The 72,089-nt window shown below is 43.1% G+C and overlaps 2 protein-coding genes and 1 pseudogene across 3 annotated transcripts; all 3 read left to right on the top strand.

Moving 5' to 3' along the window:
• Nucleotides 1-5,567: 5,567 nt before the first annotated feature.
• LOC311133413 (odorant receptor 131-2-like) lies at nt 5,568-13,104 on the top strand (the record flags this gene model as incomplete). The annotated part of the gene is made up of 3 exons (XM_084166907.1): nt 5,568-5,666; nt 9,982-9,986; nt 12,048-13,104. The coding sequence occupies 3 exons, from the start codon at nt 5,568-5,570 to the stop codon at nt 13,102-13,104; spliced, it is 1,161 nt and encodes a 386-aa protein (XP_084023033.1).
• Nucleotides 13,105-16,060: 2,956 nt separating this feature from the next.
• On the top strand, nt 16,061-16,771 carry LOC311133414 (odorant receptor 131-2-like; annotated as a pseudogene). Its single transcript has one exon. The product of its transcript is annotated as an odorant receptor 131-2-like (transcript).
• Nucleotides 16,772-39,748: 22,977 nt separating this feature from the next.
• LOC311133415 (delayed-rectifier potassium channel regulatory subunit KCNS2) lies at nt 39,749-41,745 on the top strand (the record flags this gene model as incomplete). The annotated part of the gene is made up of 2 exons (XM_084166908.1): nt 39,749-40,714; nt 41,221-41,745. 2 exons carry the CDS (start codon nt 39,749-39,751, stop codon nt 41,743-41,745), a joined length of 1,491 nt encoding a protein of 496 aa, XP_084023034.1.
• Nucleotides 41,746-72,089: the final 30,344 nt, after the last annotated feature.

A 72,089-nucleotide genomic window follows, 5' to 3' on the forward strand; every position in this document is an offset into this window, starting at 1 on the left:
TCTTGGGGTTGTACTCATCCTTCTTCTTCCACCAAACACAGCGAGTTTAGACCAAAAAGCTCTATTTTTGTCTCATCAGACCACATGACCTTCTCCCATTCCTCTTCTGGATCATCCAGATGGTCATTGGCAAACTTCAGATGGGCCTGGATATGCGCTGGCTTGAGCAGGGGGACCTTGCGTGCACTGCAGGATTTTAATCCATGACGGCGTAGTGTGTTACTAATGGTTTTCTTTGAGACTGTGGTCCCAGCTCTCTTCAGGTCATTGACCAGGTCCTGCCGTGTAGTTCTGGGCTGATCCCTCACCTTCCTCATGATCATTGATGCCCCACGAGGTGAGATCTTGCATGGAGCCCCAGACCGAGGGTGATTGACCGTCATCTTGAACTTCTTCCATTTTCTAATAATTGCGCCAACAGTTGTTGCCTTCTCACCAAGCTGCTTGCCTATTGTCCTGTAGCCCATGCCAGCCTTGTGCAGGTCTACAATTTTATCCCTGATGTCCTTACACAGCTCTCTGGTCTTGGCCATTGTGGAGAGGTTGGAGTCTGTTTGATTGAGTGTGTGAACAGGTGTTTTTTATACAGGTAACGAGTTCAAACAGGTGCAGTTAATACAGGTAATGAGTGGAGAACAGGAGGGCTTCTTAAAGAAAAACTAACAGGTCTGTGAGAGCCGGAATTCTTACTGGTTGGTAGGTGATCAAATACTTATGTCATGCAATAAAATGCAAATTAATTACTTAAAAATCATACAATGTGATTTTCTACATGCTTTGTAAGTAGGAAAACCTGCAAAATCGGCAGTGTATCAAATACTTGTTCTCCCCACTGTACATATCCCAACCAGAAGCCATGGATTACAGGAAACATCCGCACTAAGCTAAAGGCTAGAGCTGCCGCTTTCAAGGAGCGGGACACTAATCCGGACACTTATAAGAAATCCCACTAAGCCCTCCGATGAACTGTCAAAAGGCAAAGTGTAAATACAGGACTAAGATCGAATCCTACTACACCGGATCTGACGCTCGTCGGATGTGGCAGCGCTTGCAAACTACAATATCACAGATTACAAAGAGAAACCCAGCTACGAGTTGCCCAGTTACATGAGCCTACCAGACGAGTTAAATGCCTTCTATGCTCACTTTGAGGCAAGCAACACTGAAACATGCATGAGAGCACCAGCTGTTCTGAACGATTGTGAAATCACTGTCTTCGTAGCCGATGTGAGTAAGACCTTTACCCCCCCCCCCCCCATAGCACTCACATCTGTAGCTATGAAATGCTTTGAAAGACTGGTCATGTCTCACATCAACCTCATCATCCCAGAAACCCTGGACATTTACATTTTAGTCATTTAGCAGACGCTCTTATTCAGAGCGACTTACAGTTAGTGAGTGCATACATATTTTTTTCATACTGGACCAACTCCAATTCGCATACCACCCCAACAGATCCACAGATGAAGCAATCTCTATTGCACTCCACACTGCCCTTTCCCACTTGGGTGAAAGGAACACATATGTGAGAATGCTGTTCATTGACTACAGCTCATCGTTCAACACCATAGTGCCCTCCAAGCTTATCACTAAGCTAAGGACCCTGGGACTGAACACCTCCCTCTGCAACTGGATCCTGGACTTCCTGACGGGCCGCCCCCAGGTGGTGAGGGTAGACAACAACACATCTGCCACGCTGACCCTCAACATGGGGGGCCCTCAGGAGTGTGTGCTTAGTACCCTCCTGTACTCCCTGTTCACCCACAACTGCATGGCCACACATGACTCCAACACCATCATTAAGTTTGCTGACGACACGACGGTGGTAGGCCTGATCACCGATGACGATGAGACAGCCTTTAGGGAGGAGGTCAGAGACCTGGCAGTGTGGTGTCAGGACAACAACCGCTCCCTCAACATGAGCAAGACAAAGGAAACTACAGGAAAAGGAGGGCCGAGAACGTCCCCATTCACATCGGCGTGGCTGTAGTGGAGCGGGTCGAGAGCTTCAAGTTCCTTGGTGTCCACATCACTAAGGACATATCATGGTCCAAACACACCAACACAGTCGTGAGGAGGGCACAAAAATGCCTATTTCCCCTCAGGAGGCTGAAAATATTTGGCATGGGACCTCAGATCCTCAAAAAGTTATACAGCTGCACCATCGAGAGCCTCCTGACTGGTTGCATCACCGCTTGGTATGGCAACTGCTCGGCATCCGACCGCAAGACGCTGCAAAGGGTAGTACATACGGCCCAGTACATCACTGGGGTCAAGCTCCCTGCCATCCAGGACCTCTATACCAGGCGGTGTCAGAGGAAAGCCCTAAAAATGTTCAAAGACTGAAGCCACCCAAGTCATGGACTGTTCTCTCTGCTACCGCATGGCAAGCGGTACCAGAGCGTCAAGTGGGAGACCAAAAGGTTCCTCAACAGCTTCTACTCCCAAGCCATAAGACTGCTGAACAGTTAATTAAATGGCTACCCGGACTATTTGCATTGATCCCCTTATTTTTTTGTTATTTATTGCACTGGCTCTCTTGCACATACTATACTGACACTCCAACACACACACACATATTGACGCCACACACACATTTACATTCCTTCACAGACACTGCTGCTACTCTCTGTTTATTATTACATTTACATTTTAGATTTTTTGTCATTTAGCAGACACTCTTATCCAGAGCAACTTACAGTTAGTGAGTGCATACATTTTCATAGTGGCCCCCCGTGGGAATCGAACCCACAACCCTGGCGTTGCAAACACCATGCTCTACCAACTGAGCTACAGAGGGCCTATTATCTGTGCATAGTCACTTTTCCCCTACCTACATGTACAGTATATATTACCTAAATTACCCTGTACCCCTGCACATTGACTCAGTCCCTGTACCCCTTGTATACACACTGGTTAATTATATTTTATTGTGTTACTATTTTTTATTTAGCACATTCTTCTTACTTACTTTTTAAAAACTCTGCATTGTTGGTTAAGGGCTCGTAAGTACGCATTTCATGGTAAGGTCTACTGTAACGTAGACGCTGGGAGTCATGAAGCAGGTGCAGTTGGATAGTTTAATAGAACTTGAACAATAATCAATACAAAACGAGGCGTAGCGTAGGGACATGGAAACAGAGTCAATAACACCTGACGGAAAATAACAACAGAGCGCTATATATATGGGGAGTAATCAGGAAGGTGAGTCCAGGTGTGCCTGATGATGAGGTGCAGGTGTGCGTAATGATGGGTAGCCAAGGCCGGTGGTTAGTAAACCGGCGACATCGAACGCCGGAGGTGAGGAGCAGGAATAGACGTGACACTACACCTGTTGTATTCAGCGCACGTGAAAAATAAAACATTTGATTTGACACACAATCCATGTCTCAATTGTCTCAAGGCTTATTAAACATTCTTTAACCTGTCTCCTCCCCTTCATCTACACTGATTGAAGTGGATTTAACAAGTGACATCAATAAGGGATCATAGCTTTCACCTGGATTCACCTGGTCAATCTATGTCATGGAAAGAGCAGGTGTTCTTAATTTTTTGTGCACTCAGTGTATAGCTCAATATGTAAACAATGTATGAGTTTAGCTATTCTCTCCTTCAGATGACAGATGCCCATAAAGCCAGAAATACCATCATACTGTAGGCCTATGGCTGCATTGGCAATGCATGCCATACGATAAGCCACAAAATGGATTCACATACACTATATATACAAAAGTATGGTGACACCCCTTCAAATGAGTGGATTCGGCTATTTCAGCCACACCCGTTGCTGACAGGTGTATAAAATCGAGCACACAGCCATACAATCTCCATAGACAAACATTGGCAGTAGAATGGCCTTACTGAAGAGCTCAGTGGCTCAGTGTCAAATTTCTAACCTGCTAGAGTTGCCCCAGTCAATTGTAAGTGCTGTTATGGTGAAGTGGAAACGTCTAGGAGCAACAATGGCTCAGCTGCGAAGTGGTAGGCCACACAAGCTTACAGAACGGAACCGCCGTGTGCTGAAGCGTGTAGCACGTAAAAATTGTCTGTCCTCAGTTGCAACACTCACTGCCGAGTTCCAAACTACCTCTGGAAGCAACGTCAGCACAATAACTATTCTTCTGGAGCTTCATGAAATGGGTTTCCATGGCCGAGCAGCCGCACACAAGCCTAAGATCACCATACGCTATGCTAAGCGTCGGCTGGAGTGGTGTTGAGCTCGCAGCCATTGGACTCTGGAGCAGTGGAAACACGTTCTCTGGAGTGATGAATCACTGCCAAAAACAAAATAATGGGCAATCTTCACTATTTTCGGTGGTAGCAAAGTGCAGCCAGCAACCATGTAGATGACTGGAGAAAAGGAAAAAAGTATGTTTGTCACCAAAGCAGTGTAGAACGTGTTGTGATGTTTGATTTACCAGCGTAATCCACTTTCAATTTCAGTAAATATAAATTGCAGACTCTCGGCCACACTTGATAACTTGAAAACTAGCACTTGAAACTAGCGTAGGCAACAACTACCCGGACGCAAAAAAGTGATGCACATAACACACAGCACCCCTTCTACGGGTTTGTGGGGGAGGGTTCTTGAAATGTAACATCCAATCAAAATCAGCTGACAATTTAAACCGACAATACAAAATTCTCCAGACCTCCAAGGGAGGTGTGACAACGACGTGATTTTGGAGGTATGGCAACGCGAGACTAGTGATACTGCCATATCCGTTTGCGATATTACAACAACAAAGAAGTTACTTCAAACAAAAAACACTGTTTTTTTCCCTCAGACATCATTGCACGCTCGATAGAACAGCAATAACAAAGGCGCTGGGGCAAACAGTGGCGCTGTTCCCCCCTTTACGGATTTCAGCTTTAAGACCTGGGTGATATAACACCAAATATGAATTGATATACTGTACATTGTATTGTGAACATGATGTGTAAACATATTACATAGCAGCCAACCTGCTTGCACCAATCCCATGTAAGTTACAGAAACATTCTGGGCAATCCCTTTACATTGTATGATCTATATATACAGTACTTTCATTACAAAAGTCAGGTTGAACTATATATTTGCTAGCCTGGGTGCCAGTGTGTTTCTGTTCTCTTGCCAATTCCTTATAGATGTCACGGAATCTGCCGAGGCTGCTCCTCCTCCTTGCTCGGGCAGGTTTCGGCGGTCGTCGTCCCCGGAGTACTAGCTACCACCGTTGTATGTTTCTATGTTCGTTTGCTTTTGTCTGATTGTTGTACACCTGTGGTTAGTTAGCGTTGATTATGTGTCCTATAAGTTCTCGTTTTGTTAGTCATGTGTTGTGTGTTATTGAGCTTCCTGTCTTCGTGTCTGTTTTGGTTTTCCCTCCTTGTGTTTTAGGAGAGGTTTTCGCACTTGTTGTGCGCGTTTAGTATTTTTCCTGTTTGTTTACGCCTGTGTGCGTATCGCTCGTCTCCGGGCACTTTTGCTCGTATTGATCTACTAAAGACTGTTGAACGAAGCTTCAGTGTCCTGCGCCTGATTCCTGCACCTTCCACATACAGCACTCTTGACAGAATAACACACCAAGATGGAATCAGCAGGAGCAGCACTAGCATCCGAGTCCCTGGAGGAGCGCGTCCGCGAGCAGAACGACCAGATCAACCGCATCAGGACCGCCCTTCAGGACGTAATAAACACTCTGCACCGATGGGAGAACAGAGGGGCACCCACATCTCCCCCTACCTTGCCATCACCATCGGCCAGTCCGCCCATCCAAGCTCCGGAACCCAGTGGGATTCGACTCTCGCTCCCGAGGGCGTATGATGGTACCGCTGCCGGGTGTCAGGGGTTCCTCCTGCAGGTGGAACTATACCTGGCCACCGTACACCCGGCGCCCTCGGGACACGAGAGCGTTTCCGCCCTCATCTCCTGTCTCACCGGCAAGGCGTTGGAGTGGGCCAACGCCGAATGGAGGAGGATAGACGCCGCCACGATCACATACGCGGAGTTCTCCCGCCGCTTCAGGGCTGTGTTCGACCATCCACCTGAGGGGAAAGCAGCGGGGGAGCGTCTATTCTACCTCCGAAAGGGGAGGAGGAGCGCCCAGGAATTTGCACTGGAGTTCCGGACTCTAGCGGCTGACGCAGGGTGGAATGAGCGGGCCCTCATCGATCATTATCGTTGTAGTCTTCGGGAGGACGTCCGTCGAGAGCTGGCCTGCAGGGATACCAGTCTTACGTTCGACCAGTTGGTGGACATGTCCATCCGGCTGGACACCCTGCTGGCCACCCGCGGACGTTCCGAGTGGGGTTCGTCCATTCCACCCTCCAGCACCTCCGAGCAGAGCCCTATGGAGCTCGGGAGTGCTGGCGCTAGAGAGAAGAGGGGAAGGAGCACGAGGGGGGCCATCCCCTGCACCAACTGTGGCCGTGGAGGACACACCGCGGCCAGGTGTTGGGGAGGGTCTCCTAGGGGAGAGGACGGCAGGCCCTGCACTGGGGAGTCCTTCCAGGTGAGTAGGCGTCCCACTTACCCAGAGCTCTCTGTTGTGCACTTCTGTATACCTGTGCGATTTCCACAGGTTGCACCTCATTCCCAGCATAAGGCGCAAGTAGATTCAGGCGCAGCTGGGAATTTTGTTGATCGTAAATGTTGTTTAGAATTAGGGATTCCCCTACTTCCTGTTGACATCCCATTTCCTGTTCATGCCCTAGATAGCCGTCCGTTGGGATCGGGGTTGATCAGGGAAGTCACAGCGCCACTTAGGATGTGTACGCAGGGGGGTCATGAGGAGTCTATCCAGCTATATCTTATCGACTCTCCTGCGTATCCGGTGGTGCTGGGAATTCCCTGGTTGAGTACCCATGATCCTTCTATTTCGTGGCAAGAGAGGGCTCTTAAGGAGTGGTCTGCCCAGTGTGAGAGGATATGTTTGGGTGTTTCCGTGGGGGCGACCTCGGTGGAGAGTCCAAACCAGGTGTCCTCACTGCGCATTCCCACTGAGTATGAGGATTTGGCACTTGTGTTTAGTAAATCGAGGGCGACGCGTTTGCCTCCTCATAGACATGGGGATTGTGCGATAGACCTCCAGGCAGGAGCAGCGCTTCCGCGGAGCCATGTGTATCCTCTGTCCCAAGAGGAGAAGAGGGCTATGGAAACTTACATAGCCGAATCTCTAAGACAAGGATACATACGGCCCTCCACTTCTCCTGCGTCCTCGAGCTTCTTTTTTGTGAAGAAAAAGGATGGAGGGTTGCGCCCGTGCATAGATTACCGTAGTCTCAATCAGATCACTGTGAAGTACAGTTATCCACTCCCTCTGATTGCGACTATGACTGAGTCTTTGCACGGAGCCCGTTTCTTCACGAAACTGGATCTCAGGAGCGCATATAACTTGGTGCGCATTAGGGAGGGCGATGAATGGAAAACGGCATTTAGTACCACCTCGGGTCATTACGAGTATCTCGTCATGCCATACGGGTTGATGAATGCTCCTTCAGTCTTCCAATCCTTCGTGGATGAGATTTTCAGGGACATGCAGGGGCAGGGTGTGGTCGTGTACATAGATGACATCCTGGTTTACTCGCCTACCCGAGACGAGCATGTAGCCCTGGTGCGTCGTGTGTTGGGTAGGCTGTTGGAGCACGACCTGTATGTCAAGGCAGAGAAATGTCTGTTTTTCCAGGAGTCGGTCTCCTTTCTGGGTTATCAGTTTTCCGCGTCAGGGGTGAAGATGGAGGTTGTGTCAGCCGTGCGTAATTGGCAAACCCCAACCACCGTGAAAGAGGTGCAGCAGGTCTTGGGTTTTGCGAATTACTACCGGAGGTTTATCCGGGGTTTTGGACAGGTGGCAGCTCCCATAACATCTCTTCTGAAGGGGGGTCCGGTGCGATTGCAGTGGTCAGCGGAGGCGGACAGGGCATTTGGGAGACTGAAGGCCCTGTTTACCTCGGCTCCAGTGCTTGCGCATCCGGATCCCGCTTTACCATTTCAGGTAGAGGTGGACGCGTCTGAGGCCGGTATAGGGGCCGTGCTATCACAACGGTCCGGCACGCCACCTAAACTCCGCCCCTGTGCTTTCTACTCTAAAAAGCTTAGCCCGGCGTAGCGTAATTATGACATAGGAGACAGTGAGCTGTTAGCCGTGGTTCAAGCCCTAAAGGTGTGGAGACATTGGCTTGAGGGGGCTCAACACCCTTTTCTCATTTTGACTGACCACCGTAACCTGGAGTACATTCGGGCAGCTAGGAGACTGAACCCTCGCCAGGCTCGGTGGAACATGTTTCTAACCCGGTTTGTATTTAAAATCACGTACATCCCTGGGTCCCAGAACGGTAAGGCAGACGCCCTGTCCCGGCGGTATGACACAGAGGAGAGGTCCGTTGAGCCCACTTCCATACTGCCGGAGTCTTGTCTAGTGGCACCGGTAGTGTGGGAGGTCGATGCTGAAATCGAGCGGGCGTTGCGTACCGACCCTAGCCCTCCACAGTGTCCGGTGGGTCGGACATACGTTCCGCTCAAGGTTCGGGATCGACTTATTTATTGGGCTCACACGTCACCCTCCTCTGGACATCCAGGTATTGGCCGGACTGTGCACTGACTTAGCGCTATGTACTGGTGGCCAACGTTAGCCAGGGATGTGAGGGTTTATGTCTCCTCCTGTTCGGTGTGCGCCCAGTGTAAGGCGCCCAGACATCTGCCCAGGGGTAAGTTACAACCCCTGCCTGTTCCACAACGACCCTGGTCTCACCTCTCAGTGGACTTTGTTACAGACCTTCCCCCCTCTCAGGGGAATACCACCATACTGGTCGTTGTGGATCGGTTCTCTAAAGCCTGTCGTCTTCTCCCAATGCCAGGTCTTCCCACTGCCTTGCAGACCGCTGAGGCACTAATCACCCACGTCTTCCGGCATTACGGGGTACCCGAGGATATAGTGTCTGATCGAGGTCCCCAGTTCACCTCCCGAGTCTGGAGAGCGTTCATGGAGCGCCTGGGGGTCTCGGTGAGCCTTACCTCGGGGTACCACCCGGAGAGTAATGGGCAGGTAGAACGTGTGAACCAGGATGTGGGTAGGTTTCTGAGGTCGTATTGCCAGGGCCGGCCGGAGGAGTGGGCGAGGTATATTCCCTGGGCAGAGATGGCCCTGAATTCTCTTCGCCACTCCTCCACCAACCTAACCCCTTTCCAATGTGTGTTAGGTTACCAGCCGGTTCTGGCACCGTGGCATCAGAGCCAGATCGAGGCCCCTGCGGTGGATGAGTGGGTAGGGCGCTCGGAGGAGACGTGGAACGCTGCACACGTCCATCTGCAGCGGGCCATCCGTCGACAAAAAGCAAGCGCCGATCTCCACCGCAGTGAGGGGCCGGTGTACGCACCTGGAGATCGAGTCTGGCTCTCGACCAGAAACCTACCCCTCCGCCTGCCCTGCCGGAAGCTGGGTCGGCGGTTTGTAGGGCCCTTTAAAGTCCTGAGGAGATTGAACGAGGTGTGTTACAGGTTACTACTACCTATTGAGTATAAGAATATTAACCCCTCGTTCCATGTGTCTCTTCTCAGGCCGGTGGTAGCTGGTCCACTCCAGGAAGGTGAGATAGCAGAGACTCCTCCGCCCCCATTGGACATCGAGGGGGCTCCGGCATACACAGTTCGGTCCATCTTGGATTCGAGACGTCGGATGGGGGGTCTCCAATATTTTGTGGAGTGGGAGGGGTACGGCCCGGAGGAGCGGTGCTGGGTGCCGAGGAGGGACATCCTAGACCCGTCTCTCCTGACTGAGTTCCACCTCCTTGCTCGGGCAGGTTTCGGCGGTCGTCGTCCCCGGAGTACTAGCTACCACCGTTGTATGTTTCTATGTTCGTTTGATTTTGTCTGATTGTTGTACACCTGTGGTTAGTTAGCGTTGATTATGTGTCCTATAAGTTCTCGTTTTGTTAGTCATGTGTTGTGTGTTATTGAGCTTCCTGTCTTCGTGTCTGTTTTGGTTTTCCCTCCTTGTGTTTTAGGAGAGGTTTTCGCACTTGTTGTGCGCGTTTAGTATTTTTCCTGTTTGTTTACGCCTGTGTGCGTATCGCTCGTCTCCGGGCACTTTTGCTCGTATTGATCTACTAAAGACTGTTGAACGAAACGCCTGATTCCCGCACCTTCCACATACAGCACTCTTGACAATAGAATTGGCATGCCAAACGTTGTTTAGCTTGACAATGACAATGGAGTAGGCAAAAGCAAAAACAGATCTGGGACCAGGCTATGTATTTGCAGTTAAACTGACAAAACCTGTAGACAAAGCAGTAATGCTGTTGTTTAATTAATCAATCAATCCAATTTATTTATAAAGCCCTTTTTACATAATCAGATGTCACAAAGTGCTATACAGAAACCCATCCTAAAACCACAAACAGCAAGCAATGCAGATGTAGAAGCATGGTGGCTTACATTTTACATTTTACATTTTAGTTCACTAATCTATTAGTGAGGACTAAAGGAATAGCCCAAATTTTGTTATGACATTCCTGATCATTAGAGAGGATCAAATACATAGGGTGATATTTTGCATGAGCAAATGGCAGTGAGTAGTGTGCAAATTAACCATCATATTTCAAATAGATGGGATGGTGCATTATCCCATGTGAGTTCCAAATACTTCAACTCGGGACTGATCGTATGCATCACCTGCATCATGCATAATGCAGGCTGAAATAATAGTCCCCTTATAATGCACATCTTTGAAGAAAAGTTAAACATTTAATTGTGCTCCATATTGCAATGAGTTCTACGTAGTTTTTTTTTTTTTTTTTACAGAACTGTGCTCTTTCGTGCGACAAAAATTACGCTCATTATCTTCAACCTGACAATTGTCAACTGAATTGCATAACTTCATTTTTTATTTATTCTTGTGAATTAGCAGCACTATAAAGAGTTATACTTCATAATAACATAAACTATTTATAAATAGTGTCCATACTACTACACATTATTATTTCATTCTTTGTAAACATATATAAGCATTATAACATTACAATTCATAAACTTGTATAACACTTATAATATTTTATAATGCGTTCATAAGAATTTGTGAACATGATTTAGCATGTATAATAACTTCCCGGTATTCATCAATGTTATTATATATAGTTACCAATAATGTACTATTATTTAGGGATGTCTTGGATGGATGTAGTGCCTTTAGTTTTGATTCCTTAATGAACAACTTCACATCATAGCCTATCTTTAACATATACTTTCTGCTCTCTTCTCTGAAGGTCATTGAAAGTCCCTTGATCACCATGCTTTACCATATTGAACATTTTTGCAGCATGGGGTAAAAAATAATAAGCTTGATACACGGTGGATATCCATGGTCTCCTGACACTTATTAATGCATGACCTCTTACATCACAACATCCTTATCAAACCCCCACATACTTTATAAGGCAGACATGAACCTGGGATGTTTGGTCAAATGTAAGTTACACAGGAGGTAAGTGAACACATTATTTTACATGCTGATGCTTTGATGCTTAATTGCAATGCCAGTGAAAGTTTGTTTTAATAGAGCAATACGTTCTGAATAGTACTACTGTAGGGCAGTACTTTCTGACTATAATGATTTGTCAGTTCACTATCTTTTTTAATTATTATGATGTAGGAGTTGACACATTATTTACTATGTATTTGCTATATATCAGAGCTTTTACAAAATGAATGCAATTTCACAACATTAAAATGTGAGTATGTGGATTAGCATAACATTGTACGGATTTGTGTGTGTTGTTTCTTGTAGAAGAGTTACATTTACTTAACATGGCATAATTGGTGTGGCAATTATTTCCAGATCTGATGCTCATCTAACATTTTCAAGAATCAAGAAGACACTGAATCAAGAATCTTCCTAGTTTTATTGCTTTTTAGGCAAGTTGTGGCCTCACATTTAACAAAGGACTGCTAAAAACCAAGGCTTCTTCTTGTGTCATTTAAGGGAAAGGTACTATATTTATTTTCTCCATCTTTACTTTTACCAGATGAGAACAAGTTAACTTATTTACAATGACAACCAAACATGTTGACTTAGACAACAAAATGTTGACTGCAATTTGTTTGAAATGTGCTCCAATTTCTCCATTAAGGAAATGAACTCTTCAGCCAGCCTGTTGGACATGAACTTCACATCCCAGATGTCAGTTGGAGGAGGTGGCTATCCTAAAGACAGCTTTAGTGCCGCCTTGACCAAGAACATTGTGGCCGTGCTGGTGTGGATGGCCCTAAGCTTCATCAACGGAAGCATGGTGCACACCTTCCTCAAACATAACTTTTTCTATGAGGACCCGCGCTACATCATGTTCATCTACATGGTCATAAATGACGCCCTGCAGCTCACCCTGGTCACGGCACTGTACGTGGTCAGCTACATTTTCGTAAAGATCCATGCTTCCGTGTGCTGCCTGCTGGTGATGACTGCCGTGCTGACCACACGCTCCACCCCTCTCATATTAGCCGGTATGGCCGTGGAGCGCTACCTTTCCATCTGTTTCCCCTTATACTACGGGCACATGTGCACGGTGTCGCGCACCATTGTCCTCATCGTGTTCATCCTGTTCTTAACGGTGGCCGTGCCTCTCACTGACCTCCTGATCACACTCATCAAGGAGCCCCTGGATTTCTTCCGCACCTCCATCTTCTGCGATCAATCCCTGGTCTTCCGGGACCGCTCCATCTACTACAAGAACGCTGTGTTTGACAGCATCTATTTCTCCTTCGTGGCGCTCACGCTGCTCTACACATATTGTAAGATCATGCTAACAGCACGCGCTGCCTCCACAAACCTGGTGTCCATAAAGAGGGCAAGGAATACAGTGCTACTCCACGGGGTGCAGCTGCTGCTGTGCATGCTGGCCTTTGTAGTCCCCTCTCTGCAAGCAGCCCTCATCGCTCTCTTCCCCCAGTTTGTCCTGGAGATCCGTTACATATTTTTCCTGCTGGTCTACATAATCCCACGATTCCTCAGCCCCATGATCTACGGTTTCAGGGACAAGCAGTTCCGCAAATACTGGGCCAGGTACCTGATGTGTCACAGGAACAATAGATCTAGAGTGAGGCCGGCTATGAAAGTGAATCTCAAGTTCAGGTGATAGGAACATTTTGCTTGAATTCTGAGAGAATGGATAGAATATGAAGTATTGCATGTAGTGATGGATGAAAAAAATGCAATAAATGAACAAATGTGGGGGTCCTTGTCAGTGACATATATGCGCCACTTCACAATACTGTACATTATGTCATAAATTGTCATTATGTTTTTATACTGTAACATAATGCTGTTTGCTGGAAAAACACGTTCAATGACTCAATTACTCATTCCTACAGGGTGTAAATAAAATATGAACTGTGAGTGTGTGTGTGTGTGTGTGTGTGTGTGTGTGTGTGTGTGTGTGTGTGTGTGTGTGTGTGTGTGTGTGTGTGTGTGTGTGTGTGTTCGTGTGCATGTAACCACTCAAATTCATAGACGGACCTATAGATGCAAGGACTGACAGTCCACGAAATCAACATGATAATCGGAAGTATATTTTTAAAGGCATGTTAAGAGATATTTCCTGCAGTCCAATGGCCATATCAACTACCCCTTGATTCTTGAAAATGTTTACGTTCATCCCCTGTGAGTGTAATACAGGGCTGCCCAACCCGGTTCCTGGAAAGCTACCGTCCTGTAGGTTTTCTCTTCAACCCAAATCTAGCACACCTGATTCTAATCATTAGTTGGTTGATAAGCTGAATAGAACAGCTTTGGGCAGCCCTGGTGTAGTCCAACTGTATTACCCTACCATAACCTAAAATGTAAGTTTACTACAACATTCTTTACATTTCCATTGTCATTGGGTCTTTATTAACAAACAATGTAATGCTTCGAAATATAATGCTAATCGTTTACCATTGTTTGTACAAATACAATTAATCAAGTTTGGTTCAATACCATGGAACAATGTCATGAGATTCATCCATAAAGAAACAAGACCACTGTAATCCTTCCTAGTGACAACAAGCCACTATTAAAGGCAGCTTATTGTGTGCAGGTCTTTTTGTTTCTTTATGTACAGTTTACCAACAACCAGGACCTACTTGTGTATGTATGTGATGTCTGTATAACAAATCAGATTAAACCACACAAGCATCAACATTTTGTAAAATGTTTTAAAGGGTCAGATAATTATATCACTATTTTACTGCTGATTAATTAACATGTTTTTATCTTCCCCTTTCCTGTCTCTAGTGTTATATTGGAGTATAATATCATACATAAAGACAGTAACTCTTTATATAAAGTAGCACTCTCTGTCTCATCTGTGTTATTCCAGGACACTGAAAGATAAGAGTTCTCTGTTTCTCAAGAACAAAGAAAATGCCGTTCAGAACAGACTTTTCTGTGTTGTAGTAGCTACACTTTGTTCTTATCAATGCACAATGCTATGCAATATCACATAGTTCATGTGATTTGATGACAATGCTAAAAAAGTGTTAGGAAGATATATAAACGCTGCACTGATGCTTAATGCCAAATTATTGAGGATTAAAAGGAAAGTTAACTAAAATGTCAATTTGTATGACACTTTCCAGCCCTGAAATTAGACTATTGGAAATATGTAACAATTCTGTTTTGGTTTTCTTTTTCACCTAGTGGATCATATAACAACATCAAAAAGACAGTGAATGATGAACAACAGCCGAGTGGATCACTTAAATTAAGCCTTCATCAAACACTTCACAACATTTGACCTGTAGGCATAATCATCAACTACATTAATATAACTTTTGTGTATACTTTCTTCAAAAGTAATATCTTCTACAGGGTTCCTGGGGTATATTATATACATTCTCTGATTTGGGAGCCAAATGAACGAACAAGATGTTTCGATTCCCAACGTCCACCAAAAGGAGCCGTTCAAAAAGAGCTGTTTGTTCACATACGACCCATCACTACCCTACAGTATTAATCTTGTGTGAAATGTTCAGTAGGGAGATAGCAGGAGGATGAATTTCTTGTTCAGTGGGTGATCCTCAGGTATTGACATCGCCACTTCAATTATCCTTTCCTTGTATGGTTCCCCAACCCCATGGAAAGTTGGGGAACCAACAATTTCAACTACTTTGTACTGATGTGTGTCCCTAGTAATCAGTGATACCTCACTGCTCATTAGGAAATACAGCTTTATACTGTATGTGCTCATCAAGGGGTATATTTTAATTCCACTGCACAACCTCCCACGCACTTCAATCTGTCTTGTGCACCAAACATGATGGAAGATTACCCCTGGACACAATTTCTTAAAGAGCTATTCATATTTTATATTACACTTTATAACACATTTCATAAGGTATTCTAATGCCTGCTTTATGAGTGCAGTTAGATGCATTTTAGTGCATTATGCATAGCTCATAAGGCATTATACATGCAATTGTAATGCATTATGAAAAGGGGACTCAAAGGAAGTGTTACCAATATTTCAAATAGGTTTAATACTATCATGCCAAATCTTCTAAGCTGTCTATCCTCAGCCTATTCCCCCTGCCCTATCTCTCAGTTTACCAAACAAAGGGGCAGGGTTGGGCTGTTGAAAATACATATTTTGGACATAATGGTCATGCACCATCCCCTCCTGCTCTGCCGACTCATCATTCCCCAATGGATTACATAATCTCACTTAGATCTGTGAAAAGGTGTCTATATAAACCAGTAGCTTTGCCTCACAAACTTACTGGTTAGTCAGACAGGCAGGCATTGCGAGGTAAGTTTTACAGCCTTTCAAATAAAAATAAAAAAATATATATATAAAAATAGCCAGCTCAGTCCCAAGAAAAACAGTAAGGCGCTTCGTTACCTTTTTCATTGTACAGTATATCAAGTTGAAGCTATCCCTGTAATCATATCACTTCTTATGGGGATTGTCTGAAACTCTGAATAATATTTGTTTTTCTTTGTCAGGTACAGTCCAAATACTTCTTAATAGTGAACGATTAATGAATTTCACCAAAGGCCGGAATCAATTCAACAATGCTTTCATGAACAACTGAATAATGAACAACAGCAGAGCAATGGATAACTTCAATGACACTTTCATGAAAAAATTCACAACATTTGCCCTGGGTGTAATCATCAAATACATCAATGGAACCTTTGTGTATATTTTCTTCAAGAGTCATATCTTCTACAGTGACCCGAGGTATATTCTATACATTCACCTGGTGATCTACGACATGATTATGCTGTCTTTTGCAGTGATGCTACAGGTTATAACATATGCGCTGCCACATGGCCTGAATATGTCTGTGTGCTGTATGGCGCTTGTAATCACTAGCACAACCAACAGAAACAGTCCATTGAACTTAGCAGGCATGGCCATAGAGCGCTACTGTGCTGTCTGTAAGCCCCTGCATCATACTCAGTTCTGTACAGTGCGTAGGACCTACATCCTCATCTGCCTCATCTGAAGTGTATCAGTCATCCCTGCACTCAGTGACGTCATCATTGGGCTAGCTACTAAACCATTCACAATTTTTTCCACAGCTGTTATATGTTATAACGATGCTGTTTATGGTTCCCCATATCATAAGGCTACATCCACGGCGGTACATATTGTTAACCTGTCATTTGTATTTCTGATTTTGGTCGTTACTTATTTTAAGGTCCTTTTTGCTGCAAAAGCTGCCGTAACAGACCCAGCATCGGCTCGAAAGGCTCGTAATACAATTTTGTTACATGGGGTTCAGCTTCTGCTCTGCATGCTGGCGTATCTCACCCCCTAACCAATACGATTCTCTTGTCTCTCTTCCCAAATAAGCGAACAATCATTCTATTCTCAAAATGCCATGTCTCTTAAGCCCACTGATTTACGGTTCAAGAGATCAGAAATTTGCCAAGTATATCAGAGTTTACTATTCATGCAATCAATATGATATCCAGATAAAGCCCACTGAAGTTCAAGTGAATTCAAAAAAGCGGTAGGGTAAATTGTAACCTGTTCATAATCATATAATTTGCATCAGGGTGGGCTGGATGTGACAACTGTGTATTGAAGTGTTGATCTGCACAGGACCTGCATTTTCATCGACCTCATCTGGGGTCATCACTGGACCCACTGATATCATCACTGTGTTGCAACCATAGAAATATAATCTCATTCTAATTCCGTGCTTGCACCTTGGTCTTTGTGAGCACTAATTGCTAACTAGTCTCCTCTGTTATTTTCTGTTACAAACTCAATATTGTAGCGACCTTAGCCCAACATCTACTGACCTCATCAAGGGGTTTGGATCTCTTGGCGGAAGGTGTTGGGTTGACAGTCGCTGGACCTGAGTTTGAGTCGTAGTTGGGGCTACCACCTGAATTCGCTACAATATTGAAATTACATTGGTACAACACCTTGCAACCTTTTGAGCCTTTTGGTGTAATGGCTAAAGTGTTACACTGACAATTTTAGACTGACAGGTTCAAGGAACTAGGTTCAAGTCCCGGTTGGGCTACCCCCTAAATGTGTTACATATTCATACAATAGCTTAACTCTGATACAGTACATGCTTACTTCAGAACAATGTTGCCACTAAAGCTGTTACTTCAGACTCATACTGCTACAGTGAGGGGAAAAAAGTATTTGATCCCCTGCTGATTTTGTACGTTTGCCCACTGACAAAGACATGATCAGTCTATAATTTTAATGGTAGGTTTATTTGAACATTGAGAGACAGAATAACAACAAATGAATCCAGAAAAACGCATGTCAAAAATGTTATAATTTGATTTGCATTTTAATGAGGGAAATAAGTATTTGACCCCTCTGCAAAACATGACTTAGTACTTGGTGGCAAAACCCTTGTTGGCCATTACAGAGGTCAGACGTTTCTTGTAGTTGGCCACCAGGTTTGCACACATCTCAGGAGGGATTTTGTCCCACTCCTCTTTGCAGATCTTCTCCAAGTCATTCAGGTTTCAAGGCTGACGTTTGGCAACTCGAACCTTCAGCTCCCTCCACAGATGTTCTATGGGATTAAGGTCTGGAGACTGGCTAGGCCACTCCAGGACCTTAATGTGCTTCTTCTTGAGCCACTCCTTTGTTGCCTTGGCCGTGTGTTTTGGGTCATTGTCATGCTGGAATACCCATCCACGACCCATTTTCAATGCCATGGCTGAGGGAAGGAGGTTCTCACCCAAGATTTGACGGTACATTGTACCTTTGATGCGGTGAAGTTGTCCTGTCCCCTTAGCAGAAAAACACCCTCAAAGCATAATGTTTCCACCTCCATGTTTGACGGTGGGGATGGTGTTCTTGGGGTCATAGGCAGCATTCCTCCTCCTCCAAACACAGCGAGTTGAGTTGATGCCAAAGAGCTCGATTTTGGTCTCATCTGACCACAACACTTTCACCCAGTTCTCTTCTGAATCATTCAGATGTTCATTGGCAAACTTCAGACAGCCCTGTATATGTGCATTCTTGAGCAGGCGCTGCAGGATCTTGCGGGCGCTGCAGGATTTCAGTCCTTCACGGCGTAGTGTGTTTTTATGGTGACTATGGTCCCAGCTGCCTTCAGATCATTGACAAGATCCTCCCGTGTAGTTCTGGGCTGATTCCTCACCGTTCTCATGATCATTGCAAATCCACGAGGTGAGATCTTGGATGGAGCCTCAGGCCGAGGGAGATTTACAGTTATTTTGTGTTTCATCCATTTGCGAATAATCACACCAACTGTTGTCACCTTCTCATCAAGCTGCTTGGTGATGGTCTTGTAGCCCATTCCAGCCTTGTGTAGGTCTACAATCTTGTCCCTGACATCCTTGGAGAGCTCTTTGGTCTTGGCCATGGTGGAGAGTTTGGAATCTGATTGATTGCTTCTGTGGACAGGTGTCTTTTATACAGGTAACAAGCTGAGATTAGGAGCACTCCCTTTAAGAGTGTGCTCCTAATCTCAGCTCGTTACCTGTATAAAAGACACCTGGGAGCCAGAAATCTTTCTGATTTAGAGGGGATCAAATACTTATTTCCCTTATTAAAATGCAAATCAATTTATAACATTTTTGACATGTGTTTTTCTGGATTTTTTTGTTGGTATTCTGTCTCTCACTGTTCAAATAAACCTACCATTAAAATTATAGACTGATCATTTCTTTGTCAGTGGGCAAACGTACAAAATCAGCAGGGGATCAAATACTTTTTTCCCTCACTGTATATCATTTCCTGATTACCTGTAGTGCAACCAAATCACTCATGGTCTGGAAATGTCTCTACTTTTGATAGATTTAAACAAACAATATTGAAATTACCATGATCACAAACATAACCTGTTCACTCCATCTCGATTATAGATTAAGACAGAATATGAATTTTGGTTAAAATATGTTCATTTTAATTAGGTTTTAGAGTCATAAAGCAACAGTCGAAAAACACATTTCCCACTCTGTACATCACTTGAATGAAGAAGAAAAATATGGCCTTTTTGTCAACTCCTTAAAACATCACCTGTTGCTGAAAGATCTGATAGAATGGTAATGTTTTGATTGGGGATTGTCAAATTAATAATTTTCCATATGTTTCAAATGTTTGCTTTGAACTTTTATTTTATATAAAATATTTGAATAATTTAATGTTAGAATTAAACAATCAAGGCCTTTAAACACTTGTTGGACAATACATGTAAAAATGAAATGCCTTTTAAGGTGTCTGATGGAGTTTACATAAATCCAGTTAGGTGTAATAAGAAGGTTGATACATTGGTCTATAAAAATATTTATTTCAAATTTTGTTAAAATTAAGAAAGATATTGTGAAGATATTTGTTCTGTCTTTCAAGAATCCCTGATTTAACAAACAAAAATGTTTTGTAATTATCTGATGATATTTTGGGATAAAATTGTAATAAAAACTCATGACAATTTTTAAAAGTTGATTGAAAATAGTATTTTTTCCTCAATTCAATCTGGAGTACCAGACTGCGCTCAGAGTGCACTCTGGGCGTTCGTAAATTCAGAGCGTTGTCAGATTGTCTGTTCGTAAATTCAGAACATTTCGCTCTCGGGGTGTTCAGAGCGCACACTGGACGCTCTGGCAGAGGAGTAGGGTTGATCCGAGCGTTCTGATCTCACAACGGCAGTCAAGCACCCAAGCTAACTGGCTAAAGTTGGCTAGCTTGCTAGCTACTTCCAGACACAAATGATAGAATACCTCACTCTGACCATTTTACTCGCCCTAGCAGAGCTGGTTAGGCTGTTTTCATGTTATCTAGAGCGTTAGTGACTGTAACTGTGCTGCTGGCAACAGTTGAATTACTTTTTTTGCTGAAGTTCATATTCAGTGGGTGTTGCTCGTTTGTAAATGAATCAGTTATTCTGCGCTCTGGCACACTCAGATGAGAGTGCTCTGAAATCGGAGTAGATAGCAAGAGTGAATTTACTAACACACCCAATATCTTGGAAATAAAGCCAGATATTAAATACTCATTCTAATATTCAGCACAGTACACAATGTCTTGAGTTTCATATTCATGTGGAATATGATACCAGATAGAGTTTCTGTATACAGAACATTTTTGGGATTAATAATAATAATATGCCATTTAGCAGACGCTTTTATCCAAAGCGACTTACAGTCATGCGTGCATACATTTTTTTTTTGTGTATGGGTGGTCCCGGGGATCGAACCCACTACCTTGGCGTTACAAGCGCCGTGCTCTACCAGCTGAGCTACTGAGCTAATGTTAATACATTGCAATTACTTTAGAAATCAGAGCGCACTCCAATGACTAGTCAGGTCTTAAGACGCTCTCGTTTGATAATGCTTCTGCGAACATGTCTATCTTCACAGATATTGCATTGTACAAATTGTTCCTGCAGTAGAAATACCATATTTAGTCAGGTAAGGCTGATGGACACCAGATGGCGGCATTGTCAAAGAAATGAAACAGTGCTAAATTCCAGTACTCAAGGGCCACTATACAGTATATAGGGCCAGTTTCCTGGACCCAGATGAAGTTTACTCATGTAATAAAAACATGCTCAATGGAAAACCTCCATTTAATGTGCTTTTTAGGCTTAATCTGGGTCCAGATAACTAGACATAAGCCTAGTGTATAGTGATACAACTTTAATTCAGTTGCTCTTATACCTGTCCGGTAAGGTTGTAATCACATGAGTAACAACATAGTAATAACATGTTGTTATATGGTACTTTATTAATTGCATTTTAATTGGATCGTGATTTACAAATGAGTCTGTGTGTAAATGGGACACACTTTTAAAGCATCCACGCAGATCTGTGGCCCTCAAGGACAGGGGTGTGTTTGACACCCCTCTGTGCTGCACCATGCTGTGCTATTGTCAGTTACATTCCATCATCAAGATATAATAGTGTTGCTATTAAATGTTGATAATTCACAAATGAGTCAAATGAGGATTACTGGAATGATGCATTGTCAGCGTCAAGACATTCCCTACTGGGCAGTGGGCACAGACGTCAATTCAACGAAATGATGTTGATTCAACCAGTGTGTGCCCAGTGAGTCTTCCCACAGCATGTTAGCAAGAACAGTGCATTAGATTGCCTACTAATTAGCAACAAATAGATGTATTGTTTACAGTCACTGTGCATGTAATAGACTATAAAATCTTTCACACAATTTAAAGTCAGTTTGCAATTATTATAGCAATTTCAAATAATGAAGTATATCCCTTGATGATATCAATAGGCCTACAACATTGTACCATATCACTACCCAAACAATAATTTGAAATGGTTTTAAAAAGTAGCATCGCTCAACTTGCTCTCATGGAAAATCACTAATTGAGAACTAAAGATGTATTAAATCAATTATAGGGCCTATTTGCATGTGAAAATGTCATGCATTTGCTTCATTGTTGGACATTTGTTGTACATGTTGGGGGTCCACTTTATGATGGTAGGCTATGCACACATTAATAAGTATAGCTTAAATGTTCTAAAGCAATGCATTTCAATCTTGAAGATTGTTATTTGGAATTGTGTGTTCAATACAAACAATTGAAGTTTGAGTGATAAGTGCAGCACTTCAAAAAGGTCCAAATAAAATCATTGAAAATATTAGGCTACTGTATGGTAATTGTGCATGACATCATCCTCAGCAGGAGCTAAAATGTTTATTTATTTTTCACATCAATTATGTCTGACTGACAATTGTAACCCTTACCTAAACCGAAATGTAAAAGGGTTAAGGTAAGGGTTATGGTTATGGTTAGATAAGGGTTGTGGTTGTGGTTAGGGTAGGGGTTAAGGTTAGGGTTCACGGTAGGGACGTCCCAAGGATTCCGGATTGCACTACCATACCTCAAGACAAGCGTGAGGAGGGTGATGGGTCTTTGGAGAGAGATTTGCGGTTACTCGTCGCGAGATAACATCCACACGATCCCTAGCGGAAGGTACCGTGAAATGCCGATGGACCTTTATGTGTGACGATGGCATGCAATCACGAACGTAAGAGAAGATGAGATACAGTACGAGTGCTGTTACAGTAACAACACCTTAACTGAAGTGGAGAAAATGCTGAATTGAATTATGCCAATGCCTATCAAAAGAACAAAAACGTCATATTATAGGCAGTAGACCAAAAGCATGAGTTTAGACAGACATTTATAAAGATTCAGCCAGTGACAGCATCTCAAACTTAACATGGGATAGACTATTGTGAGTTATTTCGGGACCAAAAAAAACTGCAAAGAAGAACAAAATCATCTTGAGGTGAGGTTGTCCTTTGTTTGTTTTTGTTTTAACTTAATCTTAAAAGTCTATTAGCATATACATTTTTACAAATATCGAATGATAGTCCTGTACCTGTCAACAGGACTATCATTCGATGTTTGTAAAAATATCTGCATGCTCATCATATTGGTTTGTAATTATTGTAGGGGGGAAATGTCTAAAATAAATGTTATTTGATCATTTATATTCAAATGCCACCGACAATATGCTTTTTAGCCTATGACATATTATTTTGGATTTTAAAAGGCAACAAATTACATTACCCATGATGTAGGCTACCTACTTCAGACTGTCTATGAATCTCTGTCTGTAAACTGACATTTGAAGTGTAGTGATTTTAAGCTGAAAGCCCTCTTCCAAATTATACACCAACAATTTTTATATGCACCTGGCAATACCCACAAGAACAGCACTTGTAATTTAATCAGTGTAGTCGAATCTTAAGAAAGCACATGAATTGCATAGACCGTGTGTGTCAAGTTTGGCTTAATTAAATTCAAAATGGTCTTTAAACCAAAATACGTGTGTAACTTTCCAAGTGTATAGACTCAGCCTGTATAAAAGCTACAGGGTTGCACCAACTTGGTTTAAATAAATCTTAGATTAGACCTTAATCAGAGATGTGTAGAACCACTTAATTTTAAACCTGGATTAGTTCATCTGAGGTTAAATCTTTAGACTATGATTAGTTACACTTGTCATAATGGATTCATAGCAATATGTTCTAATTATAATTCTAGGGAAACAAATTCCCACTGGTCATTGCTAGCTTCCCAGCTAGCTAGCAAAGTGAGGTTGTACCTCAAGCTAAAAGATACAACTAATGGCATTTTATGGTCAAATTAGTTAGTTGGCTAGGTGACTTTTACAAATACGGTAGCCACAGGAGCTAAAAATGTTAATCACACCCAGAATACAGCACATACACTGACATTTGATCAATTTAAACCTCCTCCAGTGGCAGTTTAGCATTAATCCCTAATCTAAGTTTAAATTTGATTTTAAAACAATAGAGCAACACGATTACATTTGATCTTGGTTTAAAGTCAATTTTATTTGTCACATTCTTTGCAAACAACAGGTGTAGACTAACAGTGAAATAATTATTACGGGTCCTTCCCAACAATGCAGAGAGAAAGAAAATAGAGAAATCATAGAAAAGTAATAATAATAATAAATACACAATGAGTAATGACAACTTTGCAGATCTTGGTGGTAGTAGCAAATATTCAAACGAGAATTTTGAAGGCCGAAGTGGAGAAGGGTTCCATGTGAACAGCAGTTGAACATGGGTCAGTCAGTCCTAAGAGATGGGCGAACGTCGTTCGGAAGGGAGGGGCGATGGCCGATCGAAAGGGAGTCGGGTTCAGATCCCCGAATCCAGAGTGGCGGAGACGGGCGCCGCGAGGCGTCCAGTGCGGTAACGCGACCGATCCCGGAGAAGCTGGCGGGAGCCCCGGGGAGAGTTCTCTTTTCTTTGTGATGGGCAGGGCGCCCTGGAATGGGTTCACCCCGAGAGAGGGGCCCAAGCCCTGGAAAGCATCGCGGTTCCGTCGGCGTCCTGTGAAACTTGGCTATTTACAGTGCCTTGCAAAAGTATTCATCCCCGTTGGCGGTTTTCCTATTTTGTTGCATTACAACCTGTAATTTAAATGGATTTTTATTTGGATTTCAAAATAGTCCAAATTGGTGAAGTGTAATGAAAAAAATAACTTGTTTCAAAAAATTCTAAATAATTAATTACGGAAAAGTGGTGCGTGTAGATGTGTTCACCCCCTTTGCTATGAAGCCCCTAAATAAGATCTGGTGCAACCAATTACCTTCAGAAGTCACATAATTAGTTAAATAAAGTGCACCTGTGTGCAATCTAAGTGTCACATGATCTGTCACATGATCTCAGTATACAGTGGGGAGAACAAGTATTTGATACACTGCCGATTTTGCAGGTTTTCCTACTTACAAAGCATGTAGAGGTCTGTAATTTTTTATCATAGGTACACTTCAACTGTGAGAAAAATCCTGCTCTCCACTCATTACCTGTATTAACTGCACCTGTTTGAACTCGTTACCTGTATAAAAGACACCTGTCCACACACTCATTCAAACAGACTCCAACCTCTCCACAATGTCCAAGACCAGAGAGATGTGTAAGGACATCAGGGATAAAATTGTAGACCTGCACAAGGCTGGGATGGGCTACAGGACAATAGGCAAGCAGCTTGGTGAGAAGGCAACAACTGTTGGCCCAATTATTAGAAAATGGAAGAAGTTCAAGATGACGGTCAATCACCCTCGGTCTGGGGCTCCATGCAAGATCTCACCTCGTGGGGCATCAATGATCATGAGGAAGGTGAGGGATCAGTCCAGAACTACATGGCAGGACCTGGTCAATGACCTGAAGAGAGCTGGGACCACAGTCTCAAAGAAAACCATTAGTAACACACTACGCCGTCATGGATTAAAATCCTGCAGCGCACGCAAGGTCCCCCTGCTCAAGCCAGCGCATGTCCAGGCCCGTCTGAAGTTTGCCAATGACCATCTGGATGATCCAGAGGAGGAATGGGAGAAGGTCATGTGGTCTGATGAGACAAAAATAGAGCTTTTTGGTCTAAACTCCACTTGCTGTGTTTGGAGGAAGAAGAAGGATGAGTACAACCCCAAGAACACCATCCCAACCGTGAAGCATGGAGGTGGAAACATCATTCTTTGGGGATGCTTTTCTGCAGAGGGGACAGTACGACTGCACCGTATTGATGGGAAGATGGATGGGGCCATGTATCGCGAGATCTTGGCCAACAACGTTCTTCCCTCAGTAAGAGCATTGAAGATGGGTCGTGGCTGGGTCTTCCAGCATGACAACGACCCGAAACACACAGCCAGGGCAACTAAGGAGTGGCTCCGTAAGAAGCATCTCAATGTCCTGGAGTGATCTAGCCAGTCTCCAGACCTGAACCCAATAGAAAATCTTTGGAGGGAGCTGAAAGTCCGTATTGCCCAGCGACAGCCCCGAAACCTGAAGGATCTGGAGAAGGTCTGTATGGAGGAGTGGGCCAAAATCCCTGCTGCAGTGTGTGCAAACCTGGTCAAGACCTACAGGAAATGTATGATCTCTGTAATTGCAAACAAAGGTTTCTGTACCAAATATTAAGTTCTGCTTATCTGATGTATCAAATACTTATGTCATGCAATAAAATGCACATTAATTACTTAAAAATCATAGAATGTGATTTTCTTGATTTTTTAGATTCCGTCTCTCACAGTTGAAGTGTACCTATGATAAAAATTACAGACCTCTACATGCTTTGTAAGTAGGAAAACCTGCAAAATCAGCAGTGTATCAAATACTTGTTCTCCCCACTGTATATACACCTGTTCTGAAAGGCCTCAGAGTCTGCAATACCACTAAGCAAGCAGCACCATGACGACCAAGGAGCTCTCCAAACAGGTCAGGGACAAAGTTGTGGAGAGGTACAGATCAGGGTCGGGTTATAAAAAAATATCAGAAACTTTGAACATCCCACGGAGCACCATTAAATCCATTATTAAAAAATGGAAAGAATATGGCACCACAACAAACAAGCCTACCAAAACTCACGGACCAGGCAAGAAGGGCATTAATCAGAGAGGCAACAAAGACACCAACAATAACCCTGAAGGAGCTGCAAAGCTCCACAGCGGAGATTGGAGTATCTGTCCATAGGACCACTTTAAGCCGTACACTCCACAGAGCTGGGCTTTACGGAAGAGTGGCCAGAAAAAAGCCATTGCTTAAAGAAAGAAATAAGCAAACACATTTGGTGTTTGCCAAAAGGCATGTGGGAGACTCCCCAAACATATGGAAGAAGGTACTCTGGTCAGATGAGACTAAAATTGAGCTTTTCAAGGAAAATGCTATGTCTGGCGCAAACCCAACACCTCTCATCACCCCGAGAACACCATGTTTTTCATCGGCAGGGACTGGGAAACTGGTCAGAATTGAAGGAATGATGGATGCCACTAAATACAGGGAAATTTTTGAGGGAAACCTGTTTCAGTCTTCCAGAGATTTGAGACTGGGACGGAGGTTCACCTTCCAGCAGAACAATGACCGTAAGCATACTGCTAAAACAACACTCAAGTGGTTTAAGGGGAAACATTTAAATGTCTTGGAATGGGCTAGTCAAAGCCCAGACCTCAATCCAATTGAGAATCTGTGGGATGACTTAAAGATTGCTGTACACCAGCGGAACCCATCCAACTTGAAGGAGCTGGAACAGTTTTGCCTTGAAGAATGGGCAAAAATCCCTGTGGCTAGATATGCCAAATTTATAGAGACATACCCCAAGAGACTTGCAGCTTTAATTGCTGCAAAAGGTGGCTCTACAAAGTATTGACCTTGGGGGGGGGGGGGGGGGGGGGGTGAATAGTTAAGCACGCTCAAGTTTTCTTTTTTTTGGTCTTATTTCTTGTTTGTTTCACAAGAAAACTTTTTTTTCATCTTCAAAGTGGTAGGCATGTTGTGTAAATCAAATGATACAAACCCCCCAAAAATCCATTTTAATTCCAGGTTGTAAGGAAACAAAATAGGAAAAATGCCAAGGGGGTGAATACTTTCGCAAGCCACTGTACATGGGGGTACCAGTACCGAGTCGATGTGCATTGTGCAGGGATACAAGGTAATTGAGGTAGATACAGTGCATTCAGAAAGTATTCAGACCCCTTGACTTTTTCAATATTTTTTTTTATGTTACAGCCTTCTTCTAAAATGGATAAAATAAAATAAAACATCTCATCAATCTACACACAATACCCCATAATGACAAAGTGAAAACAGGTTTTCTGACATTTTTGCAAATTTATAAAAAATTAAAACAGAAATACCTAATTTGCATAAGTATTCAGACCCTTTGCTATGAGACTCGAAATTGAGCTCAAGTTAGTGCAAAAAGGACCAATGCAGACAGTCCGGGTAGCTGTTTGGTTAACTATTTAACTAACTACTTAGCAGTCTTATGGCTTGTAGAAGCTGTTCAGGGTCCTGTTGGTTTCAGATATGGTGCATCGGTACCGCAGAGAGAACAGTCTATGACTTGGGTGGCTGGTGTCTTTGAAATTTTTTGGGGCCTTCCTTTGACACCGCCTGGTATAGAAGTCCTGGATGGCATGGCGCTCAGCCCCAGTGATGTACTGGGCCGTACGCACTACCCTCTGTAGTGCACTACCCGCACTACCCTCCTCCCTATAGGCTGTCTCATCATCGTCAGTGATCTGGCCTACCACCGTCGTGTTGTCAGCAAACTCAATGATGATGTACATTTTAAGCTCAAATAATGTAATAACTTTTTTTTCAACTATAAAAATGGTGTTTCCCTGCTGGACAAGGATTGTCCCGACTTTCAAGAATCCCTGAGCTAATTTGCTGCTATTTTACACATTTTCTCGTGGCCTCCCCCGCCTTGCAGGGGGGCGTGCTACGCCAGTGGTTTAGTCCCAGGGTCCTCAGCTTAGTGATGAGCTTGGAGGGCACTATGGTGTTGAACGCTGAGTTGTAGTCAATTAACAGAATTCTCACATAGGTGTTCCTCTTGTCCACATAGGAGAGGGCAGTGTGGAGTGTAATAGAGATTGTGTCATTTGTGGATCTGCTTTATTTAAGGAAGGTTTAAAGTTAGGTGCAACAAGATTAATAGATAAACCTTGATTTAAACAACTTTAAGAGTTAATCCATGTTGGTGAAACTCACCCCTAATCTTCTCTGGTTTACCAGCTGTGCCAATTTAACTGAATAAAACATAACTTACTGCACAGTGCAAGAGTACAGCCCCGTGTAGCTCAGTTGGTAGCGCATGGCGTTTGCAACGCCAGGGTTGTGGGTTCGATTTCCACAGGGGGCCAGTATGAAAATGTATGCACTCACTAACTGTAAGTCGCTCTGGATAAGAGCATCTGCTAAATGACTTAAATGTAAAGAGTATATGGATGGACCTAGCTGATATTGCAGTTTAACACTAATGGATTTAGCATCTAAAGGCTGAATTCAGTGTTGAAATAAACTATTCTGTACAGCTATTGTCAATAGGACTTCATGCTGGTATATCTTCATGGTACATGTGGAATAAGCCCCTTGACTTATTCCACATTTTATTGTGTTACAGCCTGAATTCAAAATTGATGAAATATATATTTATTTTTTTACACATGTACACACACAATACCCCATAATGTCAAAGTGAAACATGTATTTAGAAATTGTTGCAAATGTATTGAGAATGAAATACAGCAATATCTAATTTACATAGAGTAAGTATTCACACCCCTGAGTTAATACATGTTAGAATCACCTTTGGCAGCGATTACAGCTGTGAGTCTTTCTGGAAAAGTCTCTAAGAGCTTTGCACACCTGGATTGTACAATATTTGCCCATTATTCTTTTCAAAATTCTTCAAGCTCTGTCAAGCAACTCCAGTGTATCTTTGGCATTGCGTTTTAGGTTATTGTCCTGCTGAAAGCAGACTGAACCAGGTTTTCCTCTAGGATTTTGCCTGTGCTTATCTCCATTATGTTTATTTTTTATCCTGAAAAACTCCCCAGTCCTTAACGATTACAGACATACCCATAACATGATGCAGCCACCACTATGCTTGAAAATGTGGAGAGTGGTACTCAGTAAAGTGTTGTATTGGATTTGCCAAGAACATAACACTTTGTATTCAGGACAAAAAGTTAATTGCTTTGCCACATTTTTTGCAGTAATATTTTAGTGCCTTGTTGCAAAGAGGATGCATGTTTAGAAAAATGTATATTTTTTACAGGCTTCCTTCTTTTCACTCTGTCAATTAGGCTAGTATTGTGAAGTAACTGAATTGTTGTTGATCCATCCTCAGTTTGCTCCTATCACAGGCATTAAACTCTGTAACTGTTTTAAAGTCACCATTAGCCTCATGGTGAAATTCCTGAGCAGTTTCCGTCCTCTCCGGCAACTGAGTTAGGAAGGACGCCTGTATCTTTGTAGTGACTGGGTGTATTGATACACCATCCAGAGTGTAATTAATAACTTCCCCATGATCAAAGGGATATTCAGTGTCAATTTATTTATTTTTTTACCCATCTATCAATAGGTGCCCTTCTTTGCGAGGCATTGGAAAACCTCCCTGGTCTTTGTGTTTGAATCTGTGTTTGAAATTCCCTGCTTGACTGAGGGACCTTAAAGATAATTGTATGTGTGGGTTACAGAGATGAGGTAGTCATTCAAATTTTTACTACAGAACTTATTTAGGCTTGCCATAACAAAGGGGTTGAATACTTATTGACACAAGACGTTACAGCTGTACATTTTTTATTAATTTGTAAAAATTCAGAAAAACATAATTCCACTTTGACATTATGGGGTATTGTGTGTAGGCCAGTGACCCCAAAAAAATATCAATTTAATCGATTTTAAATGCAGGCTGTTATACAACAAAATGTGGAAAAAGTAAAGGGGTGTGAATACTTTCTGAAGGCATTGTACCTGTATTCATACATCTCTGAACACAAAAATTAAGACATTCCCTAGGGTTCACTGTATACTGAAAGTCAAAAATTTCTGCAGCCATGCATGAAAAGTTTGGCCATCAAGCTGCTCACAGTTGCTTGTTGAAAGGGCTGGACACACAGCGGCTTGCGTGTGAGAACACCGTTAGCAGAACCATTCAATGTCACAGGTGTTTACAGCTCGCTCCATCTGTTGTTTGCAGCGAAAGGCACATAGACAACCCCAGTCTATTCAGTGGCGTGTATTCGTAGATGCCAAGGGAAGCATAAAAAACAAACAAAAAAAACAACAACATCTCAAACAATTTATCGTTCTACTCTCTGTGTTTTTATAATTTTCCTTCAATTCGCAATTGGCTGTATCTTCCTCGCCGGAGAAGTAATCAGAGCGAGGGAAACAGCGCCCCTCTGTCTCAGTATTTGTATAGCCCATGATGTATCTGATGCTGTCTGGACAAAAAGAGTATGAGTTGTTGCCGCTGCAGCATTTGATTGATTAGTGCCAGCGAGTATTGATAAAAAAAATATTAAGCCAATCAGCGTTGAACCCCCCAAGGGCCAGTTTGGATTTGACATCACACCAATCAAATCACATCAAAAGCAAAATGTCATTGTCAGAAAAAAATTACTTAGCTAGCTGGTTCATTGTTGCCCATGCAAGGAAGTTAGGCTAGCAAGCATTTTAGCCAGGTAGCCTAGTCTAGGACATCAAAAACTAAAAGCGTTTACTGCTGTATGACAGTCATAGACTGTTTTGCCAACAGGAAAAGATGGCATTGGCATTCATCTAGTTTACAAGTAGGGTGAGTCAACAACATGTTTTTTGTACTTTTGCGTGGGTGCAGAAATCAGTACGATGGACAGCCACATGATATTTAGCAATGTTGATTGGACTAAATTGTTTTTGGTATCTTTAAGTTTGTTTTCACTGTATGAGACTAATCATATATAGCCTAGTTGATTTGATGATGTTTAAGTTGAAATCGTGCTGGAATAGTGGAGGCAGTGCTCCTGTTTTGACTTGCTGTTACTCTCAGTGATTCTAAATCAGTAGTTGTTTAGTAAACTGTCAGAAACATTAACTTGCTTTACCATGTTGTAGGTCATGTAACTGTTTGTTACATGCAATATTTGTTTTGTGGACTTCACCGGACAGATGTCGCTCTCCGGTTTTGTGATGACACAACCATATGTGTGTTTGAATTTATTCCACCACTGCGTGACTGTTGTCTTTTTGTTGTCTTGGCCTTATTGTATATCACGGTGGCGTATGAACAAATGGGTTATAGAGCCAACAATGCAAATATCACAACATAGGTTGTAATATGGATTGTTTTCCTGGCTTAGCTTCAGCAAGTCTAGGTCCAAAAGGCTTCTTAACAGCTTCTACCCCCAAGCCATAAGACTGCTGAACAGCTAATCAAATGGCTACCCGGACTATTTGCATTGACGCTGCTGCTACTCGCTGTTTATTATCTATTATCTATGCATAGTCACTTTACCCCTACCTACATGTACATATTACCTCAATAACCCCGACTAACCTGTACCCCCGCACATAGCCTCGTTATTTTTTACTTTATTTGATTTTAATTTTACCGACGCACCACTATGATTACCTATAGGTCAAAAGTATCATCCATGGACATTACCTTCTTTCTTTCCACTGGATGCCTGGTCTATGACCATAGGAAAGGGTGAGATTATAGCTAGGCCTATATGGTTCTTTGATTTGTCTGAAATGGAAAACCTAATGTGGAAAGAGGCTGTGAGAGACTAATCTGTTTATGGATCGAAACTTCATTAGATTATCACCTCTAACCTGAAGCAATTCCCAAACAGTGCAATAAACCGGTATTACTGTTACTTTCCCAAATTGCATTATGTCTACCTCACCTTGGATAATCACATTCCATAAATCAAATGAGGGGCTGTTTAAAAACACTGGAAAGAAAGATCCCACGTGGATAATTGGGTAATATTTGGTTGAGACGTTGATCAATGACATTACAGCCTACAGCACCAGTCAAAAGTTTGGACACACCTGGTTCTACATCTGCATTGCCTGCTGTTTGGGGGTTTAGGCTGGGTTTCTGTATAGCACTTTGTGACATCTGCTGATGTAAAAAGGGCTTTATAAATACAATTTGATTGATTGATTGACCTACTCCTTTCAGATTATATATATATTTTTTACTATTTTCTACATTGCAGAATAATAGTGAAGACATCAAAACTATAAAATAACACATGAAATCATGTAGTAACCAAAAAAAGTGTTAAGCATGATGGTGGCAGATTCATGCTGTGGGGATGTTTTTCAGCGGCAGGGACTGGGAGACTAGTCAGGATAGAGGCAAAGATGAACGGAGCAAAGTACAGAGAGATCCTTGATGAAAACCTGCTCCAGAGCTCTCAGGACCTCAGGCTGGGGCAAAGGTTCACCTTCCAACAGGACAACGACCCTAAGCACACAGCCAAGACAATGCAGGAGTGGCTTCGGGACAAGTCTCTGAATGTCCTTGTGTGGCCCAGCCAGAGCCTGGACTTAAACCTGATCGAACATCTCTGGAGAGACCTGAAAATAGCTGTGCAGCAACGCTCCCCATCCAACCTGACAGAGCTTGAGAGGATCTGCAGAGAAGAATGGGAGTAACTCCCCAAATACAGCTGTGCCAAGCTTGTAGCGTCATACCGAAGAAGACTCTAGGCTGTAATCGCTGACAAAGGTGCTTCAACAAAGTACTGAGTAAAGGGTCTGAATACTTATGTAAATGTACAGTGCCTTGCAAAAGTATTCATCCCCCTTGGCGTTTGGCCTATTTTGTTGCATTACAACCTTTAATTGAAATAGTTTTCATTTAATGGACATACACAAAATAGTCCAAATTGGTGAAGTGAAAAAAATTACTTGTTAAAAAAATATATACAAAATAAATAACGCAAAAGTGGTGTGTGCACACAGTGGGGAGAACAAGTATTTGATACACTGCCGATTTTGCAGGTTTTCCTACTTACAAAGCATGTAGAGGTCTGTAATTTTTATCATAGGTACACTTCAACTGTGAGAGACGGAATGTAAAACAAAAATCCAGAAAATCACATTGTATGATTTTTAAGTAATTAATTTGCATTTTATTGCATGACATAAGTATTTGATACATCAGAAAAGCAGAACTTAATATTTGGTACAGAAACCTTTGTTTGCAATTACAGAGATCATACCTTTCCTGTAGGTCTTGACCAGGTTTGCACACACTGCAAATATATCAGAAACGTTGAACATCCCACTGAGCACCATTAAATTCATTATTTAAAAAATTGAAAGAATATGGCACCACAACAAATCTGCCAAGAGAGGGCCGCCCACAAACTCACGGACCAGGCAAGGAGGGCATTAATCAGAGAGGTAACAAAGAGTCCGAAGGTAACCCTGAAAGCTGGGCTTTACAGAAGAGTGGCCAGAAAAAAGCCATTGCTTAAAGAAGAAAAATAAGCAAACACGTTTGGTGTTCGCCAAAAGGCATGTGGGAGACTCCCTAAACATATGGAAGAAGGTACTCGGTCAGATGAGACTAAAATTGAGCTTTTTGCCCATCAAGGAAAAAACGCTATGTTTGGAGCAAACCCAACACCTCTCATCACCCCGAGAACACCATCCCCACATTGAAGCGTGATGGTGGCAGCATCATGCTGTGGGGATGTTTTTCATCGGCAGGGACTGGGAAACTGGTCAGAATTGAAGGAATGATGGATGGCGCTAAATACAGGGAAATTCTTGAGGGAAACCTGTTTCAGTCTTCCAGAGATTTGAGACTGGGACAGAGGTTTACCTTCCAGCAGGACAATGACCCTAAGCATACTGCTAAAGCAACACTCGAGTGAATTAAGGGGAAACATTTAAATGTCTTGGAATGGCCTAGTCAAAGCCCAGACCTCAATCCAATTGAGAATCTGTGGTATGACTTAAAGATTGCTGTACACCAGCGGACCCCATCCAACTTGAAGGAGCTGGAGCAGTTTTGCCTTGAAGAATGGGCAAAAGTTCCACTGGCTAGATGTGCCAAGCTTATAGAGACATATCCCAAGAGACTTGCAGCTGTAATTACTGCAAAAGGTGGCTCTACAAAGTATTGACTTTGGGGGGGTGAATAGTTATGCACGCTCAAGCTTTCTGTTTTTTTGTCTTATTTCTTATTTGTTTCACAACATTTTTTATTTTGCATCTTCAAAGTGGTAGGCATGTTGTGTGAATCAAATGATACAAACCCCAAAAAAATCCATTTTAATTCAAGGTTGTGAGGCAACAAAATAGAAAAAATGCCAAGGGGGGTGAATCCTTTCGCAAGCCACTGTATTATTTCCATTTTTTATTTTAAATAAATTAGCAAACATTTATAAAAATCTGTTTTTGCTTTGTCATTATGGGTATTGTGTGTAGATTGATGAGGGGTCTGAATTTCTAACAAAATATGGAAAAAATCAAGGGGTCTGAATACTTTCCGAAGGCACTGTATTGGTAGATGGGTGAAAGTGTAAAATGCAGACATTGAATATCCCTTTGACCATGGTAAAGTTATTAATTACACTTTGGATGGTGTATCAATAAACCCAGTCACTATAAAGATACCGGCGTCCCTCCTAACTCAGTTGCCGGAGAGGATAGAAACGGATCAGGGATTTCACCATGAGGTCAATGGTGACTTTAAAACAATTACAGAGTTTAATGGCTATGATAGGAGAAAACTGACGATGGATCAACAACATTGTAGTTACTCACACTGGGAGATGAATTCACCTTTCAGCAAGACAATAACCTCAAACACAAGGCCAAATCTACACTGGAGTTGCTAACCAAGAAGAAAGTGAATGTGGCCGAGTTACAGTTTTGACTTAAATCTGCTTGAAAATCTATGGCAAGAATTGACAATGGTTTTCTAGCAATGGTTAACAACAACCAATTTGACAGAGCTTGAAGAATTCTGAAAAGAATAATGGGCAAATATTGTACAATCCAGGTGTGCAAAGCTCTTAGAAACTTACCCAGAAAGACTCACAGCTGTAATCGCTGCCAAAGATTATTCTAACATGTATTGACTCAGGGGTGTGAATACTTATGTAAATTAGATATTGCTGTATTTCATTTTCAACACATTTGCAAACATTTCTAAAAACATGTTTTCACTTTGTCATTATATTGTGTGTAGATTGGTGAGAAATACATATATTTAATCCATTTTGAATTCAGGCTGTAACACAACAAAATGTGGAATAAGTCAAGGGGTATGAATACTTTCTGAAGGCACTGTATGTATGAAAAAAAGCAACTGTCCCAGACGGCATACCTGGCAGGCTCATTAAAGAGTTTGCTTACGAGCTAAGTGGACCCATGGCCGATATCCTAAACACTTCCCTCGACCAAGGTGTGGTCGCAAAGGAGTGGAAAGCTGCTACTGTAGTGCCCCTCCCCAAGACGAATCCACCCAGCCTTAGCGAAATCAGACCCATCTCCCTTACCTCCCTTCTATGCAAGGCAGCCGAGAGCTTCATCTCCCAGTGGGCAGTAGGAAACATCCTTCCCCAAATCGATGACCATCAATTTTGCTGCATCAAAGGTCGTTCCACCACCCGCTGCCTTTTGGACCTTACCAACGAGCTGTACAAGCACTCCGACAAGCCTGGCTTCATCTGTTCACTGGTAAACACTGACTATAGCAAGGCCTTTGTGTCCATCACCAGATTCCTAGACATGGGGCATCGAACATCACTAGTCTGGTGGATCACTGACTTCCTATCTAATAGGCACCAGGTAGTGAAGTACCATGGCTCCATGCCGGAGAGTGTCATGTGGCCTCCCCCATGGAACATTGCACGGGCCCCTGATATTCATCGCATATATCAACATTGCAGCAAGCAACGCAGCAGTACAACACTCAAAATCTGTGGACAACCTTAACCTACTAGGGGTGCAACCCCAAACTGCACCCTCTTCAATTCAACAAGATCTGTCTGACCTGGAGTCATGGTCCAGAGGCAGTCACATGATTCTCCACCCGCAGAAATGAAAACTACTTCACACCTACCACCACTGCACATCAATAACTCAGAGCTCCTGAGAGTTGAAGCCATGAAAATCCTAGGCATCCTCATCCAGGCAGTCCTCCGTTGGACAGTACAGGTGGATGCGATCTGCAAGAAGGCCAGTCAATGCCTGTTCCTACTTAGGAAGCTGAAATATAGCTCCGTCCCACAGGAGGACATGGTGATGCTGTACACCAGATACATACGGCCAATGACAGAATACGCAGCTCCAGTGTGGCACTCTGGTTTAACCAGCAAACAACAGGACAGGATTGAGAGGATACAGGCCCAGGCCGGTGCACATCATATAATCTTAGAAAAAAAGTTGCTATCTAGAACTTAACTGACGGTTAAGAAGATATGTATTATAAAGTTGTAGTTTTTATTGTGTTGATGATTTTCTTGTGCAAAGTGTATTTATGTGAATTGTGTCAAATATTTCATCATCGGCTCCCATTGATACTGTACTTTGTAATGTCGAATTTGAAATAAACCATTCTATAAGAACACATTTATAGTTACAGTAACCTCAAAATGTGTCCATGGATGTGTTACTAATTTTAATGTTACATTAGTTTGTAAGATATACTTAACTTTAGACTATTTATTGTACTTCAAAAGAAATATTGGATTGTTTTAAAGTGATAAAGTATGGTCACATTTAATTTGCTCTGTTAAACCTACCCTTTGTAATTACTTAAATAGCAACAGTGAATCTATTTCGTTTTTAAGTGATCTCTCAACAATCATTCTCACAATAGCACAGTGACAAATATCATAGCTAAGCAGGGCTCGGCTTGTACAATACCCTTGATGGGTGATTAAAGGGTAGCTGTTAATAGATCAATTCTCATGTAAGAGGTGCTGCCCAGTGTTATTTTTAGTTTTTTTTTCTGATAGTGGATAGAACATTGAAGATCTGACATTGTTTTAAAGGTACAACTTCAACATATTTTGTAGAAGGTTTGTCTATGTTTAAATTTGATTACCATGATGACATAATCCTGTAGTTGAAATTTCACCCACAAAACGACAGTTGATTACTTTTTTCAAATCCAATGTATTTTTTATGTAGATTCCACGTCACAATACATTGACAAATTACATTGAAACAACATTGATTCAACTAGTTTGTGCCCCGTGGGATGCAGAGGGTGGTGCGGTCTGCCGAACGCATTATCAGGGGCAAACTACACGCCCTCCAAGACACACACAGCACCCGATGTCACAGGAAGGCCAAAAAGATCATCAAGGACATCAACCACCTGAGCCACTGCCTGTTCACCCCGTTATCATCCAGAAGGCGAGGTCAGTACAGGTGCATCAAAGCTGGGACCGAGAGAATGAAAAACAACTTCTATCTCAAGGCCATCAGACTGTTAAATAGCCATCACTAGCACATTGGAGGCTGCTGCTGCCTATTGAAATCACTGGCCACTTTAAGAAATGGAACACTAGTCACTTTAATAATGTTTACATATCTTGCACTACTCATCTCATATGTATATACTGCATTCTATTCTATTATATTCTACTGTTTCTTAGTCCATGCTACTCTGTCATTGCTTGTCCATATATGTATATTTTCTTAAATTCCATTCCTTACTAGTTTTGTGTGTATTAGGTATATGTTGTGAAATTGTTAGATATTACTGCACTGTCGGAGCTAGAAGCACAAGCATTTCACTACACCCGCTATAACATCTGCTAAACACGTGTATGTGACAAATAAAATTTGATTTGATTTTAACCAGATTCTTCTAGGTTGGTCTTTGGGCAAAATATTATCATTTTGTTATTGAAATGGCATTATCGTATTGTTCTGCCACAACCCTCATGTTTTAGTGATGTCTTTGTTATGTACAGTGGGGAAAAAAGTATTTAGTCAGCCACCAATTGTGCAAGTTCTCCCACTTAAAAAGATGAGAGATGCCTGTAATTTTCATCATAGGTACACGTCAACTATGACAGACAAAATGAAAAAACTAATCCAGAAAATCACATTGTAGGATTTTTTATGAATTTATTTGCAAATTATGGTGGAAAATAAGTAATTGGTCAATAACAAAAGTTTCTCAATACTTTGTTATATACCCTTTGTTGGCAATGACACAGGTCAAACGTTTTCTGTAAGTCTTCACAAGGTTTTCACACACTGTTTTGGCCCATTCCTCCATGCAGATCTACTCTAGAGCAGTGATGTTTTGGGGCTGTCGCTGGGCAACACGGACTTTCAACTCCCTCCAAAGATTTTCTATGGGGTTGAGATCTGGAGACTGGCTAGGCCACTCCAGGACCTTGAAATGCTTCTTACGAAGCCACTCCTTCGTTGCCCGGGCGGTGTGTTTGGGATCATTGTCATGCTAAAAGACCCAGCCACGTTTCATATTCAATGCCCTTGCTGATGGAAGGAGGTTTTCACTCAAAATCTCACGATACATGGCCCAATTCATTCTTTCCTTTACACGGATCAGTCGTCCTGGTCCCTTTGCAGAAAAATAGCCCCAAAGCATGATGTTTCCACCCCTATGCTTCACAGTAGGTATGGTGTTCTTTGGATGCAACTCAACATTCTTTGTCCTCCAAACACGACAAGTTGAGTTTTTACCAAAAAGTTCTATTTTGGTTTCATCTGACCATATTACATTCTCCCAATCCTCTTCTGGATCATCCAAATGCACTCTAGCAAACTTCAGACGGGCCTGGACATGTACTGGCTTAAGCAGGGGGACACGTCTGGCACTGCAGGATTTGAGTCCCTGGCGGCGTAGTGTGTTACTGATGGTAGGCTTTGTTACTTTGGTCCCAGCTCTCTGCAGGTCATTCACTAGGTCCCCCCGTGTGGTTCTGGGATTTTTGCTCACCGTTCTTGTGATCATTTTGACCCCACGGGGTGAGATCTTGCGTGGAGCCACAGATGGAGTGTGACTGTTTGGAGTGTGACTGTTTGAGGTTGTGGACAGGTGTCTTTTATACTGATACCAAGTTCAAACAGGTGCCATTAATACAGGTAACGAGTGGAGGACAGAGGAGCCTCTTAAAGAAGAAGTGACAGGTCTGTGAGAGCCAGAAATCTTGCTTGTTTGTAGGTGACCAAATACTTATTTTCCACCATAATTTGCAAATACATTTTTTTTTCTCAATTTGTCTGTCATAGTTGACGTGTACCTATGATGAAAATTACAGGCCTCTCTCATCTTTTTAAGTGGGAAAACTTGCACAATTGGTGGCTGACTAAATACTTTTTTCCCCACTGTAGGTGTTGAAATCTAATTGCATTCCTTTCATAGTCACCACTCTAGTGAACATATTTTATTGGTAGATGTCAATGTTGTTTATAGTTCAGTAAATAGCCTTGTTTGATTTATGGTGAATCTTCATAATTACCTTTTATCTTTCAGTGAGGGGGCAACATGGTGAAAGAGAGTCTCCCAGCCTGGGTCCAGGAAGCTGAGGATATCCTGGTGCACATCAACGTTGGTGGCCTGAAGCGCAGCCTGTTTTCCAGCACTCTAAGTAATTTCCCCGACACACGTTTGGGACGCCTGCTGGCCTGCGAGTCCGAAGAGGCCATATTGCAAGTTTGCGACGATTACGACGTTCAACAAAAGGAGTTCTACTTCGATCGCAACCCGGGACTCTTCCCTTACGTACTGCAATTCTACCTTACCGGCAAACTCCACATCATGGAGGAACTATGTATCTTCTCCTTCTGCCAGGAGATTGAATACTGGGGAATCAATGAGTTCTTCCTGGACAGCTGCTGTAGCTACCGTTACCACGACCGCAAACTGGAGAGACGCCACAAGAGCTGGGACGAGGAGAGTGATGTTAGCAGCGTGGACACTTCCGTGGACGAGATCTCAGACCTGAACAAGGACATCCAGCACTTCCAGGACATGCGCTGTGGAAATGCCCGGAAGTACCTGTGGCTGACTCTGGAGAACCCTGGCTACTCCATTCCCAGTAAGCTTTTCAGCTTCCTCTCCATAGCTGTGGTGTTGACCACCATAGCCATCATGTGCATTAACAGCCTTCCGGAGTACCAGCACTTTGACGAGGATGGCAAACAAGTGGAGGACCCGACCCTGCAAGCGCTGGAGTTCTTCTGCATCTGCTGGTTCACCTTTGAGGTGGTGACGCGGATGCTTTTGGCGCCCAACAGGAGAAAGTTCTTCCGCCACCCGCTCAACATAATCGACATTGTGTCAGTGTTGCCCATCTATATCACGCTGCCTATTGACCTGGCGTTGGGCAGCGAATCAGAGCTGGGGAACCTGGGCAAACTGGTGCAGGTGTTCCGCCTCATGAGGATATTCAGGGTTCTGAAGCTGGCCAGACATTCGACAGGCCTCAGGTCTTTGGGAGCAACGCTACGGGTGAGCCCTGCCACTATAACCGCAGTACCCCATTATATCAAATAATCATATCACATCTATCATACATTTTCATACAGAACATGAGGTTGTAATTGTGAGTCATTCAGTTTTAATAGTGTCAAATTCATAATCGCATCGTACCTTTTATAAACAGTTTATCCTATGGTGGAATTTAGCGATTAAAATGTAGCACTCACACAATCAATTACATCTGTTCAGTTTTTTGTATCACAAATTGCATCATTTATACTAGAAACTGAACAGGGGTAATCTTGGAAGGCACTGCCTTTATCTCTGATCCCTTTGGAAATTCCCAATGGAGAAGTGTAATACAGGGCATTCAATTCCCAAATCATTCATCACCCACTCCTCACCTATATTGTCCTACAAAATAAAGTCATAACATGCAACTGATCACAAATAGAGAAATTTCTGAATTTAAAGGAATTTCTATCACATACCCACTCTGACATATTGTGCTTATCTGCCACTGTGTGTCTCTGTAGCACAGTTACAGGGAGGTGGGCATCCTGCTGCTGTACCTGGGCGTGGGCGTGTGCGTGTTCTCGGGCTTTGCCTATACGGCCGAGTATGAGGAGGACGTGGGGCTGGATACCATTCCTGCCTGCTGGTGGTGGGGCACCGTCAGCATGACCACCGTGGGCTACGGCGATGTGGTGCCCGTCACGGTGGCCGGCAAGCTGGCGGCCAGCGGCTGCATCCTGGGTGGGACCCTGGTGGTGTCCCTGCCCATCACGATCATCTTCAACAAGTTCTCCCACTTCTACCGCAAGCAGAAGGCCCTGGAAGCCTCAGTGAGAAACAGCAACAAGAAGAAGGTCAAAGTGCGCAGTGACAACGTGCAGGAGGAGGAAGATGGGGGTTCGGATAGGGATAGCCAGTGTCTGGAGGAGCTGGATAAGGATGATGATGATGGAGGAGTGGTGAACTATAGCTATGTTGATCATCCACCGCTGCCTATGGAGAGGGTCAGCCCATTGGCGAGGAGGAAAGAGTTCTTCCAACTCTGAATGCTTCACCATAAACACAGGACAGATGATAAAAGAAGCATTACAGGGAAAGTATACACAGTATATACATTAACTGAAATTAATTATAAGCACCCCGTGTTCTCTGTTCTGTTTGGTGTTACCATAAGGTATTGTTTCAGCACTGTGCTGTCTCTGGATTTGATGGAACTCTTCCTGAATCCCAAATTGAGACACTGTTAATGCCAATATCAAGCCTCCACTAGTTCCTATGGTGTCTTCTGCTAGCCCTGTACAGAACAGAGACTCATGTTGATACGCTCCATCAACACCCCATTCTGAAATTGTACAGTGTTCTGTTACTGTATACTTTTAATCACAACTCAATACCAAGGTATACCAATGTATTCCTTGTTGGAATGCTTACATCCTCTTCATATTTGTGAGGGTCTCCTATTCCAAAAATAGAAAAGAGGGTACACAGAAGGATTGTTAGTGCCCACAGCCACTTAGGAAGTTAGCTGTAGACAAAAGCAGCTATATTGCAACACTGCACTAAGATTTCAGACTGTAGACTGTTGAATGAAGCATATCAGGACAGAGTCTCATCCCAGTGTGCCGCATGTTTCCTCGAGCTTGACAAACATCTTGCTTTACTTTCCATCTTCTCTTATAGTGCTTCACTTCCATCAGCCCTCCATACATCCTAATGCTAACAGAGAGCAAGGCTGTGTGCTTGATGAGTGGAGAATATCCCTAAGGTATTGTATACACTTAACAAACTATGGCAATGCATGTGTAGGTCCACAGTACTCATGGGTGGGTTTCTTTCCTTTGCATAGCAATACAGTTGAAGTCCCAGCCTAGGTCTATATTCTACCCTATAGGTCGAAACTTGGAAGTTTGACGAAGTGTTAAGCAGTTGTGCACTGATATCACCTAACTGGCAGTAGCCAGTGCTGCATTTAGATGAAAGAGGAAAATGATACAAAGAAATTGTCTTGCTCAAAACAAATGAATGTATGACACAGCAAACACTTATTATGACATGCAGCTTTAGACAATCCTAACAATTTCCCTTTGTTTAGAGAATACATACAGTATTGCTACAGCTAGTGCAAGGTCGGCAGAAAGCGGATGTTTTCGGTTTTCAGGGATCAGACGTCGTTTTACGCCTGCTACGTTGGGTTAGGTGGGAAGTAATGGCCCTGCTGTACTGTTGAGTGTTGCAATCCAAATACAGTGCTGTACCTCCACTAATGCGTTTAGACTGGCCTGCTGGAAACCCATCTTTCCGGGAACATTTGTCCTGTGTCGGCATCCATTAAATGTAACACAAGCTTAGCTCCTGGAACATTAAGGGATTCATTGATCTGATTGAAAACAGATCCTTTCCCCACAGCAACCTTGTAGACTCTACTAAAATACCAACATCTTGGAAGGCAAAGTAGTAGTCTACAGTACTTGTCATTTGGTTTTGCATTATTTTCAATCATTTTGGCAAATATAACTTCCCATGTTAAATTTTTATCTTATGATAAGAAAATACTTTTAGACATGGCCGGTAGCTCTGCTGGAAATATTCATCAATCATTTTGTGAACTTGTCTCCTCATTCAAATTTCTTGCACAACAATGTGCCATAGGATACTATTTGTTGCGTATCTTAATCAATTTCATGCTTCATGCGTGGCTGCTTCTCCCAGCAGGCAAAATTTGGCGTGACATCATTTTCTTGTTGTAAACTGGTTTACAAGGAAAATACCCCCCATAATGGGAAAGACGTCATGTTAGTTGTTAAAGTTCCAGTGCAGTCAAAAACGTGATTTTCCTGTGTTTATATACAGTTGAAGTCGGAAGTTTACGTACACCTTAGCCAAATACGTTTAAACTCAGTTTTTCACAATTCCTGACATTTAATCCTAGTAAAGATTCCCTGTCCTAGGTCAGTTAGGATCGCCACTTTATTTTAAGAATGTGAAATGTCCGAATAATAGTAGAGAGAGATTTATTTAAGCTTTTATTTCTTTCATCACAGTGGGTCAGAAGTGTACATACACTCAATTAGTATTTGGTAGCATTGCCTTTAAATTGTTTAACTTGGGTCAAACGTTTCAGGTAGCCTTCCACAAGCTTCCCACAATAAGTTGGGTGAATTTTGGGTCATTTCTCCTGACAGAGCTGGTGTAACTGAGTCAGGTTTGTAGGCCTCCTTGCTCGCACACACTTTTTCAGTTCTGCCCACAAATGTTCTATAGGATTGAGGTCAGGGCTTTGTGATAGCCACTCCAATACATTGACTTTGTTGTCCTTAAGCCATTTTGCCACAACTTTGGAAGTATGCTTGGGGTCATTGTCCATTTGGAAGACTCATTTGCGACCAAGCTTTAACTTCCTGACTGATGTCTTGAGATGTTGCTTCGATATATCCACATAATTTTCCTTCCTCATGATGCCATCTATTTTGTGAAGTGCACCAGTCCCTCCTGCAGCAAAGCACCCCCACAGCATGATGCTGCCACCCCAGTGCTTCACGGTTGGGATGGTGTTCTTCGGCTTGCAAGCAACCCCCTTTTTCCTCCAAACATAACGATGGTCATTATGGCCAAACAGTTCTATTTTTGTTTCATCAGACCAGAGGACATTTCTCCAAAAAGTATGATCTTTGTCCCCATGTGCAGTTGCAAACTGTAGTCTGGCTTTTTTATGGCGGTTTTGGAGCAGTGGCTTCTTCCTTTCTGAGCGGCCTTTCAGGTTATGTTGATATACGACTCGTTTTACTGTGGATATAGATACTTTTGTACCTGTTTCCTCCAGCATCTTCACAATGTCCTTTGCTGTTGTTCTGGGATTGATTTGCACTTTTTGCACCAAAGTACGTTCATCTCTAGGAGACAGAACGCGTCTCCTTCCTGAGCGGTATGAGGGCTGCGTGGTCCCATGGTGTTTATACTTGCGTACTATTGTTTGTACAGGTGAACGTGGTACCTTTAGGTGTTTGGAAATTGCTCCCGAGGATGAACCAGACTTGTGGAGGTCTACAATTATTTTTCGGAGGTCTTGGCTGATTTCTTTTGATTGATGTCAAGCAAAGAGGCACTAAGTTTGAAGGTAGGCCTTGAAATACATCCACAGGTACACCTCCAATTGACTCAAATTATGTATATTAGCCTATAAGAAGCTTCTAAAGCCATGACATCATTTTCTGGAATTTTCCAAGCTGTTTAAAGGCACAGTCAACTTAGTGTATGTAAACTTCTGACCCACTGTAATTGTGATACAGTGAATTATAAGTGAAATAATCTGTCTGTAAACAATTGTTGGAAAAATTACTTGTGTCATGCACAAAGTAGATGTCCTAACCGACTTGCCAAATCTATAGTTTGTTAACAAGAACTTTGTGGAGTGGTTGAAAAACTAGTTTTAATGACTCCAACCTATGTGTATGTAAACTTCCGACTTCAACTGTATATTCCACACTATGAGGTTGGAATAATACTGTGAAATTGTGAAAATGATGATAATGCTCTTTTAGTGTAAGAGGTGTTTAAAAATAAATGTCAGCCTATTTTGGTGGGATGGAGTTTGGGCCTGTAAATTAGTTAATAGACCAATAAGAAACAGCTAGTTTTCAGTTTTCCCCTCCCCATTCAGACCACTCCCAGACAGTGGTGTTTGTTCATGGATGCCAAGGGAAGCAAGGCTTCTCAAAAAAATTTACCAATAAAAACATAAAAAAACATACAATAATGTATATTTTTGTCTCTCTGTGTTTCATAATGTTCCTTCAATTCGCAAGAGGCTGAATGTATCTCACAGGAGAAAGCATCCGAGCGAGCGAACAACGTGTAGGCAATCTATCTGATGCTGTCTGGTCGAAACGAGTATGACATGTTGCCACCCGTAGCATTGAAGGCAAGGGAAGCCAGGGAGCATCTGCCAATCATTTGCCAATCAGCGTTGAGCTAAACTGAGCGAGCTCAACTGTGAACTGTCCTGGAGCACCAAAAGAACGTGTAAAGGGAAGCCAGCTTGGATTTGGCATCACTCCTATTTAAATCTCATTGAGAGCATATGTCATTGACAGAAAAACTTGAGTTGTTGCATAGTTGTGTTGCGGTCCTCCGGTGGCTAGCTAGCCAGCTAGTTAAAATTGCCCCTTTCCTAAATTAGCCATAGATGGAGATAGGGATTTGTACTTGTGGTTTTACTTAATTCTCCGTACTGGCCAATGATTATAACGGCGATTCTGATCCAACCATTGATTCATTCATTGGCTTCCCCAGTGATTTTACCTAAGCACCGCTACTGCTCCTCAGATCCTCAAAAAGTTATACAGCTGCACCATCGAGAGCATCCTGACTGGTTGCATCACTGCCTGGTATGGCAACTGCTCGGCCTCTGACCGCAAGGCACTGCAGAGGGTAGTGCGTATGGCCCAGTACATCACTGGGGCCAAGCTTCCTGCCATCCAGGACCTCTATACCAGGCGGTGTCAGAGGAAGGCCCTAAAAATTGTCAAAGACTCCAGCCACCCTAGCCATAGACTGTTCTCTCTGCTACCGCACGGCAAATGGTACCGGAGCGCCAAGTCTAGGTCCAAAAGGCTTATTTACAGCTTCTACCCCCAAGCCATAAGACTCCTGAACAGCTAATCAAATGGCTACCCGGACTATTTGTATTGTTCTTTTGGACCATTTTAATTTAAAACAATCACAGTAAAATACTTAATTGATTGAAATGATTGGATATTGAGATAAAACCGATGTATTTTTTCTGGTTTCTAAAAAGACTAACAAAACGTCCTTTTTAAACTAATATACAACATTTCCTGTAGCTTTTCATCTTCTACTGCTCTCACACCCTTCACATGCTATCCATATTTCTAGTTGTTTACTTGAACTGTTACACAGAGCTTTGTTCGTGAAACCAATTTGAGACGTTTCATTGTGGCCACTTGATATGATTTGCTGTTCACGGTGCAATGCAAGTTATCTATGGGTGGTCATAGGAAAGTGAAGATACTGAAAAGCTTTGAAAGTCAATGTATTTCAAATGAATAAATGCAATATAAAACCCGCTATTGAGCATTGCTTATAAAGGTTTAATTAGTTTTGTTCATAGTTATGTAACTGCAAACGCATATTAGGAGTCACCTCTAGAACAATCTACACACACAGACACACAGACACGGGCTGAAATAGACACCAACGCTCCAGACAGCTTGAAGGAGACAAGGCTCAAATTCAGAGTGACCCTATTAAAAATGCATCCCTGCTATTTTGGCAAATAAAACACAGGACGAAATGACATGAAATAAAGGATAGGAAACAACCTTCACCTATGTTTATGAAGGATTTAATGATTATATTTAAGTGAAACCAGTACTTTTCTCTTACCAAGAAAATGAAATTAAATGATTTGCACATCTCTACAAGTGGTAATGTGTACATGAAACCTAAATAAAGATTATCAATACACTACCAGTCAAAAGTTTGGACAAACCTACTAATTTAAGGGTTTTTCTTTATTTTTACTATTTTTTACATAGTAGAATAATAGTGAAGACATCTAAACTATGAAATAACACATATGGAATCATGTAGTAACCAAAAAAAAGTGTTAAACAAATCAAAATATATTTTATATTTGAGATTCTTCAAATAGCCACCCTTTGCCTTGATGACAGCTTTGCACACTCCTAACAGTACGCTGGTTCCAACATCAGTAACTTCAATGGGAGAAAAAAAGCACATGGTATAAATAACACATTCCTTAAGTTGGTTTTAATAGGCACGCAACAAATATACAAATCAAACACTGATATTTAACACATTTCAAAACCATTTTCTTGGAATGAATACTACATTTAAGGACCAGTGGCGACTTTAGAGTAGACAGGGCTGAAATGCTTTACAGAGATTGCAACTTCAATGAATGCCTTTCAAAATAAGAGACAAAAACATAGCCTGCCTATAGAACGTTACTCAGAAACATTGGTTGTAACAATGTGATAAATCTCAAATAAACATAATCAGACTAACAGAGCAGGTTTAGATTGAGTGATATGTTAAAGGTTTGAGGAGTTATAGTGCTGTGAAAAAGTATTTTCCCCTTCTGATTTTCTCTATTTCTGACACTTGAGTGCTTTTAGATCTTCAACCAAAACCTAATATTAGAAAAAGGGAACCTGAGCAAACAAATAACACAACATTTTGATAGTTATTTCAATTATTTTCAAAACTAAGTTATGCAACACCCAATGCCCCTGTTTGAAAAAGTATTTGCCCCCTTACAATCAATAACTGGTTGTGCCACCTTTAGCTGCAATGACTGCAACCAAAGATGTTGGCCCAGTCTTTCATGCAGAAATGCTTTAAGACATTTTAGGGTTTTCGAGCATGAACTGCTCATTTCAGATCCTGCCACAACATCTCAAAACGGGTTTAGGTCTGGACTTTGACTAGGCCATTACAAAACTTTAAATGTGTTGCTTTTCAGCCATTCTGATGTAAACTTGCTTGTGTGGTTTGGATCATTGTCTTGCTGCATGACCCAGCTGTGCTTCAGCTTCAGCTTATGAATGGATGGTCTGACATTCTCGTTCAGAATTATCTGATACAGAGCAGAATTCATGGTTCATTCTATTAAGGCAAGTCGTCCAGGTCCTGAGGCAGCAAAGCATCCCCAGACCATCACACTACCACCACCATGCTTGACCATTGGTATGAGGTTGTTACTGTGGAATGCAGTTTTTGGTTTTCGCCAGACATTACGGGACCCTTGTCTTCCAAAAAGTTCCACTTTTGACTCATCTGTCCATAGAACATTCTTCCAAGAGTCTTGACGATCATACAGGTGCTTTTTGGCAAACTTGAGAACAACTTTTTGGACGGCATGGATCCTGTTATATCTGGCATGGCATGGGTCCCACAGTGTGATAAATCTCAAATAAACACAATCAGATAAATAGAGCAGATTTAGATTGAGTGATATGTTAAAGATTTGAGGAGTTATAAACCTACAGTAATTAAATAATTGTAATTCATAAAAAAAACTATTGACATAGATCATTATTCCAATTAATAATGCAGAAAAACGAATAAGTAGGCAGGATAAGGTAATTAAATACATTCCCTTTTTGCTTGTAACAAGTCATATTTTCAGAAAACTAAATTGTGCTTCTTGGTAATCAAACTGGGTTATTTCGATAAATTTCTTAATTAATGTCCTTATATACGAATGCTTCCCACAGTTGTGTCAAGTTGGCTGGATGTCGTTTGGGTGGTGGACCATTCTTGATACACATGGGAAACTGTTGAGCGTGAAAAACCCAGCAGCGTTGCGTGTGGCCCAGTATGTGCACTCAAGTGTGTGTGTGAGTCTACACTGTGTGTGTATGTCACACTATATTTATCAGAAGGGAAAAATACTTGTCCAGAAAGACTTTGTCTCTAATCATTAGTGTCATTCTCCATCACACACACGCATGCACACAGCAGCGTTGCAGTTCTTGACACAAACTGGTGCACCTGGCACCTACTACCATACCCCGTTCAAAGGCACTTCAATATTTTGTCTTGCCCATTCACCCTCTGAATGGCACACATACATGTCTCAATCCATGTCTCAATTGTCTCAAGGTTTTAAAATCTTTCTTTAACCGGTCTCCTCCCCTTCATCTACACTGATTGAAGTGGATTTAAGAGGTGACATCAATAAGGGATCATAGCTTTCACCTGGATTTACCTGGTCAGTCTATGTCATGGAAAGAGCAGGTGTTCCTAATGTTTTGTACACTCAGTGAATATTTGGCCTTGTGTTTTAGGTTATTGACATGCTGAAAGGTGAATTTGTCTCCCAGTGTCTGTTGGAAAGCAGACTGAACCAGATTTCCTCTAGGATATTGCCTGTGCTTTGCTCTATTTCATTTATTTTTATCCCCCCCCCCCCCCCCCAAAAAAAAAATTCAGTTTCACTTTTTTTTGAATATTTTTACTCTGTGGAGGCTTCCTTCTTTTCACTTTGTCTTTTAGTTTAGTATTGTGGAGTAACTCAAATGTTCTCCTATCACTGCCATTAAACTCTGTAACTGTTTTAAAGTGACCATTGGCCTCATGGTGAAATCCCTGAGTGGTTTCCTTCCTCTGTAATTTTGTAGTGAGTGGGTGTATTGATACACCATCCAAAGTGTAATTAATAACTTCACCATGCTCAAAGGGATATTAAATGTCTGCTTCTTTCCATTTTACCCATCTACCAATAGGTGCCTTTGTGAGGCATTGGAAAACCTCCTTGGTCTTTGTGGTTGAAAATGTGTTTGAAATTCACTGCTCAACTGTAGGACCTTACAGATGATTGTATGTGAGGGTTACAGAAATTCGGTAGTCATTAAAAAAATCATGTTAAACACTATTATTGCACACAGTGAGTCCATGCAACTTATTATGTGACTTGTTAAGCACATTTTTACTCCTGAACTTATTTAGGCTTGCCTTATCAAAGAGGTTGAATACTTACTGACTCAAGACATTTCAGCTTTAAATATTTTATTAATGTGTAAACATTTCAAAAAACATAATTCCACTGTGACATTAAGGGGTATTGTGTGTAGGCCAGTGACAAAAAATCTAAATGTAATGCATTTTAAATTTAGGCTGTAACACAACAAAATGTGGAGGAAGTCAAGGGGTGTGAATACTTTCTAAAGGCACTGTATAACAAATAATTGTCACTTATGTATACCAAAAATGTGAATGTAAAAAAAATAAGTACAAGCTGCTCTATGGAATGTTGACGATGAGTTATGAACAAAAATAGAGAAGTAACTGTACAGTGAATAACAATGAATGAAGTGCACCGTGGTTTAACACAAAAATAAGGTTTCCCTTACATTTTTCAAACATATTTTAAACGATTGTGCGTTGCACCTTTTTGTCCATGCTCTCATATAATAATTCAAGACCAAAGCTGAGGTCCTATCTCTTTAATGAAATTCAGTTTCTCCTGGGTCATATACCCATGAAGTAAATTCAACTTCCTTTTGGCTGGAAAGTGTACTGTGCTGCAAAATGAATAGGCTAGTATGTGGAACCAAAATACAAATTAAGGAATAAGTACCAAATTACACAAAAGTGGTAATAACAGAAGAAAAAAATGATACAGTGTATGGTATAAAAGTGATCTCCAATTACCAATGCTACACAGTTGATTCAGGAGTACCAACAGTGGAAGATACAGTGGGGGAAAAAAGTATTTAGTCAGCCACCAATTGTGCAAGTTCTCCCACTTAAAAAGATGAGAGAGGCCTGTAATTTTCATCATAGGTACACGTCAACTATGACAGACAAAATGAGAAAAAAAAATCCAGAAAATCACATTGTAGGATTTTTAATGAATTTATTTGCAAATTATGGTGGAAAATAAGTATTTGGTCAATAACAAAAGTTTCTCAATACTTTGTTATATGCCCTTTGTTGGCAATGACACAGGTCAAATGTTTTCTGTAAGTCTTCACAAGGTTTTCACACACTGTTGCTGGTATTTTGGCCCATTCCTCCATGCAGATCTCCTCTAGAGCAGTGATGTTTTGGGGCTGTTGCTGGGCAACACGGACTTTCAACTCCCTCCAAAGATTTTCTATGGGGTTGAGATCTGGAGACTGACTAGGCCACTCCAGGACTTTGAAATGCTTCTTACGAAGCCACTCCTTCGTTGCCCGGGCGGTGTGTTTGGGATGATTGTCATGCTGAAAGACCCAGCCACGTTTCATCTTCAATGCCCTTGCTGATGGAAGGAAGTTTTCACTCAAAATCTCACGATACATGGCCCCATTCATTCTTTCCTTTACATGGATCAGTTGTCCTGGTCCCTTTGCAGAAAAACAGCCCCAAAGCATGATGTTTCCACCCCCATGCTTCACAGTAGGTATGGTGTTCTTTGGATCCAACTCAGCATTCTTTGTCCTCCAAACACGACGAGTTGGAGGACAAAGTTATATTTTGGTTTCATCTGACCATATGACATTCTCCCAATCCTCTTCTGGATCATCCAAATGCACACTAGCAAACTTCAGACGGGCCTGGACATGTACTGGCTTAAGCAGGGGGACACGTCTGGCACTGCAGGATTTGAGTCCCTGGCGGCGTAGTGTGTTACTGATGGTAGGCTTTGTTAATTTGGTCCCAGCTCTCTGCAGGTCATTCACTAGGTCCCCCCGTGTGGTTCTGGGATTTTTGTGATCATTTTGACCCCACGGGGTGAGATCTTGCGTGGAGCCCCAGATCGAGTGAGATTATCAGTGGTCTTGTATGTCTTCCATTTCCTAATAATTGCTCCCACAGTTGATTTCTTCAAACCAAGCTGCTTACCTATTGCAGATTCAGTCTTCCCAGCCTGGTGCAGGTCTACAATTTTGTTTCTGGTGTCCTTTGACAGCTCTTTGGTCTTGGCCATAGTGGAGTTTGGAGTGTGACTGTTTGAGGTTGTGGACAGGTGTCTTTTATACTGATAACAAGTTCAAACAGGTGCCATTAATACAGGTAACGAGTGGAGGACAGAGGAGCCTCTTAAAGAAGAAGTTACAGGTCTGTGAGAGCCAGAAATCTTGCTTGTTTGTAGGTGACCAAATTCTTATTTTCCGCCATAATTTGCAAATAAATTCATAAAAAATCCTTCAATGTCATTTTGTGGAATTTTTTTTCTCAATTTGTCTGTCATTGTTGACGTGTACCTATGATGAAAATTACAGGCCTCTCTCATCTTTTTAAGTGGGAAAACTTGCACAATTGGTGGCTGACTAAATACTTTTTTCCCCCACTGGATCTTCCACTGTTGGTACTCCTGAATCAACTGTGTAGCATTGGTAATTGGAGATCACTTTTATACCATACACTGTATCATGTTCACGCAAAGTCATCAATTATACTAAGCTTGAACTTGAGCTGAAAGACGCGTAAGAATCCCAGGTTCAAACCATACAGACACCACCAATATAATTACAAAACACCTGGTCTAAACCTTGCACATTTAACCATGGCGTCCTTAGAAGTACTTTGTGCTTTCAGGGTTTCAGATTGCATAAAGTTGAAGTTCACCCTAAGAACTCTTTACCAATTAATGTTTAGATCCTTACAAAATCCCCAAATACAGGCTCTCGATAACGACTGATAAGACGCGCGAGCACTAAGGCTCACACACATTGCACCGAATGTGGATCTAGCGTTCGTCTGCCATCTGACTGCTGATATTTTCACACGATTCTCCATGTAAAATTGCGGTTCGCAAATTCAAGCCAGCACTCTGTTCAAATCAAATCAAATGTTATTTGTCAAATGCTTCATAAACAACAGGTGTGGACTAACATTGAAATGCTTACTTACGGACCCTTCCCAACAATGCAGAGAGAAAGAAAATAGAGAAAGAGGTGCTAGGTATTCTCGGCCAGCAAACGTTATTGGTGCGTCTGAGCATTTATAGTGGCTAGGCTATATGCCAGATTAGGATCTCATGCCTGGTTATGTTTCCTCTTGGGATTCCCCCTTGGTTTTTACGAGCACTCTACAGCTAATTATTGCCCCCTCAATCAATAAAGTAAAAATAACAGTGTAGAGAGCCTTGAGAAGCCCCTGACAACCTACTGGTCCAGAAGAGCAGCTGATAGACTCACCGTAGAGAACAGTGGGTAAGAGAGATCAAATGGACAGGTTATTAATGGAGATATGGACACACCTTTGGCTCGTCCATACAGGCATGGATGACTGTGTGTTCAATATGAGATACACCCAACAAAGAACGGCAAAGAACCATGGGACAATAACTCAATGGCTATTTGTTTGTAACTGGTAAGCCTTATTTTTGGATTTGAGACACCTAGATCGTCCTTTGAGAGTTTGTTCCATCCCCAAAACAGACCTTCTAGTGAGTTCCAAAGTCAGGTGAAAGACATGGAGAGTGGGGGATGATGGGAACTGGCCTAAACAATGGGACGAATAGAGGCTGTTCTGTATGCTATATAGTGAAAAAGTAGTCTCCACATCTCTGAAATTGCAACTGATTTAAGTTTGCAGAGACTCCTTTTTAACTAAAGTATAGGCTATATTTAATTTTATTTTCTAAACCTAAGGGCTGGGTGTGCAGCAAATCACCACTGAAAAATGCCTTCTTCCCCTGTCAATGTTAGACAGACCCTATTATATGAGTAGCTACCTACTTCTAGGTGACCAGGCAGATGTATTGAATTAGATGCATTCCTGCATTGTTATTTAAAGTGGAAAAACATTGGCTTTGACTTTGTAGTCATGCAAGTTTAAATTAGAAAGAAAACACATTTACAGTCATCTAGAATTCACTGTTTTAAGAAACTTAAAAGAAATAAGCAAAGAGAGGCACTCGGGAAGGATTGATGGTCTTGGTCTTTCACAGTCAGGCCAACCCAAGCTGTCCTGTGCAAGTAGGCTAATAGTCCCGTGTAGCTCAGTTGGTAGAGCATGGCGTTCGCAACGCCAGTGTTGTGGGTTCGATTCCCACGGTGGGCCAGTATGAAAATCTATGCACTCACTAACTGTAAGTCGCTCTGGATAAGAGCGTCTGCTAAATTACTAAAATGTAAAAATGTAGCAGGCCTACCATTAAAACAGGGCAGCAGGTAGCCTAGCAGTTAGAGCATTGGGCCAATAACTGAAAGGTTGCCGATTCGAATCTCAGAGCCAACAAGGTGAAACAAATCTGCCAAAGTGCCCTTGAGCAAGCCGCTTAACCCTAATTGCGCCTGTAAGTCACTCTGGAAAAGAGCGTCTGCTAAATGATTAAAACTGATCAATGTAAACATTTCACAGGTTTCAGATTTTTCAAAAATATATCAGGTTTTCACCCTCAAAGTCACACTTTTGCAGAAAAACAACACAATTGTATGTTCTAAGTCCACAACAATGCTTACACTTCATCAGGAGACCAAAATCTAAGACATTTTGAATTTTTAAGTGTAGTTACCCTTTAATTCAAGTGTGCAGGCACCTAGCACTGTTGTTTGGTTAGCAGTGTTTCTGTAAAAATAAAGACAAACCCTGGAGTGAGTAGGTGTGTCCAAACTTTTGACTGGTACTATATATACAAAAGTATGTGGACACCCCTTCAAATGAGTAGATTCGGCTATTTTAGCCAAACCGGTTGCTGACGTGTATACGATCGAGCCCACAGCCATGCAATCTCCATAGACAAACATTGGCAGTAGAATGGCCTTACTGAAGAGCTCAGTGCTCAGTGACTTTCAACGTGGCATCGTCATTGGATGCCACCTTTCTAACAAGTCAGTTAGTCAGATTTCTACCCTGCTAGAGCTGCCCCGGTCAACTGTAAGCGCTGTTATTGTGAAGTGGAAACGTCTAGGAGCAACAACGGCTCAGCCGCGAATTGATAGGCCACACAAGCTCACACAGTGGGACCGCCGAGTGCTGAAGCGCGTAAAAATCGTCTGTCCCCGGCTGCAACACTCACTACAGAGTTCCAAACTGCCTCTGGAAGCAACGTCAGCACAATAACTGTTCGTCGGGAGCTTCATTAAATGGGTTTCCATGGCCGCACACAAGCCTAAGATCACCATGCACAATGCCAGGCGTCTGCTGGAGCTGTGTAAAGCTCGCTGCCATTGGACTCTGGAGCAGTGGAAACGCGTTCTCTGGAGTGATGAATAAGACTTCACCAACTGGCAGTCCGATGGACGAATCTGGGTTTGGCGGATGCCAGGAGAACACTACCTACCCCAATGCATAGTACCAACTGTAAAGTTTGGTGGAGGAGAAATAATGGTCTGGGGCTGTTTTTCATTGTTTGGGCTAGGCCCCTTAGTTCCAGTGAAGGGAAATCTTAACGCTACTGCATACAATGACATTGTAGACGATTCTGTGCTTCCAACTTTGTGGCAACAGTTTGGGGAAAGCCCTTTCCTGTTTCAGCATGAAAATGCCCCTGTGCACAAAACGAGGTCCATACAGAAATGGTTTGTCGAGATCGGTGTGGAAGAACTTGACTGGCCTGCACAGAGCCCTGACCTCAACCCCATCGAACACCTTTGGGATAAATTGGAACGCCGACTGCGAGCCAGGCCTATAGCAGCAAACAGGGGACCAACTCGATATTAATGCCCATGATTTTGGAATGAGATGTTCGACGAGCACTTGCCGTGAATACTGTTCTTCTTGTACAGAAACCAGAGTTTGGCCCCCAAAATAAGCTTCCTCTCATTACACAAACACCAACTCATTCTATGGAATGCATGCTCAGTCAGACAGGAGCCATCTTCCTCACGTGAATGGAATGTGGCTTGTTAGGTTTATCACCTAAAGCATCGTAAATCTACTGCCAGTGTTAACACAGACACATGAGAGTTCTAAGAACCCTATTGCAGAAAACAACCATTTGATGCAATAACAGTATTATAGCATAATCTTGTAATTTTTGCTCTCACATTCTAAAAACATATCACTTCGTCATTATGGGGTAGTGGAGGTATACGCCATATCAGTTAATAAGGCTGATGGAACAGATCAGAATGTTGAGCTTAAAATATTGATAGACTTCACATTTTAAGCGCAGCAATGTGCACACAGCTGTAGGCCTATGCGCAAATGTTAAAAAATTTAATTTGCAGGAAAACATTGTCCTAAAATGCGCACCGCACATGGGAGCGGTTTCATGGACAAAAACAGGGGAGATCTAAAGATGCAACAACTGTCATGGGTTGCTAATGTGAATAAGATAATGCCTTTGGCTGCGAGACAATGAAAAAAAGTTCATTTGAAAACAAACTGAACAGAAGAGCACATATGAGGAAGTCTTTATAAAATAATTGCCTCCACGTTTCTATGGTGGAGTTTTGGCTATAGTCTAATTTTAAGTAAGGGATGACATGCCTCACAATATTAAGTAAAACGTCCAGGTTTCAAACAATTAAGGAACAGGGAAAATATAGCAATGCTAATGATAGGCCTAACCATCTTCTGGTAGATGGAAAAGCTTTCCCAAAAAGCTTTTCAATTAAATGTTAACTACCTAGAAAATTGCTTACCCCTACCTGGCAGAATGATATCATGATTATTTGCATCCATCCATTTGACATTTTAGTCATTTAGCTGACGTATTATCCAGAGCGACTTACAGTTAGCGAGTGCATACATTTTCATTCTGGCCCCCCGTGGGAAACGAACCCACAACCCTGGTGTTGCAAGCACCATGCTCTACCAACTGAGCTACAGGGGACCAGTGGCCATTTGTTTTGCAAACTCCATATCATGTGCGCTACAGAATCACCGGTAACCAAACAACAGTGCTAGGTGCCTGTTTAGTTGAATTAAAAGGTAACTACACTCAAAAATCCAAAAGTGGTCTCCTGATTTGGTTTAAGCATTGTTATGGATTTATAACATTCAATTTAGTTGTTTTCTATTAAAAAAGTGTGACTTTGAGTGCGGAAACCTTTAAAAAATAATAATAATAACCTGTGAATTTCTGACTCACTTATAATATATATAATATATAAATATAATAATATAATATATATATATATAATATAATAATATAATATGTAATATGCCATTTAGCAGACGCTTTTATCCAAAGCAGTCTAATTAATATATTTCCATAATAGGCCTACTATTAGCCTACTTGCACAGTACAGCTTGGGTTGGCCTAACTGTGAAAGACCAATATGGGATTTATCATTTTAGGTCTTTCAGAGTGTATGTCACTGTTAGTATGATTTATTTTTCTTCCAATTAGAGTATAAACTGCAAGCTACAAAAACAAATAAAGAGAGTCGCTACCCTATAGGGTTTCCTACCCAATAAATTACTGGGAGTTTATACATAGTGTGCGACTCTCTATTTGTTTTTGTAGCTTGCAGTTTATTCGCCATTAGTCACCACCTCTACACTAAATAATATTCTCTGGGTGTGCGCCAGCTCATGCTTTGTATTACCCAATTAGAGTATACCCACTTCTACAGGCACCACTACACCACTGATGTAGGCTAATTTGAACAACCACTCAAACATCCTGTTTTGAATGCTTCATGCCAAAATAACTGCATACAGCCTAGGCCTGAATACGCAACCGTTTGAATCAGTTATGGGTCTATTCTTGACAGTTTGCAAAGTCCATAAAAATACATTGGGCTCCTGAGTGGCGCAGTGGTTTAAGGCACTGCATCTCAGTGCATGAGGCATCACTACAGACTCCCTGGTTTGATTCCAGGCTGTATCACAACTGGCTGTGATTGGGAGTCCCATAGGGCGGTGCACAATTGACCCAGCTACGTCTGGGTTTGGCCGGTGTAGGCCGTCATTGTAAATAAGAATTTGTTCTTAACGAACTTGCCTAGTTAAAAAAAGGAAATTCAATAACTGCAAAATAAACTGTGTTTTGAATGCATGTTTCATTCCAAAATAATAATAATCTAGCCTAGGCCTGATTAGGTAACCATTTGGATCAGTAACAGGTATTTTCTTGACAGTTTACACTGTCCAGAAAGGCACAGTAGCAGAGGCAGTCCAGCCCAACCTCACATTCAATTCGTGCATAATGTATTTCAGCAGATTTCATACGTTTTTGTGTGGCTTAATTCATGAGAAAAGACACGAATTTATGTGCTACTTAATTCGTGCGAAAATACACACATTTTACCAGTAGGCTACACACAAGCCTTTGCAACAACCATAGACGCGATAGCCTTTATTTCATTCTTTTTTTTTAAAGTTATGAATATATAGATATTTTGTTTTTATTTCATCCCTATTCAAACATTTTAGTTGTATGCCTATATGTACTGTTTTCGATTTTTCTGAACAGACTTTTCAGAATAGAATGAATTTAAGCAATGCATGATGGCTAATGGTGTTTTATTCGGTTGTAGTTCCATGTATTTCTTACAAAAAACAAACGTGTAAACCGTTTTTATTGACCAGAATGTAACTGAAAATACAACAGCAGCCTTGCCATTGTTCATCAATACCAATACATTTTTTATTTTCGCATAACATTTTGGGAAATGTAGTCTTAAAATATTGTTGGCTAACCAAAATCACCAAAACGTTAACCCATAATAAGGCCAGGGTGGAATTGTACTATGAGCTGGCTGAGTCTAAATAAACTCAACAAAAAAAGAAAAGTCCCTTTTCAGGACCCTGTCTTTCAAAGATAATAACTTCACAGATCTTCATTGTAAAGGGTTTAAACACTGTTTCCCATGCTTGTTCAATGAACCATAAACAATTAATGAACATGCACCTGTGGAACTGTCGTTAAGGTCACAGTTATGAAAACTTAGGACACTAAAGAGGCCTTTCTACTGACTCTGAAAAACACCAAAAGAAAGATGCCCAGGGTCCCTGCTCATCTGCGTGAATGTGCCTTAGGCATGCTGCAAGGAGGCATGAGGACTGCAGTTGTAGCTAAGGCAATACATTGCAATGTCCGTAATGTGAGACGCCTAAGACAGCACTACAGGGAGACAGGACGGACAGCTGATTGTCCTCGCAGTGGCAGACCACGTGTAACAACCGCTGCACAGGAACGGTACATTCGAACATCACACCTGCGGGACAGGTACAGGATGGCAACAACAGCTGCCCAAGTTACACCAGGAACGCACAATCCCTCCATCAGTGCTCAGACTGTCCGCAATAGGCTGAGAGAGGCTGGACTGAGGGCTTGTAGGCCTGTTGTAAGGCAGGTCCTTACCAGACATCACCGGCAACAACGTCGCCTATGGGCACAAACCCACCGTAGCTGGACCAAACAGGACTGGCAAAAAGTGCTCTTCACTGACGAGACACGGTTTTGTCTCACCAGGGGTGATGGTCGGATTCGCGTTTATCGTCGAAGGAATGAGCGTTACACCGAGGCCTGTACTCTGGAGCGGGATCGATTTGGAGGTGGAGGGTCCGTCATGGTCTGGGGCGAGGTGTCACAGCATCATCGCACTGAGCTTGTTGTCATTGCAGGCAATCTCAACGCTGTACGTTACAGGGAAGACATCCTCCTCCCTCATGTGGTACCCTTCCTGCAGGCTCATCCTGACATGACCCTCCAGCATGACCATGCCACCAGCAATACTGCTCGTTCTGTGCGTGATTTCCTGCAAGACAGGAATGTCAGTGTTCTGCCATGGCCAGCGAAGAGCCCGGATCTCAATCCCATTGAGCACGTCTGGGACCTGTTGGATCGGAGGGTGAGGGCTAGGGCCATTCCCCCCAGAAATGTCCGGGAACTTGCAGGTGCCTTGGTGGAAGAGTGGGGTAACATCTCACAGCAAGAACTGGCAAATCTAGTGCAGTCCATGAGGAGGAGATGCACTGCAGTACTTAATGCAGCTGGTGGCCACACCAGATACTGACTGTTGCTTTTGATTTTGACCACCCCTTTGTTCAGGGACATATTATTCCATTTCTGTTAGTCACATGTCTGTGGAACTTGTTCAGTTTATGTCTCAGTTGTTGAATCTTGTTATGTTCATACAAATATTTACACATGTTAAGTTTGCCGAAAATAAACGCAGTTGACAGTGAGAGGACGTTTCTTTTTTTGCTGAGTTTACATGCCTCTAAGTGTAAGCACCTTTTCACTAGAAAACATCTTGGGTTAAAATTACCATCAGTGCGAAATAGCTAGAAAGCTTTTGGATTTCCACTGGGCTGCAGCTACGGTCATGAGAACGATAAATAATGTGCAATACCTACGTCGACCTGTGAATCGCAGCAAAACACAGGAAAGCTTCTAGCCTACCAGAACGTTACAAGAAGAACAAGAAGAACAAGAAAAGTTACCTAATCCTGTCATGTGACATTTACTGTTCATATATGTTTCGCGCCACACCAGATGTCTGGATCCTGGACAGATAACAGGTAGGTATTCAGTTCGTCCCATGTTGTAAGAAATACAGCATGCATACGCATTTGTTTTGTGTTTGTTAAAGTGTGTGGTTTAAAAAATGTGTTAAACCAGTAAGGAAGGTTACGTAGCTAAGGTGAATAAAGAAAGTTGCATAGACAACATAGAATGTGTGGATATTTTTGTTGCATTACTTGCATATATTTGGATATCATTCTCACTTATTATTTTAGCCACCTATACATTAGGCTATATATTCACCCTTTTCCTCTTTGCATCTTCAAAGAAATAGGGACCCTAGGAGGGATGTAAAGGAGTTGATCAGATCCTGTTAAGACATAGACAATCAGGTGAGAGGAGGTCCGAACTTATCAATTATCTAAATTGATTGTTCATGTACAAGGGAGGAGCCGAAACCTGCAGACACTGTAGCCTTTTAGGACTGGAGTTGCACATGTCATAGAACAACATGAAAAAGAAAGTGACAGAGTAATAATGCATTGTTGGTAAATGGTGACAGACTGACTGATCGGTAAGTAATAGTAAATATTTATTTGTTATGCAAAGTGATTTGTAGATCAGTCAGTCTGCGTGTGGAGGAGGATGAAGACCTTTAGTTACGTGCAGGGCATAGTAAAACACACACACACGCTGTCAATGACATGCAGCTTTTCTATGTGAAGGAATGCGTTAGGATTGGAAGTTGTCTCTTTATGTTTCTTTTGAGATGGTATGGCCTCTGAGGGCCCCCAAGACCAACTGGATGAGGCTATTAAAAAGGCAGAATGGCTTGCTGAGGAGCTCAACCAAGAGAAGGACCCACAAGCCCAACTGGAAGAGGCCATTAACGAGGCAAAAAGGCTGGCTGACGAGCTCAACCCAGAACCGGTAATGTAACAAGTCGTACATTACCGGTAATATAACCGCTATAACTCCCATACGTGTTCCCAACACACCCCCAGCACCACAGCGTTATGATTTATCATTGCATTTTGTTTGTCAAAGTAGAGCCCTCATGGCACAAATGTAAATTTAAACGTAGACTCAGTGATATGACCTGATCACTGACATCAGTGATATTGCACATTGAGCATGAGGCACAAGGGTGCACTTGTTAGCATCCTTGTGAACTTCTACACATGTTAGCTGTGTGAGTGACCCAGAACGTGGGTCTACTGCAGGTGCCTTTCCTCTGCTGACAAATCACTTCACCTTATGTGAAAATAAGGGCCAGTACATCAAGAGCCAGACCAGTGCAAACGTTTGGCCAGTCACTGAGGAGGAAGAATCAGGTATTGATGAGCGATTGAATCAATTAATCTATACAATTCCTTGTTATTCAGTGGCCTTGTAATTCATTTAATGTATTTTCTTTTAAATTAAAGCTGTAATCGGTAGTTGAAACAATAACAAAGCATACTCCCCTCCCCTGTTTTGGTAAAAAGCTCTCCTGTTTTGGTAAAAAGCTGAGTGATGGGGTTGGGGAAATGTAACCACTTTCAATTTTTAGACAGAGCTATGGATGCAATAACTTACCATCAATTATATTAAAATAATAGTTTTAACAATTTTTTAAGGCTATACAGTGTTTGTTTACATTTACTTTGTTTGCAAACATTTGACTAAAACGACTTTATAGTTTGGGTAAAACAAGCTTATATTTTGGGTTCTGATGGGTTGAATTAAACTCATGAGGCAATAATAAGTTATAATCTTCAAGAATACATATAATTAATATAAGTCCAAAAATGGCTGTATCAACTTCTGAATGCCCCTTTAAGTCTGATCCTTTTTTTGCATATCTTATTTTAGCGACAAGGACCAGTGGATTGGAATCCACTCCAGTTTTCAGCATTGATGAAGAAATAGGTTTTAAATTGTTTCACTGTCAAAATTGGGGTCACTTTGGTGTTACTGAATTATACTCCACTGCATATTTATTTTGACCGTGATGCAACATTTTTAAATGTGGCTCTATTCTCCAGAATTTCGGATTTGAGATCAAATGTTTGGTATGAGGTTACATTACAGTATGTCACCTTTTATTTTAGGGTATTTTCAGACATATCTGATTTACCGTTTAGAAATTAAAGTACTTTATATGTCTAGTCCCTCCCCCCATTTGAAGATGTCAAGTATTTGGACACGTATCACTTAGTGGGTTAAAGTAGTCAAAAGTTTAGCATTTGGTCCCATATTCCTTGCACACAATGACTACATCAAGCGTGTGACTCCACAAACTTGTTGGATGCATTTATAGCTTGTTTTGGTTGTTTCAGGTTCTGTTTTTCCCAATAGGAACTGACGAGAGTCATTTTCTTTCTAATTGAGTAAATCATATGTTGTAGTTTTTTTTGGGGGGGGGGGTATGATTTTTGTTCCTCTAACTTTCTCACTTTTTGACAGTAAATCTCCCACTTCTGATCTCCATTGTAGAGAACATATAGGGTAGCTCAGCACCCTCAGCTAGATTTGAAAAACTTAACCACTGTCCCGTTAACGCTTCCCCCCCAAAAAAATTCCTTGTCTAGGGTTATGGAAAAGGGGTATGTGGAGCATCCCCATGGACAGCAGCTAAAGAGTCATCAAGGAAAACAAACGACAAACTTGATGAAGAGGTACTCGAAGTTGCCGTCTGCCGCCACGGAATACTTCTGAGGAGCCTCAACATGATGCGTGGAGAGATCTTTGCGTACCCGCTGTTCTTGCAGAATGAGTTGTCCATACCTGACCAAAGTTGCCCTTCATTGTCCAGAGCTCGCCACTCTTCTAGACATGAAGCCACTTCTTTCCGTCATGCATGCAAAGGCACATCGTTTGAAATGCGAGGTACCTTTTTCTTTATTAAACTGTTGAAAGAGAATTTCCAGCGTCAGTCCTTTACAAGGTTTCCCATTTAGATGTTTGTTATTCACATAATTGCAATATTAAGTCAATATTATTTTTGATGTAAATTAAGATTAAGTGGAGAGGACGGAATCAGGAAGGAGCTGGCACAACTCTGGGGGAGAAAGTGGAACAAGGGAACAGCTTCTTGTCGAGGGCTGCAATCTGTTCCAAGCAAATGTCCAAAGGAGGTAAACAATTTGTTTAAGGTTGTTCTATTCAGCTATGTTAGCACTTATCTGGAATAAGGAGTTCTATTTGGCTTTTCTAGCAAGAACAGACATGCTAACCATCCAGGCCATGGGGTGGAACAGAAGAAAGAAGAAGAACCTGGACAGAGCATTGTCCAGAAGATACTTGAAGGTGTATTGTGTGGATCAATACATTTCTTTTAGAAGTATTATATATATGCATTTTATTTATTTTAGAACAATTAATTATTCCGTTTTATTTTTGTCATAATTCTCAGACTTCAGCAAAAATCCAGGAGGAGACCCAGACTCGAAAAGTTGAAGAGTGGTTTGGGTGTAGGCGATGAGACTCTGGACAACGGAAGTTAAGCAATGGGCTAACTCCTGGACTGTCACCTTGATGTGGTGGAGAGGCTTGCGTACTCCAATGACCCTGAGAGCTAAGCCGGAGAGGGTGTATTCAACCGGCAGGTGCAATCAAGCCGGACAGGTCGAAGGGTAGGAGGCAGACAAAATATTCACTGGTCCTCCAGGTTGGGGGTTATGCGTGGGGCTCACTCACCCACCACATAACAAATAATTTGTTACAAAAACCTTTGCAGGCCCTATGTTCCTCCAGGAAGTGAGTGCAACTACTCACCGTGGGACATATATTGTCAATTTATAGATTTATTGTATTTCAGAGGAAACAGCTGAGAACCTGGATGGTCCCCAGGTACTACAGAGAACAATTGAAGTCCTGTTTCTTAGCATCAAACAAAGGAAATAGAACCTCTACCGTCAGACAGGTTTGTGAAATTTCATGAATATTTAATTGCACACAGTTAATTTCTCTTTAATTTCAAAGCCATGCAATTGAACAAATAATTCCATTCTCCTTTTGTTTTGATGACAGATGGATGCAAGAAACGTCACCAAAAAGATATTGGAAGAAAAGGACAAATTGACAGCTGCCATAGAGGAGTACAACACCCTTGTACCAGATTCAGCAATACCATCTGCAGATGAGATCCTTTCCGCAGACCTTCATGCATGGCCTTGGGAGCTGCATGGACAAAGTAAGTAGTATGTTCGTGTGTCACGATAACTATGTTTCTGTTATGCTATCTGTGTTTGTTCAGTTGCACAAACACAGACAGCACTACCATTAAAGTTACAAATCCACATTGCATTCTTATGAATTTACAGCTGACCTACTCACAAAGAAAATGGTCTTTGACCGAGTGATGCTCCTGAGACGGCTGAAGGAGGAAGAGTTAATTGTCCTAAAGGAAGTCAAGACCTTGCTTCACATGTGGCACTTGACCTAACCAGGCAAAATAGGGGAACTTTCATTAATACGTACAATTGTATTTAAGGAATACATTGTGTTTAACCTACACATTGCGATTGTTGTTGTTAGGCTGGCAATTGAATCAGTCAGAAGCTGGGAGCAGAGGTCTCTTCTCCATGCTTCAGAGGAGAGTCAGTAGCCTCAGAAGACACCAGGACTCTGTCAAACTCATATACAGCAAAGCTATGGGCCAAGACACCTCCCTCCTAGAAGATGACTTCATAGATGACCTCCTGGAAGAGGACCTAGATGACATCTATGACAGCATCCACTACAGCTCGGATGACGAGGAATCTATCACAGATTCATTCATTTTGCATATGTGCCTTATCTGCCTTCCTAAGGAGAAATAGTTTGAACATACATTATATGGAAAATAAACGTATGTTTCTGCCTTATTGACAATGTGATCAGGTGATGTAACAGAGACATTCTTATAATACAGAAACCGGAAAAGTTGTGAACTACAAATGTGGCGCCATTTTGTAGTTTTTTCCTAACCCTAACCGGTTTGTTCTTTATCAATATCTTCGCCAATAGCATTCTAATTGATGTGTAGAATGATATGTACATTCATTAGGACATACATAAGGCTGTACTGCATCAGCACAGGCCAATTCAATGTCTGAAGTGGTGCACTTTTTGAAATGGGTTTTTCCGTCATAACTACACTGCTCAAAAAAATAAAGGGAACACTAAAATAACACATCCTAGATCTGAATGAATGAAATAATCTTATTAAATACTTTTTTCTTTACATAGTTGAATGTGCTGACAACAAAATCACACAAAAAATTATCAATGGAAATCAAATTTATCAACCCATGGAGGTCTGGATTTGGAGTCACCCTCAAAATTAAAGTGGAAAACCACACTACAGGCTGATCCAACTTTGATGTAATGTCCTTAAAACAAGTCAAAATGAGGCTCAGTAGTGTGTGTGGCCTCCACATGCCTGTATGACCTCCCTACAACGCCTGGGCATGCTCCTGATGAGGTGGCGGATGGTCTCCTGAGGGATCTCCTCCCAGACCTGGACTAAAGCATCCGCCAACTCCTGGACAGTCTGTGGTGCAACGTGGCGTTGGTGAACGGAGCAAGACATGATGTCCCAGATGTGCTCAATTGGATTCAGGTCTGGGGAACGGGCGGGCCAGTCCATAGCATCAATGCCTTCCTCTTGCAGGAACTGCTGACACACTCCAGCCACATGAGGTCTAGCATTGTCTTGCATTAGGAGGAACCCAGGGCCAACCGCACCAGCATATGGTCTCACAAGGGGTCTGAGGATCTCATCCCGGTACCTAATGGCAGTCAGGCTACCTCTGGCGAGCACATGGAGGGCTGTGCGGCCCCCCAAAGAAATGCCACCCCACACCATGACTGACCCACCGGCAAACCGGTCATGCTGGAGGATGTTGCAGGCAGCAGAACGTTCTCCACGGCGTCTCCAGACTCTGTCACGTCTGTCACATGTGCTCAGTGTGAACCTGCTTTCATCTGTGAAGAGCACAGGGCGCCAGTGGTGAATTTGCCAATCTTGGTGTTCTCTGGCAAATGCCAAATGTCCTGCACGGTGTTGGGCTGTAAGCACAACCCCCACCTGTGGACGTCGGGCCCTCATACCACCCTCATGGAGTCTGTTTCTGACCGTTTGAGCAGACACATGCACATTTGTGGCCTGCTGGAGGTCATTTTGTAGGGCTCTGGCAGTGCTCCTCCTGCTCCTCCTTGCACAAAGGCGGAGGTAGCAGTCCTGCTGCTGAGTTGTTGCCCTCCTACGGCCTCCTCCACATCTCCTTATGTACTGGCCTGTCTCCTGGTAGCGCCTCCATGCTCTGCACACTATGCTGACAGACACAGCAAACCTTCTTGCCACAGCTTGCATTGATGTGCCATCCTGGATGAGCTGTACTACCTGAGCCACTTGTGTGGGTTGTAGACTCCATCTCATGCTACCGCTAGAGTGAAAGCACCGCCAGCATTCAAAAGTGACCAAAACATCAGCCAGGAAGCATAGGAACTGAGAAGTGGTCTGTGGTCACCACCTGCAAAACCAGTCCTTTATTGGGGGTGTCTTGCTAATTGCCTATAATTTCCACCTGTTGTCTATTCCATTTGCACAAAAGCATGTGAAATGTATTGTCAATCAGTGTTGCTTCCTAAGTGGACAGTTTGATTTCACAGAAGTGTGATTGACTTGGAGTTACATTGTGTTGTTTAAGTGTTCCCTTTATTTTTTTGAGCAGTGTAGTTAAGCTTTAATTAGGTCCCCTTACTAAACCTTCATGTCAAATAACGTTCGGATATGTTCATCTATTCTTGATTAAAAAATCATCAAAGTTTGGGAAAAAGTTGATGTGGGTGGCACTACTGAGCACCCCATGGCCACCAGGGGTATGGGATTGCATAATGATGTCTGATTCATGCAAAATATTATTTGTTCCAAGCCATAAGACTGAGCTGCAAAAAACAAAAAATATATATTTTGGGGAATCCATGACCGGACCTGAGATCTTCCAACGGTTTCCTATGGGTTTATAAAGGTTCATGGCAGAAAACAAGTGTATGTATAGAAATGCTTATATAAACGTTGTTACATCGATATTGACGCCTTTAGAAGCTCAAAAATAGACAATTTAAACATTCACCAGCCTATTTGTGGCCTTTCAAACCCTATACCTGTCAGAGTGGTGTGTGTAGATGAGTGGAAGGAATCAAGCGCAGGAACCAGGATGACTTCAACCGTCTTTTAGTAACGTTCAAAAACACGTGAACAACAATAGTCGCCAACCCAACCGGGTGGCGCAAAACAATTACGCACAAAACACAGTGCGAAATATACAAGAACAGCGCACGTAGTGCGAACTCTCGGGACAAGCGACAACAAGAGAAATATACCATACAGAGGCAGTCTGACAATCAACAATTACGCATAACACCTGACCCAAACAAACGAAACTAAATAGGGGACATAATCAAACACAAACAAGGGACAGGTGTTACAAAGAGACAAAACCAAACGAACATGAAACATAGAACGGTGGCAGCTAGTACTCCGGAGACGACGACCGCCGAAGCCTGCCCGAACAAGGAAGAGGAGCAGCCTCGGCCGAAACCGTGACAGTACCCCCCCCCTTGACGCGCGGCTCCAGCCGTGCGCCGACCCGGGGCTCGGGGACGACCCGGACGACGCGGAGCAGGGCGCGCAGGATGACCCCGATGGAACTCGGTCAGCAGGGACTGGTCCAATATGTCCCTCCTTGGCACCCAGCACCGCTCCTCCGGACCGTACCCCTCCCACTCCACGAGATATTGAAGACCCCCCATCCGGCGTCTCGAATCAAGGATGGACCTCAAGGTGTACGCCGGAGCCCCCTCGATGTCCAACGGGGGTGGAGGAGTCTCCTCAATCTCAAAGTCCTGGAGTGGACCAGCTACCACCGGCCTGAGGAGAGACACATGGAACGAGGGGTTAATATTCTTGTAATCAATAGGTAGTTCCAACCTGTAACTCACCTCGTTCAATCTCCTCAGGACTTTAAAGGGCCCCACAAACCGCCGACCCAGCTTCCGGCAGGGCAGGCGGAGGGGCAGGTTTCTGGTTGAGAGCCAGACTCGATCTCCAGGTGCGTACACTGGCCCCTCACTGCGGTGTAGGTCGGCGCTCGTCTTCTGTCGACGTATGGCACGCTGCAGATGGACGTGTGCAGCGTCCCACGTCTCCTCCGAGCGCCGCACCCACTCATCCACAGCGGGGGCCTCGATCTGGCTCTCATGCCATGGTGCCAGAACCGGCTGGTACCCTAATACACACTGAAAAGGGGTTAGTTGGGTGGAGGAGTGGCGAAGAGAGTTCTGTGCCATCTCGGCCCAGGGCACATATCTCGCCCACTCCTCCGGCCGGCCCTGACAGTATGACCTCAGAAACCTACCCACATCCTGGTTCACACGTTCAACCTGCCCATTACTCTCCGGGTGGTAACCCGAGGTAAGGCTTACCGAAACCCCCAACCGTTCCATAAATGCTCTCCACACTCTGGAGGTGAACTGGGGGCCTCGGTCAGACACTATATCCTCGGGTACCCCGTAATGCCGGAAGACATGGGTGAACAGAGCCTCTGCGGTCTGTAGGGCAGTGGGTAGACCCGGCATGGGAAGGAGACGACAGGCCTTCGAGAACCGATCCACAACGACCAGGATGGTAGTATTCCCCTGTGAGGGGGGAAGGTCGGTAACAAAATCCACCGAGAGGTGGGACCAGGGTCGTTGTGGAATAGGCAGGGGTTGTAACTTACCCCTGGGCAAATGTCTGGGCGCCTTACACTGGGCACACACCGAACAGGAGGAGACATAAATCCTCACATCCCTAGCTAACGTTGGCCACCAGTACTTCGTGCTAAGGCAGTGCACTGTCCGGCCGATACCCGGATGGCCAGAGGAGGGGGACGTATGAGCCCAACAAATGAGGCGATCGCGTACCTCAAGCGGAACGTACGTCCGACCCACTGGACACTGTGGAGGACTCGGGTCGGTGCGTAACGCCCGCTCGATCTCGCCATCAACCTCCCACACCACCGGTGCAACCAGACAAGACTCTGGTAGTATGGGCGTGGGCTCAACGGACCTCTCCTCCGCGTCATACCGCCGAGACAGAGCATCTGCCTTCCCGTTCTGGGACCCAGGGATGTATGTGATCTTAAACACAAACCGGGCTAGAAACATAGTCCAGCGGGCCTGGCGAGGATTCAGTCTCCTGCTGCCCGGATGTACTCCAGGTTACGATGGTCAGTTAGAATGAGGAAAGGGTGTTGAGCCCCCTCGAGCCAATGCCGCCACACCTTTAGGGCCTGTACCACGGCTAACAGCTCCCTGTCTCCTACGTCATAATTCCGCTCCGCCGGACTGAGCTTCTTTGAATAAAATGCACAGGGACGGAGTTTAGGTGGAGTGCCAGAACGCTGGGAAAGAACGGCCCCTATCCCGGCCTCTGACGCGTCCACCTCTACCTGGAACGGTAAAGAGGGATCTGGATGCGCCAACACCGGCGCCGAGGTAAACAGGTCCTTCAGTCTCCCAAATGCCCTGTCCGCCTCAGCTGACCACCGCAAGCGCACCGGACCCCCCTTTAACAGAGACGTTATGGGAGCTGCCACCTGTCCAAAACCCCGGATAAATCTCCGGTAATAATTCGCAAAACCCAAGAACTGTTGCACCTCCTTCACAGTGGTTGGGGTCTGCCAATTACGCACAGCTGACACCCGGTCTACCTCCATCTTCACCCCTGACGCAGACAACTGGTAACCCAGAAAGGAGACCGACTTCTGAAAAAACAGACATTTCTCTGCCTTGACATATAGGTCATGCTCCAACAGCCTCCTCAATACTCGGCGCACCAGGGCTACATGCTCTGCACGGGTAGGACTGTACACCAGAATGTCGTCGATGTACACAACTACTCCCTGTCCCTGCATGTCCCGGAAAATCTCATCGACGAAGGATTGGAAGACTGAGGGAGCATTCATTAACCCATATGGCATGACTAGATACTCGTAGTGTCCGGAAGTCGTGCTAAACGCTGTCTTCCATTCATCGCCCTCTCTAATGCGCACCAAGTTATATGCGCTCCTGAGATCCAATTTTGTAAAGAACTGCGCACCGTGCAGTGACTCCGTCATAGTCGCAATCAGAGGAAGTGGATAGCTGTACTTCACTGTGATCTGATTGAGACCGCGGTAATCAATACACGGGCGCAGACCTCCATCCTTTTTCTTCACAAAAAAGAAACTTGAGGAAGCGGGTGAAGTGGAGGCCCGTATGTATCCCTGTCTAAGAGACTCAGCGATGTACGTCTCCATTGCCTTCCTCTCCTCTTGAGACAAGGGATACACATGGCTCCGCGGGAGAGCTGCTCCTGACTGGAGATCTATCGCACAATCCCCCTGTCTATGAGGCGGCAGCTGCGCCGCCCTAGTCTTACTAAACACCAGTTTCAAATCCTCATACTCGGGGGGAATATGCAGTGCTGTCATTAGATTCGGACTTTCCACCGAGGTCGCCCCTATGGAAACACCCAGACACCGCCCCTCACACTGGGCAGACCACCCTTTAAGAGCTTTCTGTCGCCACATAATAGTAGGGTCATGGTTCATCAACCAGGGAAGACCCAGCACTACCGGATACGCAGGGGAGTCAATCAGATAGAGCTGAATTATCTCCTCATGACCCCCCTGCGCCATCATCTGAAGGGGTGCTGTGACCTCCCTAATCAACCCAGACCCTAACGGACGGCTATCTAGGGCATGAACGGGAAAAGGCTTATCAACTGGAAGGAGGGGAATCCCTAACTCTATACAGAACTGGCGATCTACAAAATTCCCAGCTGCGCCTGAATCTACCAGCGCCTTATGCTGGGAACGAGGTGCAACCTGTGGAAAACAAACAGGCAAGGTTAGGTGCACGACAGAAAGCTCTGGGTAAGTAGGGCGCCTACTCACTTGGGGGGAACCCCCAATGCGTGACCTGCCTTCTCCCTCACCGGGGGACCCTCCCCAACACCTAGCCGCGGTGTGCCCTCCACGGCCACAGTTAGTGCAGGGAACGGGCCCCCTCGGGTTCCTACTCCTCCGTTCCCTAGCGCCAGCACCCCCGAGCTCCATAGGGCTCGGCTCGGAGGTGCTGGAGAGTGGAATGGGCGAACCCCCCCCGGGACGTCCACGGGTGGCGAGCAGGGTATCCAGCCGAATGGCCATGTCGACAAGCTGGTCAAAGGTCAACGAGGTGTCCCTGCACGCCAACTCTCGCTGGACGTCCTCCCGGAGGCTGCAGCGGAAGTGGTCGATATGGGCCCGCTCATTCCACCCTGCATCGGCCGCTAGGGTCCGGAACTCCAAGGCAAAGTCCTGGGCGCTCCTCATCCCCTGTCGGAGGTAGAACAGACGCTCCCCCGCCGCCTTCCCCTCTGGTGGATGGTCAAACACAGCACGGAAGCGGCGGGAGAACTCCGCATAGTTAGTGGTAGCGGCGTCCATTCTCCTCCATTCGGCGTTGGCCCACTCCAACGCCTTGCCGGTGAGACAGGAGATGAGGGCTGAG

Source organism: Coregonus lavaretus (genome assembly GCF_964263955.1).
Source record: "Coregonus lavaretus genome assembly, chromosome: 8".
Lineage (NCBI taxonomy): Eukaryota > Metazoa > Chordata > Actinopteri > Salmoniformes > Salmonidae > Coregonus > Coregonus lavaretus.